Source organism: Haliotis rubra, unplaced genomic scaffold, assembly GCF_003918875.1.
Source record: "Haliotis rubra isolate DU_JTF1 unplaced genomic scaffold, ASM391887v1 Scf93, whole genome shotgun sequence".
Taxonomy (NCBI): Eukaryota; Metazoa; Mollusca; class Gastropoda; order Lepetellida; family Haliotidae; genus Haliotis; species Haliotis rubra.
In genome coordinates, this window is record NW_025767668.1 from 1,300,341 (window position 1) to 1,361,258 (window position 60,918).

The following is a 60,918-nucleotide window of genomic DNA, read 5'->3' on the forward strand; positions in this document are numbered from 1 at the left end:
CAACAAACGACGATTACAGCTTGACTATTACTTGTTTGTTGTTTAACGCTGCACTCAGCAATATTCCAGCTATAATGAAAACAAACAAACTGATACAACAAACGACGGTTACAGCTTGACTATTACTTGTTTGTTGTTTAACGCTACACTCAGCAATATTCCAGCTATAATGAAAACAAACAAACTGATACAACAAACGACGATTACAGCTTGACTATTACTTGTTTGTTGTTTAACGCTACACTCAGCAATATTCCAGCTATAATGAAAACAAACAAACTGATACAACAAACGACGATTACAGCTGACTCTTGCTTGTTTGTTGTTTAACGCTACACTCAGCAATATTCCAGCTATAATGAAAACAAACAAACTGATACAACAAACGACGATTACAGCTTGACTATTACTTGTTTGTTGTTTAACGCTGCACTCAGCAATATTCCAGCTATAATGAAAACAAACAAACTGATACAACAAACTAAGGTTACAGCTTGACTATTACTTGTTTGTTGTTTAACGCTGCACTCAGCAATATTCCAGCTATAATGAAAACAAACAATCTGATACAACAAACGAAGGTTACAGCTTGACTATTACTTGTTTGTTGTTTAACGCTGCACTCAGCAATATTCCAGCTATAATGAAAACAAACAAACTGATACAACAAACGAAGGTTACAGCTTGACTATTACTTGTTTAAGTTTAACGCTACACTCAGCAATATTCCAGCTATAATGAAAACAAACAAAATGATACAACAAACAACGATTACAGTTTGACTGTTGCTTGATTGTTGTTTAACGCTACACTCAGCAATATTCCAGCTATAATGAAAACAAATAAACTGATACAAGAAACGAAGGTTACAGCTTGACTGTTACCGTCGTTTGTTTGTTGTGCGTTTCTTGGGTTTTAATGTCAAATGAAGCAGTATCCAAGTTATATGACGTCGATGGGTTTGAACCAGACAATGCAGTGATTGCATGACGTCATGACCATCGACCTATGCAATTAGGATATCAGATACATATCAACCAAGTCATCGAGTTGTCTGACCACCCGATCCCGGTTGTTGCATTTCGTTTATTTGTTAGCTTGTTGTTTAACGGCCCTCTCTGCACTATTGCAGTTACATGGCGGCGGTCTAATGTACCCGACAATCCAGTGATTGACTCCATTAACATCGATCTACGCAATTGGGATACGATAACATGCCTTTCGCTGAAGACCAATGTAAACGTGGACCTTTACGGCAGATCGCATATGTAACTCAAAGTTTTAGAATTGATTAATTTTTGTGTTGCACTTCGAAATGGAAGCGCATATGGTTCTGAGAAACATATAAACATAATTATTGTGAACAAGTTTCGTGTACGATCCTCACAGCGAAAGCCCATTCGTAAAAAATCACCGCCGACATAAACTGCTACAGCTCCCCTCAAACGCTTATGCATCATTTTGGGTTTGTTTGATGTTTAACGTCGCACTCGGTAAAATCAAAACAATATGGCGGCGGTCTTTAAGTAATCAAGTCTGGGCCAGACAATCCAGTGATCAACTGTATCAGCAACAATCTACGCAACTCGGATACGATGACATGTGTCAACCAAGTCAGCAAGCCTGACCAATCGATCCTACTAGTACTCTTTCGAAAAGCATGGGTTGCTGAAGACAGTTCTAACCCGGACGGGTAGCCTATATAAATAGATTTAAAAATATGAGTAAAACCGACAAAGCCCATCCCACATCCTTAAGAAATATCTACTAAATGCAGAGTCAAATGTACAACTGTGAATATATCATGAGTACATATTTGATTCAGCAGTATTACAGCTGTACAATGTTGTTTGTAAACAAATCGAGTCTGGACCAGACAATCCAGTGATTGTCACCATGTGATACGATGACAGAGCACATGTTTATGAATCACTATCAAATAGTGATGACACCAGGTGTTCCAGAAAAGGTGAGCGTATCCTGCCCCTCATTTGGCACCCGTCATAAGCATATGCAAAGTTTTGGAAGTTGTTCAGATGAAATAATTCGGGAAATAGGGAATTGTATCGGACATCATTTTTGTCACTGATGTATCAAATTTCGAAATGTCCTCAACATGTCTACCATAAGGGACTTTCAATTAACTGACGTTTACAAATCATCATCCGACCTATGATAGGCCTTTGTCTGGGAACGGGGTCGAGACCCAATCGAGATTGGTTCCATAACTCTCTCGCTCACCCCTTTTGGATCAGGAAGACCAACAATACTTCAGTCGAAATACGAGGTCTACTTGCGCCCTCCGTACCAACAAGCATGTACTTAGGCGCCAGGATGTTGGTATCATCAAAGTCAGCACGTGCTCTGTGCCACAGGCCAAGTTGTTGACGTCATAGTCGGCACGATTTTCACGTGCTTTATATTACAGGCAAAGGTGTTGATGTCATCGATGTCTGCACGATTTTCACGTGCTCTATGTCACAGATCGCGTTGTCGATGTCATTAAAGTCGGCACGATTTTCACGTGCTTGATATCACAGGCCAATGTGTTAATATGATCAATGTCTGCACGATTTTCACACGCTCTGTCACAAGCCACGTTGTTGATGTCATCAAAAACGGCACGATTTTCACGTGCTGTATGTCACAGACAAAGTTGTTGATGTCATCAAAGTCGGCCCGAATTTCACGTGCTCTATGTCACAGATCAAGTTGTTGATGTCATCAAAGTCGGCACGACTTTCACATGTCACAGGCCTGGTTGTTGATATCATTAAAGTCACGTGCCTCAGGCCTGGTTGTATATATCATTAAAGTCACTTGTCTCAGGCAAAGTTGTTGATATTGTCAATATGAGAACTGAACATGCTGCGTCTCGTCACCAGTAGTGCTTGAAAAGGTGAGCCATTTTTTTGTTAAATAAGAAATGTGTTTTTAGATTTCTGTGTTATCCTTTTATGTGATACTGACAGATAGGGTAGTCTGTTTTCATGATCGGTAAGATTGGACGAAATGAAAAAAAGTGCAATTGAACGCAGCGCTGAGAAATATTTCATTACCTCCAATCAAATCTGAACATGCATTGTTTGGCGATGATTTTTCTCAGTGTGTCATCCTTAAGGGTAATCTTCACCACATAAAAACATAAATTTACATATTTATCCACCATTCAACATGTTTTATAGTTTGTTTTTACCTGCAGTGAGTGAGAAAGTGAGTTTAGTTTTACGCCGCCTTTACAGGTCGGGGACACCAGGAATGGGCTTCACACATTGTACCTGGTCAAGGCTACCTCACCGCCCCTTTTCCCGACAGCTTATGTGTGAAAGATTGTAATTCTCTCTATTTATGACCGCATGTGAGAATATGTAACATAGTGAAAGGCCGGGCAGAATTATCAGTTTAATTACCCTACTTAAACGTTCCTCACGGTAAGTCAGACAACAATCGATCTTGGACACACTAGGCATCGTCGATAGATGGTCTGTGTGGGGAGCGAAAATTCGGTGGCCAGATCCACTGACTACATATTAAAAAATGTTTGTTTTCATTCCTGGCGTTTGGCATTAAAGGGGTTAAACGTTTCTTCTGAGTGTGTTCGGGTGCGTAGTTTTTTTGTTGTTTTTTTGTTTTGCTTTGTATGTGTGTGTGTGTGTGTGCAGGGGGGGGTGGGGGAGTGTCCATAAGTTTCCATGAGTGGTTAGGACTGGTACTGAAAGCCACACACTTGCATCCGCGTCGCGAGATTGATTTATGTTTCTCATATTGTTGTTGCATGAAGGGTATGCTGTATTTTACGGACGCTTTAAGGAGTAAACGAATGCATGCGTACCATTGGGACAATAAGACCTCAGGATTTTGTTTGTTTGTTGTTTAACGCCGTACTCAGCAATATTCCAGCTATATGGCGGCGGTCTGGGAATAAACAGTTCTGGACCAGACAAGCCAGTGATCAACAACATGAGCATCGACCTACACAGTTGGATACTGTCGTGGATACTGGTAAATGTTGGGCCCTGTAATCTTCAGATGTCCCGCCATGTTTAAGAGTTTTATTGCAAATCCACCAGTATCTTATTGTTTTTCGCAGATCACCATACGGTATACATGTCTACCTGACCACCCAAAAAAATACATAAATAAATAAATGAAAATATATTTATAAAGTGGTCGATTTTCATCAGGATCAGCCGAACATATGTATGAGCTTTACTGTAACCACAGGTCATAATCCAATAACGAATCGAAAAATATATACAAATGATTTTAAAATTCATAAATCTAAAGAGCGATGGTTCGATTTTTTTTTCTCTGAGTGTTCCCTCGGTATTGCGATTATTAAACAGAATATTTTTTAATATGTTGCAATTTATAATAACATGTGTTAGAACCGTGCGGTTGTAGATGAACTGGTGAACAACTATTATGGTGTTGAGCTTCTTCTCAATTATATAGATCACTTTATGACAGCTGTAACACTGAGCATGTTGCTTGTAAAAACTGCATAATGACAAAGGGAAACCACTCTTAGCTATTGTTTGATCTAAGATTATCTGCCCCTGGGTTGTTAAGAAGGTCAAGGGCACTGCCATCACCTGTCAACACAAATCGATTTTATCTGTCCAAAATTAACGAAAAGGTATGTTGTTTCACATTTCTTTCAGATTAATGCATGTTAGACATTATATTTTGGACTATCGGTTAGATTTTCAACATTATCACGATATCCTAGGGCTAAGATAGTTTCACGACGGTCTACAACATTTTTGCGATGATTTTACGATAAGCTTAGCCTTAGGGATAGATAGATGGTTTCTAGAACCCCCGTGGGCTTCCACTACAAAACCGTCATGTTCATCCAGAACAGTGTCGCAGCCTTAGACACTCACATTAATGCACCTGTCGCATATGAAGTGTAAAAGTCTGGAAGTTGGTTGTCCAAATGGTGAAGCGTTTGTTCGTAAAACTTGTATCCCGCCAGCCCTCAATTTTCATCCCGACGTAAAATACCAAAACGTTTTCTTATCTCAATTTTCCTTCCGATGTGGAAATGTATGTGAATTGACAATACTCTTACCTTTCACATAAACAACCGAGTCAGCTTGATCTTTCATCCACATTTATTGATATATTGTTCGATCTGCGTCATGAATGTTTTTTTAAAGACTATCACCAAGTGATTAAAATTTATAAACTTCATGAGATTACTCTATTACGCTGTGAAAAACTGTTGGAGTTTACAGGTTGAAGGTGAGGTGAAATTGGGTTTTACGTCGTGCTTGAGAATATTTCGCTCATATGACGACGTGCATGCGTGTGTATGTGTATGTGCGGCTGCGTGTACTAGCCCAGACTTAAGCTGGTTTTATAGTGCTACCCCACTGAGATACCATGCCGCAGTGAAGCATGAATACCCCACTCAGATACATTATACTGACTCCAAGCCGACCAGTCCTTGTTGTACCCATTATTGCCGAGCGTCAGGCAGGGACCAACAAGTACCATATTTTAAGGTCTTTTGGTATGACGCGGTCGGGGATCGAACCCGCGACCTTCCGCTCTCCCGGGCGGAGCCTCAATGTGTGAATTACGGAGAATGACTTGGTTGATTGGTTTGATTGTTGTTTAACGCCGCACTCAGCAATATTCCAGCTATATGGTAGCGGGCTGTAAATAATCGAGTCTGGACCAGACAATCCAGTGATCAGCATGAGCATCGATCTACGCATTTGGGATTCGATGACATGTGTCAACCAAGTCAGCGAGCCTGACCACCCGGTCCCGTTAGTCGCCTTTTACAACAAGCATGGGTTGCTGAAGACGAATTCTAACCTGGATGTTCACGGTCCGGAGAATGACTGAATGTTGCTTATTGAATAGTCGTTACTATCCCGGTGGTTTGTGCTTATAGCAGCGCCACCTACTGTCAGGCAACTATGACGTGATCAATCATGTCACGGAGTCTGAAAACGCTCTAACCACTACACCACGGAGGCGGTATAGGTTGAAGTTAGAGATTAGAAACACATACAAAAGTAGGGGTGGCCTAACGCCGGAATCAAGGCTTTGATTCCCCACTTTGGTGAAATGTGTGAAGCCCGAGAACGTGCTTTTGTTAGAAAATATTTCAGAAAGCGGAAAAAACAATACCTACTCATTCAGTAATTTCGAACTTTACCTAAACATATATGTAGTTTAAGTAAATTATATTAACATTATTCAACTAATTTTGACCTGGTGTAAAAACCTTGGAGTCAACTTCGTGTGCAGACTCTTTCAGTGTTGTCACAAACCCTAGTGTACAGTACACAACCCTGTGCACTTAAAAGAACCCACGAATCCGTTGGTATATGACCATATGGTGGCCACATGAATACGTGCAAACATCTAGTTGCGGGTACAGCAACGTGCAGTGAACTTGGACAAAGTACTGTGACTATGTGTCCCAGTCCACCCAGCTGTGAATGGGTACCTCGTAAGGGTGGGAAAGTCACATTAACTCGGTGCGCCTAGTGTATGATCCCCAGGGAGTTGAGATTGATAATACGATGTGCCGTTTGAGATTGACATCCAATGATCAAGGAAAAAAACAAAGCGCCTTTGAGCAGCTGAGCTGAGTTGAATATAGGGGCTATACGAATATATATAAATAAATGTAAATATAATTTTCGCCTTACCAGTCCAAACATTTGGCCCATTTTCAATTTCAGAGGTGCACATTATCAGCAAGCGTAATTCGACTCGCAGTCGTGCCACGTTAAGATTATACTCAGATTAGAGCGTTGATTGACATATGCATGACCCTAACAATAGGCCTTTACAAAATGAACAATGAATTTTAGTTCTACAGTCCTGTAATTATGTCCCCGATAAAGCCAACGTACTTGACAGCCGGTGCCCCTATATATCACCAGGTCGGTCTACTGAAGTGGAGAGGTCAGAAATGGTCGGTCAACCTTTACATCATGGTGACAGTACCCAAACAATGTCTGATGGGGCGCTCGGACACTGTCACAGGATCCGATGCATTTTACCTGCACAATGGCCACAAGGTAAGATGGTTACATCTCTGCACAAATATGAAATGCTAATTGAACAGGAAAGATGAAGACAAGCAATTTTGCGACAGAAACGCAGAAATGGATTGCAGATATTTGCAGTGGTGTGTCACTTACATCTCTGTAACGATCTATAAATGAACATATTTGATGGTTGTCTTACCGTCTTCTACTCAGTACAGAGTAACACAAAGGGAGGTAACTCTGTGGGTACTGATGTGTGGTAACGCCCACTTTCTCTTACAAATTAAGTGAGTGACACGTTCTACCCATTTAACAGAACGAGGTATCATTTTCGCAAACACTTGGTGTCGCCACAGATTTTCAGTGATCCATATGTACAATCTTCGTCGCTGTTTTGTCGTTTACTCAATGGAATATGTTGATGAGAACAAATCTATTCCAGACTGTAAAGTCATTTTATTGTTCCATGTGTCTGTTAGTATCATTTGTTTATGTTTGATCTTTAACACCGAGCTATACAATAGCATGCAAGCCAATTTTTTCGTGGATGTAAAACTTTATGTTTAGATAGTATTGAGGGCTCGACTCATTAGAGACTCATCAAAGTTCGATATAATGGGGTTTAACTGCATCTGATTTTTACATAAGGTGAGGTGTAAGGTGGTACTTAAGAATATTTCCCTCATATGACGACGTGCATGCGTGTGTTTGTGCGGCTGCTTGTACTAGCCCAGACTTAAGCTGGTTTTATAGTGCTAGCTCACTGAGATACCATGCATGAATACACCACTCTGACCACTATCGACTACTAACCTTGCTTATCATTCCCCAAATATATACAGGTTATTTACAGTCAGGTATTGGTAACATTATTACCGCAAGTGATTGGGGATATCATTTAGTTTATACAAATACTTTGACAATTCTATAATAGTAAAATTCCACGTTATTTCATCAATATCATTGTTATTGGCCCCAAGAAACAATGCCAGCATGTCATGCTCTTCCATCATCTTTCATTTGACATACATTTCAACATCAAGATCATCTTTTAGAGTTGAAAAGAATGTACCTCTCTCTGAAAGTAGAAATCCATAGTTTAGGATAACATGGTGATAGTAATCATTAGCAAAGATATTGCATTTTTTACATTCTTTGATATTTTGCTTCCCGGTCAAATCCTTATTACATACTGCAATTCTCCTCTCAGTTCTGGATATAACAATGCCATGCCATATAATAGTCACATGAGGTGAAAGTACTGTTTGGATTTTAGAATATCGAATCAGGACAGCTCTGCATGATAGTTTATATTTCCATACTTCTTCCTCGTGGTTAATTATTTTATTTGCTACAATCTTTCTCCACTTATTTGACGTTAAAACCTATTTCACCTCACCTCACCACCAATACGTAGATTCTTAATATCGATCATGTCTGTTACTCAATTATATAACTACATAACCATGATGTTTGGAGGATCTTCGGACCTATCTGGAGGAAATAAAGACATTCATTCATTCATTCGTATATAACATATAAAATACAAAACTAAACGAATATAGGATATATAATACATATTTACAGTACCGAGTTAAGAGTATAAAAGGGCATGTCGCCGCCGTAAGAGAAGAAAGCAGGTTTGGGTTGTATTAAAAGACACTTGTGTATTGGACAGTAAAAATCTAATCTTATCAAGGTCACTAAATGACATAGAGCTAACAGTAAGCTGCTCACATGTACTGAAAAGGACATCTCTTTCAAAAAGAATAAAGTGGACAGTGCAGTAAAACATGACATTCATCTTCAATTAAAAAAAATCAGTAAAAAGGGGCGGTGGGGAAGCCGAATGGCTAAAGCGTTCTCTCGTCACGCCGAATGCCCGGGTTCGATTCCCACATGGATACAATGTGTGAAGCCCTTTTCCGGTGTCCTCCGCCCTGATGTTGCTGGAATATTGCTAAAAGCGGCCTTTAAACAAAACTCACTCACTCACTATACAGTAAAAACAGTTTCTTTCCTTTAGAGGAGTACAATTATAGCGTCCAGTTTCAACACCACATCTAAAAAGTGCTAAAGCACGTCTATAAGAGCGAGGCATGTGGCTAAATAAAATTCAGGATGATATTCATCTTTAAAGGTAGCATAAGTTCTTAGCTTATTAACTCCATTGCTCGTTGTACCGTTTACATTTGAAATAGAATTTTCCCATGAAGAAATAAAGCGATCAAATAATTTACGTGTCACTTCCGAAACAACAAAGGGAATATGATAATTAACATGTATGTTAAATGTTGGAGACCAAGATCAGAAAATTTATCGTGCATTCTAAAATTCCAATTCCGTTTCTTTAAAACAGCAGATACATTACTCCAAACAAAAACTCTACTTGTTATACGGAATGGATCTAAATTACTTATAAATAATCTAGATACACCTCGCCAATTATGAACAAAGGGTGGGCACTAACCCATGTCACCACTAACAGCATTATTTGGTGCATATTTACGTAAACCTAGAAAAAAACCTGTGAGCTAGCGCTATAAACCAGCTTAAGTGTGAGCTATTACAAGCAGCCACACATTCACACATGCACGTCGTCATATGAGCGAAATAATCTTAAGTGCGACGTTGAACCCCATTTCACCTGACCTCACCTCACTTCACCGTACACCATCATCTAATGTGACTGAAATATTCATAGCTTGTGACCATTAACCTTTTCCCCTGCAAGCTGGAGTAACTACCAACAGAACTGGGATTACTCTAAACTAGAGATTGATGAAGACCCAGATACGAAAACACAGTACAAGCTTTACATTCAACCGTGACCAACTAAAACAACCACCTCATTTCTGCCTGAAGCAAAAGAGGAGCGGCGGGATAGCCTAGTGGTTAAAGCGTTCGCTCGTCACGCCGAACACCAGGGTTCGATTCCCTACAATGTGTGAAGCCCATCTATCGTGTCCCCCGCTGTGATGTTGCTGGAAAATTGCTAATAGCGGCGTAAAATCCAACTCACTCACTCACTGAAGAAAACGAACAAATAATCCATTGCTAAAGACCGTCAAATTACTTACTTCTTCCACGTTATACAACCAAATAAGCCGATCACCGAAGGATACTAAACAAGTGACGTCGTTGACGATAAGCTTGATTTAGACTGTTCCAATTAGGTCTTAACAGTTGGGAAGGTGCCCGGCGAATTGGCAATTTGTCATATGCGTTACAGTTTCAATATTGATTGGCAGTGCATGTTCTCTTAACAATATAAATAAAAGTGAAAATCTGAGAGGTACTATAAGAGCTGATTCATTCCTGGATTTACTTGAAAAATAGAGGGAGACAGAAACAGCTGAGGTAAGATTATGAATAAAAAGGCATGGTGGTAATATTGTTGGTATGTACATTAATTAACGTGATATGTTTAGACTATCTGTTGTGTGACATTATATAAATAATTCGCAATATGACATCAATATAACCATCACAGATATGACGTTCCTCAGAATGAACACACTGTTATCCATTAACACTTAAACTGATAACTGTTTAAACACTAGTTGAGTTTGCGTCTGTCCAAGCCTGACTGTTTGTTTGTTTGTTATGTTGTTTGTTTAAAGCCGCACTCGGCAATATTCCAGCTACATGGCGGCGGTCTGTAAATAGTCGAGTCTGGACCAGACAATCCAATGATCAACAGCATCAGCATCGATCCACGCAATTGGGATACGATGACATGTATACGATGTCAGCAAGCCTGGCCACCCGATCCCGTTGGTCGCCTCTTACGACGATTGTAGGAAGGAAAGTCCTAGGTAAAAAAATACCGGAAAAAAGTCCTATTGTAATAAAAACCTATTTATTCATGAACTTTGATGTCAAATATTTTAGTAAAACATTGATAACTCACACATATGGGTTATTAAATAGATAAATTGATCTTTTATTTTTGTAATGATTCAATAGACATTCCAGACCTATGCTGTATGGCGTGGCCTGGCAGTAAACATGAGAATGATACGAGTCAGTAGCCATTAATATTCTGTAGTAGGAATAAAGATGAAAACCTCTGTACGTATACAGGATCTATGTTACATTTGTTGCATAAAAATACAATATATGTGAAAGTCAATAAACGCTATGAAAAACTAAAAAATACTTTTTATTCTTTTGTCAAAAATTTTTTTCAATATAGGACTTTTTCCGGAGGACTCTTTTCCTAGGCATATTTAGGACAAGCATGGGTTACTGAAGACCTGTTGTAACCCGGATCTTCACGGGCCTGACTGTACATACTGTACGTCATTTATTCCGGCTGCTGACAGATGTAGATTTTGACATCTCATCACGTTGAAAACGCATTATGTCAGTGAGGACACACGTGTTATGTGTGGTTATTGAAGTGTGATTTAATAAGACGTTAAAACTTTGAAAGTCATTGTTGCATACAATAAACTACGTTTCTAACAAACACGAACCAGCTGAATTGTTGGTCCCGACCACTTACTCAGTATTATAGTATTACGAACTACAGTTATAACCAACTCAAATTAATTGTGATTCAGAGAGACTTCAAATGTAAACCCAACTTTTATGTAGAGTCTTGTTCGGTTATTGGCTGAGAACATTAGATTTCATTGTTCACAAGTCAGGCATTATCAAGAAAGAAAAACGAAACTCCAAATTATAGTAGTATCCTTAAAATGTATCGGACTTCTTTTCTGTTGGGGCATGCTGGTGTGTGTGTGTTATGTGTGTGAGAAGTACAATAAAATGTATGTGTGTGTGTGGTTATACCATTGCCTAGTCAGAATATACCCCGGGGTATAAACTAGGCTAGCCCAGATTATACCTGGGGTATAGTCTGGGCTAGCCCAGTTTAACCCCGGTATAGTCTGGGACAGGGGTATACGCTGGCCTGTTACAACGGGATGGTTGGACATCTTGTCAACATTTGTACTCGATTTTTCTTAAGGAAGAAATCACGAGAAACTGGGGCTCTCTTATTTAACTCATGCACCAGATTCGAGTGATGTCACAGAAAGAAAACATGTTCTGGTTGCGTCGGGGCGGTTGGGTAGCCCAGTGGTTAAAGCGTTCGCTCGCCACGCCGAAGACTATGGTTCGATTCCCCACATGGATACAATGTGTGAAGCCCATTTCTGGTGTCCCCCGAAGTGAGGTTGCTGGAACATTGCTAAAAACGAAACTCACTCACTCACTATAGTTGCGTCAGTTTCAGTTGTAGAAATCACTGCAACAAGAATATAGTTACCTTGTCATAATGGGTTTTTTTGTATAATGTGAATCCAAAAGGAATAATAAACTTGAGGAAGTCGTCATGGCAACGTTATTTCGGACATTGGCTAACTCTTACTGTCGAATTATTTTTAACAGTTGGCTGCACTATATGCAATCATTGCAATGGTAGTAGTTGTAACTCCGCCTTTCTTCTGGTCTGTCCGCGCTCTTCTCGCTGTCTGTCGGCTCTTCTTTGCCTGTCCTGCCTCCTTTTTTAAAGGCAGATGAACTGCTAACAATCTGAGGCGGTAGGCAGTTCTCATGGAGACACTCTGCTTAGCGTCATATTTTGACGAGCTTGACATATGTCTACACAACAATAGTGTCACAAAATACTCCAGACACACTATGGGATGGATAAGCAACACTCAGATCAAGCTAAATTCAAGCAGGAGAATACATACCTACCAGATGAATTTTGCTAAAAGCGGCGTGAATCTAAACTCACTCACTCACTCATTAGAAACTGTAAATATTACATACAAACCGTCCACGTTCCTCTATCCATATCCTCAAGGGTCACAAGGGGCGGTGGGGTAGCCTAATGGTTAAAGCGTTGGCTCGTCACGCCGAAGACCCGGGTTCGAATCCCCACATGGGCACAATGTGTGAAGCCCATTTCTGGTGTCCCCCGCCGTGATGTTGCTGGAATATTGCTAAAAGCGGCGTAAAACCAAACTCAGTCAGTCAGTCAAGGGTCACATTGATAACGATGATGACCTGACTGACATTATGTGGGACACGTATCTTCGTGTTGTGCCTTGACGATGTTTATCACTCACGGTTATCAAGTCACATGCACCACGCACACAACGGTATCATACAGAGTGGGCAGGTAATCTAAGTCATAACACTTCACCCAGCAGTATCGTCGTCGTCGATACCATTGCTGACCAACAGGTACTTGCTGATTGTACGATTTGATTTTATTTATTTATGTATTTTATTATTTTGTTTAGGGGGTTGGGGGTGCTTTTTTAATGGATGGGGGTTAGTGATGGTAGCTCAGTGGGCCTTAAACCACGGACCGGGACAAGCAGCTATACTCGCATGCACGTACGCACGCACGTACACACATCTTGAAGGCGACTTTAACCCTTTAAAATTACATTTCCCTAGCCCCAGACGTCGACAGTGTCATTGTGACCTAAAGCAGGGAATCGTTACTCCTACCATCAGTCACTTGTTTGTCCACACTGGCTGAGATTGCCGGCTGCGGCTGTACACAACATGCACCCATGTATGTTTCGGCCAAACACGGATCCCACGAAGCCCAAAGGACCCTCATACTCAGTTCGGCATATCCGAGGCGTGTTCAGCCAAATCAACGATTATCTTTTTATAAACTATGGTTCACTTACACTGTTCTGTATTGAATCAACATGCGTGACTCGGAATACATCTGTTGCAGACTGCATCAGAATTGAAGCCATTAACTATGCATGTCTTCCGCGTGCATATTAATTGTACCTTTAGCCCAGGATGTTGGTTGGGTGGGGATGTAATACACTCCTGGAAACGGATCAAACAGAGATTATTGTATCGTTAAATGGCAGCTGGCCAGCAGGATGTGCCGTGGGTTGACCCAGGATTAAACCAGGTTATGGTGTTGATAGTAGCGGACTTACTAGACTCACAGATGAAATGGACATGGGTGTAGATTGACGTATTATACTGCTTGACACATGTTGATGTACTGGTTCATGTGGATGTACTGATATATTGATATACTGGACAATTGGCTGTACTTGCCTGTTGCAATGTAGATCTACTTACACAATTTGGTGTACGGATGTCAATGTACTGCGCAGGCTCATTTGGATGTACTGATACACTGTGATGTACAGGCACAGTTGGGTGTACTGATACCTTTTGATGAACTTGCACAGTTGGATGTACTGATACAGTTTGATGAACTTGCACAGTTGGATGTACTGATACCTTTTGATGAACTTTCACAGTTGGATGTACTGATACAGTTGGATGAACTTGCACAGTTGGATGTACTGATACATATTGATGAACTTGCACAGTTGGATGTACTGATACACTGATGCACAGGCACAGTTGGATGTACTGATACATTTTGATGAACTTGCACAGTTGGATGTACTGATACATATTGATGAACTTGCACAGTTGTGTGTACCGATTCATTTTGATGAACTTGCACAGGAGTGAGAGTATGGTATTACGCCGTTTTTAGCAATATTCCAGCAATATCACAGCAGGGGATTCCAGAATGGGTTTCACACTTTACTCATGTGGGGAATCGAACCCGGATCTTCGGCGTGACGAGCCAACGCTTTAACTACTAGGCTACCCCACCGCCCCTGCACAGTTCGATGTACGGATACGTTTTGATGAACTTGCACAGTTTGGTCTACCGATACATCCTTAAGTAGTGACACGATTGAATGAACTAGATTGGCTCATTTGCAGCTCATACTGGGAGTGGTAAGTTGAACAATGACATGATACAAAATATTCACAAATCGTTGCCGGCATTATGAAGCATGCGCAACCCTCGATAAATAATGCATATATCGCGCTAAGTATTGCGGTGCGTGAGTAGAATCAAAAGCCGTTTTGAATTGTGTTTACATTATCAAACTTTGTCTAAAATGTTTTGGAATGTTCGGAAATCAATAACAGGTTTTGTCTGTTGCTAGGTTACCACCTGCTGGTGTTTTTTAAACGCGCGCTCACCCAACCCATCTAGGTCCGACTTGCTCCGCTATAACTTGTCACACTGAATTGTTAACGGTCATATCTTTACACGTTATGCCATATATAACTGACTGACTGAGTTTGGTTTTACGCCGCTTTTAGCAATATTCCAGCAATATCACGTTGGGGGACACCAGAATTAAATGGACTTTACACATTGTACCCATGTGGGAATCGAACCCGGGTCTTCGGTGTGTCGAGCGAACGATTTTTTTATTTTATATTTTTTTTTAACCTCGATTTAACCACTAGGCTACCTCACCGCCCCCTCTCAACATCCTAAAGTAGCAAGAGGTTTAAAACATAAACATATTCATGAAAACTGTGGACTATAGCTAATTGCGTCATTTCTAAGTTACCCCGTCCCTTTCGAACGTCAATTAGAGGTACGTACCTTCCAAGCAGATCTACTGCTGTAACAATCCTAATATCAATAGGCCAGGGTCTTGGGAACGCTTTCACCGTAATGAAATGAAGCATAAGTCGTGAGTGATTGTGTGAGTTTGGTTTTACGCCACTTTTAGCAATATTCCAGAAATATCAGGGCGGGGACACCAGAAATGGGCTTCACACATTGTACCTAGTCTGTCTCACAGTCCCTGAACCACATTATTTTCCCTACTGCCAAGCTCTCTCTGCAGTGCTAAAGCCCTAAATGAAGCAAGTCTAGATTTCCCCAGGTTCAGGGTCTGTTAACATCTGCAAGAAAACTAACTCACTTTGGGGGTCGGGTTACAAAGTAAACATATCTAACTACCATGGCTGGCCGGACCAACATCCTCACCAGTGGTCTGGAATCTTGCCTCACATTTTCATCTGTCAACTCTTAATTAACAAGCACATTGGGTGACATGAAGCTATAGTGGAGGCCTTGTGCACAGTTTCTGGTCTTTAAGAGACAAATCAAGCAAAATCTTGGGGAAAGGTTCCTCCTGAATGTTATGTTGTAAAAAGTATTGTTTCATTGTCTGACTTGGGTCCACACATAGCAGCCCAATTGTAAATGCGGTTAAGGATTTAATTGTAATTAAAACAAGGGTTATTTTTCTTATTCCTGATATAAGATTATTGTGTGAAACTCTGGTGTGTTTTGAGTGTCTCTCTTTTTTATCTAATTGCTCAACAGTAAAACATATAGCAGGGACCTAGCACTCATGAAGAGTTAGTGAGTTTGGGTTTACACCGCATTCAGTAATATACCATATATGGCGGCGGTCTGTAAATAAGTCGAGTCTGGACCAGACAATCCAGTAGTCAACAGCATGAGCATCTACGCAATTGGGATACGATGACATGTGTCAACCAAGTCAGCAAGCCTGACCACCCGATCCCGTTAGTTGCCTTCTCGTGAAGAACCAAATTCAAAGGCACAGCATCTCGGAATTAAATCTGTTTACCTTCGTGATGTGACGCATGCAAGGTGAAATCTAGTGAGGATGATCTAGTATCTAGAAATTCCCAAAACATCTTCAAGCGTAAGACAAACGGTGGCCTTTCCACTTCCATTGAATAGTTTGTTTAAAAAAAGGTGGTTATCTATATCCTCTTCGCATATTATACAAATGGAAACTTTTGAATTTGGAGATAAGTTCAAATTCATAAATAATTTTGTTGGTGTTCCACACAGATCTTGCACCTTGGTCATCTAGTGTCCAAGTGACATTGTGGGCTGCAAGTTTCCCAACAGTAAAATGTTAGGCAGTAGGGGCACTTGACCGGCCCACATGAGGTGATGACAGCATGGAGATAGGACAGGGCTTAACAGGAGGGCCAATAAATATGCCTTTCACTTATAGCTTTATCTGATGGTTGTATGATGTGACTTCCTAATTGGTAATGACCCCAGCACATGTAGCCCCAATGCAGATGTTCTTAGTCTCTGAATCTCTGGTCTCCCTAGGGCTCCTTTTCAATATAAATGGGCTTGTTTGTTACTATCAAAAATTATATATATTCAGAGACTAAGCCTTAGTCTAATTGTACCCATGTGGGGAATCGAACCCGGATCTTCGGCGTGACGAGCCAACGCTTTAACTACTAGGCTACCCCACCGCCCCTGCACAGTTCGATGTACGGATACGTTTTGATGAACTTGCACAGTTTGGTCTACCGATACATCCTTAAGTAGTGACACGATTGAATGAACTAGATTGGCTCATTTGCAGCTCATACTGGGAGTGGTAAGTTGAACAATGACATGATACAAAATATTCACAAATCGTTGCCGGCATTATGAAGCATGCGCAACCCTCGATAAATAATGCATATATCGCGCTAAGTATTGCGGTGCGTGAGTAGAATCAAAAGCCGTTTTGAATTGTGTTTACATTATCAAACTTTGTCTAAAATGTTTTGGAATGTTCGGAAATCAATAACAGGTTTTGTCTGTTGCTAGGTTACCACCTGCTGGTGTTTTTTAAACGCGCGCTCACCCAACCCATCTAGGTCCGACTTGTTCCGCTATAACTTGTCACACTGAATTGTTAACGGTCATATCTTTACGCGTTATGCCATATATAACTGACTGACTGAGTTTGGTTTTACGCCGCTTTTAGCAATATTCCAGCAATATCACATTGGGGACACCAGAATTAAATGGACTTTACACATTGTACCCATGTGGGAATCGAACCCGGGTCTTCGGTGTGTCGAGCGAACGACTTTTTTATTTTATATTTTTTTTTAACCTCGATTTAACCACTAGGCTACCTCACCGCCCCCTCTCAACATCCTAAAGTAGCAAGAGGTTTAAAACATAAACATATTCATGAAAACTGTGGACTATAGCTAATTGCGTCATTTCTAAGTTACCCCGTCCCTTTCGAACGTCAATTAGAGGTACGTACCTTCCAAGCAGATCTACTGCTGTAACAATCCTAATATCAATAGGCCAGGGTCTTGGGAACGCTTTCACCGTAATGAAATGAAGCATAAGTCGTGAGTGATTGTGTGAGTTTGGTTTTACGCCACTTTTAGCAATATTCCAGCAATATCACGGCGGGGGACACCAGAAATGGGCTTCACACATTGTACCCATGTGGGGAATCGAACCCGGGTCTTCGGCGTGACGAGCGAACGCTTTAACCACTGGACTACCTCACCTCCCCCTTAAGTCGTGAAATGTCGTTCGTTGTGTTATAGATTTTAAGTGATCAATCACATTTCAGTTCGTATTTTATTTTTAAAAAATAAAATTACCAAGCCGAAAACATTATTTAGACACAAATGTACTAAACTGTTTATCTGAATGTTGTATTAATGTGCTTTGATAGTAAATTAATACACTTAGTCTAAAACGTTTTCAGTCTTGACGTTTTCAAACCAGTTTACGATTCAAAGATCACACAACGCGTTTGAATTATCGGTCAAGGATAAAACCCTTTTGATGGAGTACTTACCAAGAAGACACATTCTAGGGAGAGGAAGTGTCCGATCCTGTTGTAAAAGCAGAGGTGATATCATGTTATTCATAAATAGCTGTGATAATGACATGGTTAGGTCACGATATATTTTGAACTCACCGTTATGAATTACCAAATGACACACTGCCAGGTACCCCCGTGTCGATGGCATCAGTACGCAAACATTCATTTGACATAGATGTCAGTGTGTGGTTCTGTGCATAGCTTAGGTCACACATCAGTTGAAATTAAGCAACAATGGTCGCGGCGAGTCCTTGGATAGGTGACCGTGTTTGACACCTTGACACCTGAGAGTTTCTAGGACTTCAGTCCTGCCCCACAACGAAACACATGTGATACATGTGGTCTCACTTTAGACAATGAGTTTGTTCAAAATTGCCACTTTTCATCCAGCATAAAATGGGTACCCGGTGGGACTTCAGTCCTGCCCCACAACGAAACACATGTGATACATGTGGTCTCACTTTAGACAATGAGTTTGTTCAAAATTGCCTCTTTTCATCCAGCATAAAATGGGTACCCGGTGGGATAAGTCAGGTGTCTATGACCCTTCAAGCACCGGACAGGCAGCTTTTTTACCGGGGTAATAATAATCCGATTGTGCGGTTTCAGCATCCTTTGTGCGCTATGGACATGATATAAAGCCTGGAAAGGCGCGTTATATATATTCTTAATTATTATTTATATATTTTCGGAACACGAGTGAGTATGGTTTACGCAACTTTTCGCAATAGTCCAGCAATATCACGGCGGGGGATACCAGACATGGGCTTTCACACATTGTACCCACGTGGGGAATCGAACCCGGGTCTTCGACGTTACGATCGGCCGCATTAACCACTAGGCTACCCCACCGCCCTTTCGGAACTTGAAATGCATGACGTAACGGTTAGTTGTACTTAATACATTCTGTTTATGTATCCCAGAGCCAGCAGTGGACATTTCACAGTCATTGAAAACAGAATATCATTGTGTAATTACATTCGCACAATTGTTTTGAATAGGATGCAAGCTGAGCTTAAAGGTGAGCATCGGGGACACCTGCACTCCATTAACTGGGATCTATCTTGAGGAATAGATTGTAACGTCACTTATATGCTACCCATCAAACGTTTAAACTCACTAGAGTAAATGTAGCCACTTACTTCAGTCAACAGGTCTAAACTAGATTTTGCAAAATATTCCATACTGTTTGAAGGTGCTGTTTACCCATGAACTTATTATTGTAAAACGAATTCGTAACGTTCAAAAGATTATTGTCATTAGTTCAATAAATGACGAAACTCAGTGAAAATTAGCGAATTCTTAACAAAACTTTACACCAAAACGCAGCTGTTTACATGCGCGATATTTGCACATGCTTTTCAGCAATTTGATGCATGATACTCGTGCAATTTATCAGCTTAAATTTTGCAGTTGGTTTTCCCCAGTTCAAATCAAACATTGATTACACAATAGTCTCGTTTCCTGCTGACTGGGTTTCGTCCTATTGCGCAACAGAGTACAATAACTGTAATCAGGGAGACTATATAAGGGGGAGTGGTCACTCCTCCGAAAGCCCCTTAGCGTATGCCTCGGCTCGTCACGTGACCAGTGTAGACAATTTGGCGTCAGCGTAGTTTTTAAGATTGAGCCCGGTTTATTTTCAACAGCTGATTACATACGCTGAGTGTTGTGACAACTAAAAACCTACATGTAGAAGACAAGTTACCTATTCTGTCACTTCATTTTAAGTCAAATAATTGTTATTAGTGTCAGTATTAGTACAGTAGATTTGTAGTAAAGTTTCAAGTCGGCATGTTGTAGCTCACTGGCTTCAATTCTCAGTACACAGCGAAGAAAGACTAAATTCTATCGCTAAAAACTTCTTTCACATATTCGTTTAATTTTTAGGAGGGAAATATACCTTTAGTTGAAAGGTGTTTGCAAGTAATAGTGATAGTTTTATAACTAAAAAAAACCTGATAGGGTGTGTGAAAAATATGACATATCGCCGATCTGCTATTGAAATACTACAGGGCGTTGTTTGACTGTTTCTAGTTATTGTTCTAAAAGATCTCACATACACCTTTAATTTTTATAAGGGGAATATACCATCAGGTGAAAGGTGTTTGCAGGTAATAGTGATAGTTTTATAATTTTAAAAACATTGTTAGGGTGTATTTGAGGTGTGTGAAATATCGCCGATCTGTTCTGATACGCCATTGATGCTTGTGATGCTTGAGTCTCATAGTTCTAAAACTTCTTTCTTACTTGTTGATCTTAGTATTTGACAAAAGTGGAAAGGTGTTTACAACGCTTTGTGATAGTTCTACACTTTCTGTTCTTGAGGGGTCTGTGACAGTGTCAGTTAACATTCTGTCAATGCCCATGCCATTCCACACATGCAATAAGATATCTGAATTAGTTACTTACGTAAAAAAAAATATATCAAAGTAGATTTTTTAAAAGGACAGCTGATCTTTACACGTGTTCTATCGATAGTTTTGCGTTCTTTAACATGTTTGGGGAGGGCTGGCCGTGGTGTATCATTTATTATTTAATTTATTCACATATGTATTTCTTTCTTTTTCTTTATTTCTTTCATTCATTCACATATAATTCTTGCTCTTAATTCATTCATTCATTCATTCATTGTAAAATTCCGACTGATACAATACACTGGCTGAAGTACTGTTAAACGCAGGAGGGGCGGTGGGGTAGCCTAGTGGTTAAAGCGTTGGCTCGTCACGCCGAAGACCCGGGTTCGAATCCCCACATGGGTACAATGTGTGAAGCCCATTTCTGGTGTCCCCCCGCCGTGATGTTGCTGGAATATTGCTAAAAGCGGCGTAAAACCAAACTCAGTCAGTCAGTCAGTCAGTCAGTTAAACGCAGCCGAAGTTGCGCTGGGAACGAACCAAGTCACTGTGTGCGTTGGAGCATGACGAGGCACACGCTAATTAGTACAAATGGTAAAGAAAGCAAGCGAGTGACCTATCCCTGTTGTAGAGTATCCCTGCTATAATCAGGTATAATCAGAGAGATTAGTCCAACAATAGATTATCTAAGAAGTAACAATTTTCGCCTCAACAGGAAACACTCGAGACAATGTATCATTTACCGACCTTTGATTACTCTTGTCATATTTTAGATAATTTTACAAAAGAACAAACACTGATGCTTGAAAAAGATAATTTAGATACACTTAGAACTATCTGGTGACTCCGCCCATCTCTCAAACCACGACAAACTATACTCCGAAACAAAAGCCACATGGATAGAAAAGAAGATACAAATTATCTTCAAAAGTTGTATATGTATTGTAAAATGGTTAATAACTTGGTATCCCATTTTGGGCAGCCTTTAGTCCCAGAAGTATGTGGCGCAAGCTGGCGATTAGGTGCCTGACTGAGGGTGTGGGTTCGAATCCCGGTTGGGACTCAACCCAACAAAAGCACTAGAATCTGTACTTTACTAAGAAAGTGTAATCCCAAATATAACATATCTTACAGTCCTACGTGTAATTGCGGAAATTATACTAAGGACGCACTGCATTTCCTTTTTATCTGCCTAGCATTCAACGAAATATGAGACAGAATATTGCCTCAAACAAAGAAAACGTGAGAACTAAACGAGGGCAGCGGTAAATGAATGTCCACCACGTTCGGTGACACCATTGTGTGAGACATTCGAGAAGGACGTGTAGAAAGTTCATAGTTTACAGGAATGTGGATTTACGACGCCTTTAGCAATATTCCAGCAAATACCAGGGCAGGAGACGCCAGAAATGGGCGTCGCACGCTCTACCCAATTGGGGAATCGAACCCGGGTCTTCGGGCATTATAGGCAAACACATTAACCAATAATTGATTCACCCCATTGCCCTCAAATTATACGTGTCACGGGTCGTAAAACAACTCGCGTTCCAGCAACCGGAACTCCTCTCGTCGCTGTTTGACAGTCGGCACACTTCGGCAAACCTCGACATCTTGACTGCAGAAGGGTTACTTTCGGAGCTCTATTGTCCGCAACTTCTATTCACGAGCAGTTTAATCGCATACTTTTGCCATACATTGTTTTGCTATATAGTTTGTCTCATATGGGTGGGCACGCTTATCCATGTATTGAAGATGTTTCAGTAACTTTGATTTTCAGCCAGTAGCATGATTATCTAGTATTGAGATATTTGTCTTCGTGTACGTATGGTCAGTTTTGCCTCATCACTCCACAAAGGACCTTAATGAAGACCTATGTAACTTCCGGAATTACTTGCGCGGGTCAAGTTAACAAATGGCCAAATAACCTCCACAGAGGACCTTAATGAAGAATTATGTAACTTAATGAGTTGATTTCACGGGTCAAGTCAGTTCAGGATGAATTAATGTGAAATCTATTCTATTCTTAAAGGTCACATGCAACGTAAAACACAATTTTGCAGATTCTGATACCTTTCGGTATGGACTTACCGAAACAAATCATCAAAAAATGCAAATTCAACTTATAAAGTTGAAAAATAACGCGATGAAAAAAACCGCGCGAAATCGGAGTTCAAACGATTCACTAATTTTCCCCCGACTTTTCTGGGGAAAACTGGGTTCAACAGCTGGGCTGCGCTCATAGCACGTGCGCAGTGAAATAGGTTCGCGCAGCTTGGAAGCGGGTTGTCCGGTGAATACTCGGTGAAGGCTTTGGTGTGAGCTATTTTTCTAATGTTTTGTTGATATCTCACAGGCGCGAGCTTTTTATATGTTATGACAGTAAATTAACTGTTTATATAGTTTCATTTGTCTATTTCACCACACGTTCTTCTTACGAGTCACTTTCTCAGTTCGATACTTAAAAGCAATGTCATTATTTAGCGTTGACAGAATTTCTAACTGTGATATAGATATGTCGTTGTCACAGACAAGACTCAATGTCTTGTTTTATTGACACCTGTGTGTCTGCCTGCCTGTCTGCTAATGACAATATTCAATACACAGCTGCTATCACTGACCACATACAATTTGAACTTAACACCAATCAGGCTATACACCATAAACAAAATGCATTGATTTATGGCCCGAGTTCGGTCTCTATCGCATTTTGTAATTACACAGACAGGCAGGTGTGATACTTGTATACGTGACATGTTATGATGTCTGTTGATTGCAAAATGTTATTCACAAAAAATGAGCATGTATTTACAAAACCCAACATCTCTTTATATACACACACAATGAGCCGTGAGGCCATCTGCAAATGAACCAGCCGTTACGCTTGAGTCACACCCACCCGCTCTGACTGGGTTCGGTATCCCGGCTGCTTCGTTTCTTAGGAAGTAAACCCAGGTACACAATATTGCACTTTTGATTTGCGATCGCTTTTTCATAACCAGCAATGTATATTATATGTCATGAATAAGTGATAATTGTGTTTTAATTATGTTTGATTTTTTGGTTGCATGTGACCTTTAATACACACTTTGTAATTAACACCTGTATTAAGATGTGACATTGCATTCAGACTAACGATATCGGGTGGTCAGGCTTACTGACTTGGTTGACACATGTCATCGTATACCTGATGCGGAGATCGAAACTCATGATGTTGATCATTGTATTGTCTGGCCCAGACTCGGTCTTGTACAGACCGCCGCCATATGGCTGGAATATTACTGGGTGCGGATGTGGATATAGATGGATACATTCCTCAAACAAGGTAATAGCCTGACATTGTTGCTATAACTTTAGTCTGTTTTAATTTTAATATTTGTATTTTGCTTTTATTCATTTGTGGTAGCATTCAACAGAATCATTTTTTTTCGCCCTGAAGTGTAATTAGACGGACAACATGCACCAGGTCGCACTTAGGACGTGTGTGAAATATGATTCACGTTGGCAATCTATAAAATGTCTAGATATTACAGTCATATTATAAATTCACAATAAGTATAAGCAGATCGTATGCTTTTTATTAAGTTTCAAAATGCATAAAAATATGATAATAAACTAATTAGGATTATAAGACAAAATATATATATCATGTACGTACATTGACTTGGTTATTTTTCAGTCTTAACATGTTTTACCATTGGCAGATGGTTAAACTTCAAAACAATTTCATTTGTTATCATAAAAAATAAGATGGAAATATTTTCGAGTAAAACAGATTTAATGAGATGTAGTTACAATGAGATGTTTATACAATGGATGCGATGTTTATACAATAGACTGGGCTTGGTGGAGGTGGATCATAAGCAGATGGAATGAAGTATCCTTGGTCACGGTTGATGGTAGGCTTGTGGCGTTTTGATGTGAATGGCTTCTGTGAGCTTGCGTTTAGTGAAGTCCACGTTTGGTTGTTGGCGAGAATGGTGATGTCGGACCACTCCTATTTGATGATTGGGGTTGGCTTTGATGTGAGGTCAGAGAGATAGCCTGATTTGGTGTCGGAATTAGCAACAGAGGTGCGATGTTCTTTGACTCAGGTGTTGATGGGTCAGGATGTTTCACCTATGTAGCATTGTCCACAATCATAAGTCTATTTTGTAAATAACACATTTCAGGTTGTTGTTGTTGACGGTGGGTTGTTTTCTTCCGTTGGCATGGAGGGAGGTTGTTGAGGCCTGGAGGACGCTGAGGAAAGGTAGTGTCTATTCCTGCCTGTTTGTTTCCAGGAGTCGAGCTGATTTGGTGTGATGGTTTACCAATGTAGGGAATGGATATCTTGATGGGGGCTGATTCTGGTTTAGACCTTTGGCAGGAGGTGAAAGCGTTGCTTCGATGGTTCTGTTGACTGAGCTATTTCAGGTGGGTAGTGGTTGCGTTCCACAAAGACTTTCCTCAGGTGTTCAATTTCTTCCTGTAGGTTTGTTGAGCAGATGTTTTGGGCTCTTCTGGTCAATGTAGTGAGATGACGCCAGTCTTGACTTTAGGTGGGTGGTTGGAGTTTGCAGTGGATGTATTGATCCGTATGAGTTGGTTTTCTGTACACGGAGGTCTTGGAGTTGGTTGCAGGAGGTGCGGGACACCAAGGACATCAAGGAAGGTAGTTGGTTGTTCTGCTGTTCCACTACAAGCTCGAAAGCCACCCACCTAAAGTCAAGACCGGCGTCATCTCTACATTGACCAGAAAGCCAAAAACATCTGCTCAACAAACCGGAAAGATTGAACACCTGGAGGAAAGTCTTTGAACGCAACCACTACCCACCTTGAAATAGTCAACAGAAACTCATCGAAGCAACGCCTTCACCTCCCCAGCTAAAAAATCTCACAAACCAGAATCAGCCCCCATCAAGACATATCCATTCCCTTGACTGTAAACCATCACACCAAATCAGCCGGACTCTGCAAACAAATAACAGGCAGGAATAGACACTACCTTCTTGAAGGTCCTCCGGCCTCAGCCTCCTCCATGCCAACGGAAGAAAACAAGCCACCGTCAACAAACAATAAACCTTGAAATGTCGTTATTTTACAAAATGAACTGTTGATTGTGGACAATGCTATATACATCCCGTGAAACACCCGAGTCAAAGAACATCGCACCTCGTTGCGAAATTCCGACACCGAATCAGCTATCTCTGTGACTACATCAAAGCCAACTCCAATCATCGAAAATAGATGGTCCGTACATCACCATTCTCGCCAACAACAAACGGACTTTCATAAACACCAAGCTTTCTGTGATTTTGTTGATCAGTCTATACTTATACTGTCAATTGCGCATGCGGGTGGCGCAGCAGAGGTCACGAACCAGTCAAGAAATCTTGGACATCATCCGGGTACTCACGGGAGACAAACAATAGCAAAAACAACAACCAGTCCACGGAAATTGCTCTGGATCAGTGTCCCTTTAAACAACAAACACACAAACCGTTCTTGTCATCCCTGTGATTTATAAACATTTGCTCTGCCATCGTATCGCATGGCGACAATCACTGGATTGTCTGGTCCAGACTCGATTTGTTCATAAACAACAGCATACAGCTGTAATACTGCCGAAACAAACATATACTCATGATATAGTCACAATTGTAAACTGACTTTTAGCAGAGATTTCTTATGGATGTGGAAAGGGTTTTGTCGCTTCTATTTGTATGATAACTATACTTGTGTATTTTCATTCACTTGATTCTCGGTGAATGACTTTATCCTAATAATTATTAAGTGGTGGTAACACTCGGATTGCATGGACTATGTCATGTAGCCTATGTAAAAAAACATACACGGTTCAAAGGATAAGACGATAATACCTCGAATATTCATTGTGTAACTGGGCGGTGGGGTAGCCTAGTGGTAAAAGCGTTTGCTCGTTACGCGGAAGACCCGGGTTTGATTCCCCACATGGGTACAATGTGTGAAGCCCATTTCTGGTGTCCCCCGCCGTGATATTGCTTGAATATTGGCGTAAAACTACACTCACTCATTGTGTAACTAAACGGATTTTGTTCATCATTAATATATCTCCGTACATTAGCCGTCCGTCCCCTTTTCATTTTGTAACAAGAAATGTACAGAAAAACAATGCTTCACAAGAAATGTACAGAAAAATGTACACATACAACAAATGTAAAGGTCTTATGACATAATGACGTATTGAAATGTTGATATAAAATCATTCGAAATGACTACTGTTAACATTATATGTTATAAGTTACGTAATGTATCACATGCTCACATGAGATATATAGCCTGCAAACACCCAGTTGCGGGTACAGCAACGTGCAGTAAACTTGGACAAAGTACTGTGACTATGTGTCCCAGTCCACCCAGCTGTAAATGGGTACCTCGTAAGGATGGGAATGCCACAATAACTGGGTGCGCCTAGTGTAAGAATGTTACAAAGACACATGAAGTGTTTAGGGGATATTGTTTCTTTTTGGTTGTGATTACGATATTTTCATTTTGTTATCACTCATTTACTGTAGCAGAAACGCGTGAGGTCTCAAAGAGAGCTCATGATACTGTTCAATACGTTAAATAATAACAATTGTTCCAAAGTGTTTGTATTTGGTTAAGGGGCAGCAGGGTAGCCCAGTGGTTAAGGCCTTCGCTCGTCACGCGTCTAGATTACTCACATGATCTAGAATTGCATTTGTTATTCTCACTTTAGAGTTAACTTCGGGAAAATACACCTATGCGTTTCTTTTGGGGGAAAGTATATATGTCAGTTTGGTTTTACCTTTTCTGTCTCTATCCTTGTTAAGATATATATCTTCTCATTCTTCGATACTCTCTTTAAACCAAATTATAGTTCGAAATAAGTTAAGTTTGATTCCGGAAAGGAGAATCCTGTCCATATTTTAACGGTTAAATACTTTAGTTGTTTCCTTTCAAAGTACATTGTGTGTCAAGTACATCGAATATAACAACACTGATCAGGTTAGTTTTGTTCTGAGAGGTTATAAGAGCCAATAAAGACATGCGATATCACATTAAAAACGTTAAATACAATGACAATAAACCACCTTAATCTATGCGACATAAAATAAAACTGAAATCTGGATTGTGCACTTTGAAATATGTTCCACTGATCTTCAGCACCGACAGAGGAATTCGTGATTTTCACGTAAGCAAAATCTAAATATATATTACTTATATACGTATGTAGTAGTCAAACCTGGGTTAGAACACCTAGGTGTGTTTTTTCTTAAAGTACAGCTATGACAATTGATCCAATGTAAATCCTCTGACGATATGCAGATTACTTCAACGCTGTCTGAGATGGAAAGGTGAAGCTCATGTATTATTGTAACCACGTGCAATACTAATGTAATCTCGGGTCGCTAGGGTATGGTCTAGAAGCCAGACCCCCAAAATGGTGAAAATGTGGTGCAGTTCTAGCGACCGAATGGGATGTAATTTTTTCACAACCAGGAATGATTTAGCTTTGATTTAAAGCCCGTTGTCATCAGCTACCATACGACTATCGTGCAGGGGCCTTGTTAAGGTGCAATATATCATCTCAGTTATGGTAATATTTTGGACTGGACAGTTTAATTTAATAACTCTGGTTTGGATTGGCCGATTTTCATCAAAATAGTAGTTTGGACATATTCAGATCATGATGTATAATTGTTCGATTCCCACATGGGCACAATGTGTGAAGCCCATTTCTAGTGTCCCCCGCCGTGATATTGCTGAATATTGCTCAAACTAAACTCACTCATGTAATTTCCGCGACGACCAAGCCGCACAAATTTCGCATGCAGTACGAATATACTGCTCCATTTCAAATGCAGGACGGGGTCTACTCCCATTTGTGAGAACTCCCAGTTGTGAGACTCCCAGTTGTGAGACAGTGGAGTAGGTAAGTAGCAAAGAAATCACACCTTACTCCCCTATCTGATAGAATGGATTAACTCCAGCTAAGTAGGGATTAAATATTTAACTGAATCTTCTCACAAATGGGAGGACACCCAGGACGGCAATCGAAGACCCCGGTTAAAGATACTCATGAACGTCGAATACTGGACTATATTTCTGTGCAGCATGTGTGTACCATGCATTTTTTAAATTTGTGATATAACTTCCCGACTCCTCTATATCAGACACTCTGATCCATATATCTTTGATAGTATGTATTGTTCATGTTTATCATGCACCTCAGGCTTGTCAATTGCACACTTAACGATTATAACATGTCCGTCACCATAGCGACATTAACACGCACACCATTGCGTGCCAGCATCTCTCAGGTAAGGGCAGGTAATCAATAAGCTGCAATATACAGTTCAACCATTTCTAATCTGAAATATCCACTATCGGGGTCATACTTGCTCGCTGTTTAGCCCCAAATGAGCATTTCACAATGATAGGTTTGCGTAGCTGTCAGTCACTCCGAGTTTGGGAATGGACTCGGAAGTCACGCAGTTACGTCTGCCATTTGAACAAAGGTACCACTTGAGGTATGGGATTTGTGAAGAGGCATCATGGAACTTCCTCCACAGGTATTTTAGTCTTGCTTTAATTTCAGCCATTTCCAGTTTTCGAGCTGGTATAAATAACGCGTAGGCAGATCTTCCTTGTGATTGATTGCCGTGGAAACTGTTATGGACACTGATCTCTAAAAGTCTCCATACACTGAATGACCAAATATACATAAATAGAAAACAAGATCTGAGGACATGCATTTGCGATAACAAAGTGTTTCTGTTGATACAGAAGTCAAAGTACTGATTTCTTGAGAGGTAAAGTCATTTATCTCTTTCACAACACCGGTGCAGTAACAATGATACGGTCGTGCCGGTAGTTATCTATTTATGTACTTGATAATTAGGGGTCGGTGGGGTAGCCTAGTGCTAAAAGCGTCTGCCAGTCACGATGAAGGCCCAGGTTCTGTTCCCAAGGGTACAATGCGTGAAGCCCATTTCTGGTGTCCAACGCCGTGAAATTGCTGGAATATTGCTAAAAGCGGCGTAAAACCATACTCACTCGCTGATTATTAGACGTACTTAACCCGAATCCTGACGTGAAGAACCATGTCGCGGTTCAATAGAATGATCTGCAATGTTCCGGGTGAAGCTGGCAGTTAATTTCTAAATCGAATTTACATGTACCAGTGCGGTCGATACAACAGCAATAACAGCCTGTTATCCCCAACCCCCCAACATGTTTGTCAGTTTGCACACAGTTCAGTTGGAAATGCTGTAGCATCGTTCTAAAGCGAGCCAAATTTCAATTATGCATAAAATAATTGAATGGATTTTATCGAATAAACGCGAATAAACATCCACAGATAAACAGAACTATGATCTCCTTGAAATGAATCTTCTTATCGGTTATCTCCCAATTGACAGACACCCAGTTTACAGACACTGAACTAGAAGGTTAATTAGGGTAACACCTATGGGTATAATGGAACAGTCCACTGTCTAGTGAGTAGAGCAGGGTGAGCCTGAAACAGGTTCGTTACTGAGAAGTCTGATTGTGGGTAAATAGAACTTTGTTGTGATTAAATGATAAATGATTTCTCTTCTGAAAATTGATTTTACTATCAATTACTATCGAACATAAAAACAGGTTTGTCACTGAGAAGTTTGATTGTGTTTATTGATAGAAAAGACCCCTCCCAATAATAGCATATGTACAACAGAAGTTAACTGAGAAAACGTTTTGTTGGAGAGATATAGATATGTACATATTTGAAAACATTCTGATTTGCAGTAAATGAGACACCTGCATTGCCATGTAAGATACGATTAATACCAATCAGTGTTCTAATTTTAACAATACTTTCTAAAGATTGTAACAGTTTATGTCTTTGAGTAGTATACAATGGACATTCAAGGAAGTAATGAAAAACATTCTCACATCCATGGCCACATTCACGTGATGCGTCCTATTTTAAATATTTATTCTAAATATATCGTAATTAAGTGCATTCGTCATATATCTTAATATTGTGTGCAAAACATATAACTTCTTTATTCCATATGAATAATATTTAGGTTCACATTTGTCTTTATTTGATTTATATGAAACAACAGTGTCAGAATTTCTAATAGCTAAGCTAATGTTTTCAATATGATGATGCCGACTCCCGTTAGACTAGAAGGTTAAACCAAAATGTTTATGAAAATAAACTGTTATTATATTGCAGAAATAAAAATTCAAATTACTGTCTTTTCGTCCATCTTTCAAAATAAATAATATAGCTTCAGTTTGTTCCTGTGTTTTTATTTGGAATATTCCATTATAATGTGTAGGTAACAGGTAGTAGATAACCTGTTCACTGAACCGTAAATGTTGTTGTTTTAAGGTGTCTGCGAACTGCCTGTCTGCGTAATGGGAGGACACCTTCTTATCTACCGTTTGTGACTTAAACACCACGACCGTGAATGTTCTGTCAAATGAGATCTTGCGCTGAATATACTCCAATAAACTTAAACGATTTCTACAACTAAATAGATAAAAGCGACAAAAAGCTTTTCCCTTTCATAAGAATTGCTAAAAGTCAAACTGATTGCACTATTCAAATGAGCACGTGTTTATGAATTACAATGAAAAAGTAATGATTCCAGGTGTTTGCAAAAATGGTGAGCGTTACCTGCCCCACTGTTGGCACCATCACAAATTTATGCAAAGGCTTCAAGTCAGAATAGGGTATTGCATCGGACATCATATTTGTCACATATGCGTCAGATTTTGAAAACGTTTCTCTGTCGATTCAAAGTGACTGATTTTCTGAGACCAGATAAAACTCAAAGAAGTGTTTCCGAGACCAGTTGGTCTTTAAGGTGTTTTTTGCCCAGGGTTTGCCCAGGATGCCGTTGTACAAAGCGATCTTGGGGCCAAGGTGATCGTAACTCCCATACCTTAACAGAGTGACGACTGTCGTAGCGTTAAGGTTGTTTTGTACAACGGGCGCCCAGGGCCCGGTTGTTCAATACTCGGTTATCTTAACCGCCGGTTAACTCCTAACGGCCGGTTAAATCCTTAACCGGCCGTTAGGTAACCGAACGTTAAATATGCGTTGTTCAAAACATGCTTAGTCATGCCGTTAGCTAACGTCGCCGTCAAAGTTTAACAGTGTGGTTAACGTCACTGGTTAGCTTCCATATATCCCACAATTCCGTTTTCTGTTTACTTCCGGATTACCAAAAATGGAATCGCGAAATGTCGCCTGCACCCCAAGGAAAAAGAGAAGTCGATATTTCTCTGCTGACGATGAGAATGTAATCCAGTCAATGGTTGAGACCAACTCTATAGTTTATAATAGGCATGCGAATGTCGTAGCGCTACGAACGCTTGTATTGGAACACAAGGTTCCAGACGTTTGCATATATATTGCAAAGGCATATGATCCCAGCTCTGTGTGGGACTTACTTCAATTCCGACAACAGGAAACACATTTTGATGAGAAACTATAGCACAGCTATAGATAAAATATGATGAATCCATGAAAATACATGTAATATTAATAGTAGAAGCATGTTTTCAGTGGATAGAATATTTACAAATATTACACACAGGAGTTACGCTTAGACGGCTACAATCGTAATGAATCTTTGAATTCCCACAAGACCTATCGCTCACAGTAAATTGTCATGACTGTATGGCCAAGTCATTAAGATGCTATCAATATCATTTATTAATTATTTGCGAAGTCTGTCAAAGTTGTAATGTATGAACACATTGCCAAATCTTTTAACATCAAACAATATAGATGTTGTGACAATAATACCATTAGCTTTTGTCGGAAATATGCATTCAATGCCAATAGAAACTTAATATGTTACTAGCACCACGTGCAAGTAGATCAAACTGTAATTGTACTATAGGCCTCAGGGCCAACACTGCTGAATAAAATCAATCTATTATTCGACCTTACTGTTGACAGGAATCTCATGAATAAAACTGTGCAATATCGTCATTATCTGAACGCCTTCACAGACGCATATTCAATATGTAAAAACTAACGCAATATGTAATAGCTTAACGCAAAACGTAAAACATAACGCAATATGTAAAATATTAACGCAAAATGTAAAAAATGTCTTTAACGCAAAAAGTAAAACACCTAACGCAAAATGTAAAAACAATTTTTAACCTAATATGTAAACAATTAACGCAATATGTAAAATCCAGTTTTAGGTTTGAATATCGGGCGGCAATCGAAATCTATGTTTTCACAATTTTGCAAAACTTGACTTTATTCACAAAAAGCTAAGATATCGCAATGTTTCTTACAAAATAAACTTCATATTACCTTTTATTAAAAAACTTTACCTCGTTCAGTAATTATTACTGGTATACATGAAAGTGTAGTTGATAAACATATAATTTACTTGTATATAGAGATATTTTAATCGATCTAGTCTAGAAAGTTTTAAAGAAATAATTTTATTCTTCAAACTTCAAACATAAATGGTATTGGGGGTATATTCATTATGTCTTATTCAAGAAGGTTTTGCCTATCGGGTTTAACTCCTTCAAACTGTCCTGACCGCCTCCGTGGTGTAGTGGTTAGAGCGTCCGCCCGGAGAGCGGAAGGTCGTGGGTTCGATCCCCGACCGCGTCATACCAAAAAGACGTTAAAATATGGTACTTGTTGGTCCCTGCCTGTCGCTCAGCATTAATGGGTACAACAAGGACTGGTCGGCTCGGAGTCAGTATACTGTGTCTGAGTGGGGTATTCATGCTTCACTGCGGCATGGTATCTCAGTGGGCTAGCACTATAAAACCAGCTTAAGTCTGGGCTAGTACAAGCAGCCGCACATACACATACACACGCATGCACGTCGTCATATGAGCGAAATATTCTCAAGTACGACGTAAAACCCAATTTCACCTCACCTTCAAACTGTCCATTCCGTTGTTGATAATCTGTGATATCCGAATTGGGTGTTTTGAACAAAACCACTTGTCGATTCTTCCTAATTGGTTTGAAGTAACATGCATGTTGTGGTAATGTTTTCATTACTGACTGTTTACATAAATCAAAACATATTTAAAATTGTTCAAACATATATTTGTCAATCAAAACGATTTCTTAATTATTGCAATTGTTCCACTCTTTCCCATCTTTCTGTTCTTCTCTATCCACCTTATAGAATGAATGTAAATAATATTATGTAAATACTCTGGAGAGGGTGTACTAAGTTGTATAACTTGTACCAATCCTTTTCTCATGAATAAAATATGTTTAAAACAATGTTTCCAATTCTAACTCATTGTGTATGGGGGGTTCGAATTAATTGCAATTGGTACTTGTCATCGAGATGGATGCTCTGGCCATTGCACTTCGGACCTAGCAACTGATCTAGGAGAGAGCGCCAGTAGTTATGATTTGACTATGTATATGAAACAACGATTGACTTTTGTAGGGGATACTGGAATGGTTCCTAAATGCATGCATCTTGACCCGCCATAGCTTCAACTGCGGGTGGGAAAAAACTTCAGTAGTGCATTTATGCGCAACCTGTAAATATGCGAGTTATAGGAACATCAATAAATCCATAAACACCCATTTACAATTTACATTTTCTCTCTCAACCTAAGTATGTGGTACAACACAAGGGCTACCTTAAACAACAAGTCAATATTTTCTGTGCGAAGTAGCATACAGAATTTATCGTGCCGCTTGGACTTTGAAGTTGTGAGCGTTACATCTAAATTTAGTAAGCGTACGCTTAAGTTGTAGTGCAAAAAGCAACTGATACATTAATTCCCCAAAAGGAATATAATTTGCTATTAATTCCCCACTAAATAAGACAAGCCTGAACAAACTGGTCTCTCAATAAAAACAATGAAAAGAAAAAGAAAAACAATACAAAAAACTGATGTATGCAGAGTTTCAAGTTGAACCTTTGTTACAGTGCCAAATATCATTAGAAATTGATTATTAATAACCACTTCTTGAGATATCGCCCAAACCAGTTCTTTGAACGGACAGACTGACGGATGGAAGGTATTTTTTTATCCCCAACTTAACGCTAAATGCGAGTTGTGGGATAACAAAAGGCCAAAAGGTAAAACCTTGAATGGGACATGATGAATAATACAACCCATCTAACCATTTATATAAAAAATATCTATGAAGAATGCAATGATTTCTTTTGATACTGTCGAATATAGATTATGATATAAAGTATCTCTATATCATACAATTATCGGCTTTACCTTGATGTTTAATGACCATATAGATCAGATTTCAGTTAAATTAGAAATGAGGTTAATTTTGACAGAAATATTGCAATATCTTAGCTACTAGTATTTTGAAAGACAATAAAGTGAAGTTACTAACAAGGTTTCAGTCACCAAGACATAAAAACAACAAAAAAGCTTGATTTTACATATTCCGTTAATCTTTTACAAATTGCGTTAAAAATTGGGTTTACATTTTGCGTTAGGTGTTTACGTATTGCGTTAAAGACATTTTTTACATTTTGCGTGATTTTTTACATATTGCGTTATTTTTTACGTTTTGCGTTAAGCTTTTACATATTGCGTTAGTTTTTACATATTGTCTTGATTTTATATATATTAGGGTTGTACAGGCCACCCTCAAACCTTGCACGCTGTTGTTCGCAACGGTGGCCTATCTGGCAGTGTTTGTAACCATACTTCTTCAACCCGAGACAATGCAAAAACACGGCAAATGAAACAAGCGAAGCAGATTCTATTACGATTTGATATGTATATCATGTCGTAATATTCAATTTACTGAAAAATGGATACCATGGTTACAAAACACTTGCAAAAGCATCAAATTGCACAACGTCTCACGAAGTGATGATGTTTGAGGTGGTGTAGTTTGCACCTGGAAATACAGCGATCTTCGCTTCCTTCTCAAAGTCTACTTGTAAACATGAAAACATTTCTATATTTTATGGCGAGGTGTAGACAGCATGACCTTAACTAAGACATCACAGACTGCCCCAGTTTGATGAGGTCGTAAAATGATTCACAATGCATCTGGCTCACTGGTTACACCTTTTACATGTTTTTTGCGCTTATTCAGGGTAGTTCTGTAACGCACAATATGATTGATATAATATCAAGTCCGTACCAGACCGCCTAACTTTTCGAGCGGCAGATCCTCGTTTTCAGATATCCACGATTCCCAGGTTTCTGTTTGTCAGAGCTCGCTGTACGACAGAGCACGCTGCACGACATGTTTGCAAAGATTATAAGGAGCGCAGTGTTGCAATATACAAGTGCTTAGATGTATCAAATAATACTGATTAATATTTATGTATCCGGTTAAATGAATTGGTCTCAAAATTCTGGACTGGTTATTGTGCTAAGTTGGGCAATAGGACGGAACCCAGTCAACAGGAAACGAGACTGTTGTGTAATCAATGTTTTGACTTGTCAGCTTTTCACACCAACACTCAATTATATAAATAACATGAAATGATAAAATTAAGTAAAGCGACTGGCCTTCATGCGAACACCCGAAACTACAAACGTCTCCTTCGTTAGAAGACAGCGAGTTATATTTAGGCTTATTGTCCATTGATGCAATGAGCAAAACAAAACTGAACTTTGACAACGTTTTCAAATATTACTTCATTTTGTTTAATGACACCCTGGTCTCATTATCATAGCTCCGAGACATGATTATATTACAAGAGAATATATTTTACGGGTTACCAATTTTCTAAATGATTGCAAAGACACTGCACAACAACGACCGACTGACTTTGCCGAACGACTAGACCGTTACTTGACTTTTGTGAGAACCAGGCGAGTCGTTGACGATCGTCTTCCTCAACTTACTTAACTTTCAAAAACCGCGACGCACAATGAAAGAGACGAATACTTTAATCACCAGTTTGTTGGTGTGAACTTTTCTGTGGTTTGTGGACCATCTAGGTTTGTGGTTTGTGGACCATCTAGGTTTAGGTTTGTGGACCATCTAGGTTTGTGGTTTGTGGACCATCTAGGTTTGTGGTTTGTGGACCATCTAGGTTTGTGGTTTATGGACCATCTAGGTTTGTAGACCATCTAGGTTTGTGGTTTTGTGGACCATCTAGGTTTTGTGGTTTGTGGACCATCTAGGTTTGTAGACCATCTAGGTTTGTAGGTTTTTGTGGACCATCTAGGTTTGTGGACCATCTAGGTTTGTGGTTTGTGGACCATCTAGGTTTGTGGACCATCTAGGTTTGTGGTTTGTGGACCATCTAGGTTTGTGGACCATCTAGGTTTGTGGACCATCTAGGTTTGTGGTTTGTGGACCATCTAGGTTTGTGGACCATCTAGGTTTGTGGTTTGTAGACCATCTAGGTTTGTGGACCATCTAGGTTTGTGGTTTATAGACCATCATCATCTAGGTTTGTGGTTTATAGACCATCTAGGTTTGTGGACCATCTAGGTTTGTGGTTTGTGGACCATCTAGGTTTGTGGTTTGTGGACCATCTAGGTTTGTGGTTTATAGACCATCTAGGTTTGTGGACCATCTAGGTTTGTGGTTTATAGACCATCTAGGTTTGTGGACCATCTAGGTTTGTGGTTTATAGACCATCTAGGTTTGTGGACCATCTAGGTTTGTGGTTTATAGACCATCTAGGTTTGTGGACCATCTAGGTTTGTGGTTTATAGACCATCTAGGTTTGTGGGGACCATCTAGGTTTGTGGTTTATAGACCATCTAGGTCCATGGACCATCTACCATCTAGGTGGACCATTAGACCATCTAGGTGGTTTATAGACCATCTAGGTTTGTGGACCATCTAGGTTTGTGGTTTGTGGACCATCTAGGTTTGTGGTTTGTGGACCATCTAGATTTGTGGTTTGTGGACCATCTAGGTTTGTGGTTTATAGACCATCTAGGTTTGTGGACCATCTAGGTTTGTGGTTTGTAGACCATCTAGGTTTGTGGTTTGTGGTTCATCTAGATTTGTGGACCATCAAGGTTTGTGGTTTGTGGACCATCTAGGTTTGTGGTTTGTGGACCTTCTTCTAGGTTGATAACCGAATAATTGTTTTTCTGCTAATTTACCAGAATCAAGAACACCATGGACAGTGGACTCTGTATAATCCGACACTCACTGGGACCGGGAGAAAATGTCGGATTACACAGAGCGTCGGATAATTCAATGTCTCCTTGCTTGAATACGTTTCAAACAGTACCATACATTGTAACTGGCTTATTTCATGAAATTAATGCTTAATAGCTATTTTCGTGGTAAATAAAGGAAAATAACAAATTCGGTATTTACATACATGCACGGACTACTACCACAATCATACTTACACTTCCATGAAAAGTCCTACATTGTAGACAGACAGTGCCAATTCAAGTTGACACCACTAACTCATTGGTAATTGATCTCACCAAATTAATTAATCCCTTTTCTCAGCCCATTCATCCTATGCTTGCCAATACATACCTAGGTCCTCACGGTGTGATCACCTGTTGTTTTAAGAGTTTATCACGGTCCAGTGACCTGGAACCTTTAAACAATACCTGCTGGCAAACTGGGGACACCCCGTCCTCACTCAGCTTGAACAAATGTACAGGCGTTCTCACACTGCTAATTACCTCCCAAAGAGCAAGTGCTGAGATTACCAGTAACAGGATGTTAGTTGTCAACTGGCCATTGACAAGTTGATTGGCTATTTTGTCCAATATGTGGACAGGATGGGATGGCCTAGAAGTCGGGCCGGGCCGGGCCAAGGCGGACCAAATCTATTATTGGCTAATAAACCCATTAACGAAAAACATGCCTACAATTAATCAATGCAGCATACACTCATGACAATAATGATCAATCGGAAGCCACAAACGCGTACCATAACAACTTTATTACGAGTAAATCGGCTAAAATCCAGGAAGACGAGAAGCCTGTGAACTGGCTGACCGTGGTTACGTCTAAAAGTGGAATCGTTAAACGAAACGGGATTTAAAACGTATAAATACTTGAAGGTCACATGCAACGTAAAACACAACTTTGCAGATTCTGATACCTTTCGGTATGGATTTACCGAAACAAATCGTCAAAAATGCAAATTCAACTTATAAAGTTGAAAAATAACGCTATGATAATAACTGCGCAAAAAACCGCGCTCATAGCACGTGCGCAGTGAAATAGGATCGCGCAACTTGGAAGCGGGCTGTCCGGTGAATACTCGGTGAAGGCTTTGGTGTGAGCTATTTTCCTAATGTTTTATATGTTATGACAGTATATAAACTGTTTATATCATTTCATTTGTCTATTTCAACACACGTTCTTCTTACCGTGTCACTTTCTCAGTTCGATACTTAAAAGCAATGTCAATATTTAGCGTTGACAGAATTTCTAACTGTGATTAGATATGTCGTTGTCACAGACAAAACTCAATGTCTTGTTTTAATGACACCTGTGTGTCTGCCTGCCTGTCTGCTAATGACAATATTCAATACACAACTGCGATCACTGAGATATAGACAGAAATCAGGATTCATGTGTGAGGTTTAAGGTGCATTTGACAGCACGGACCAAGTCGGGCTGAACAGAGACTAAACACTTTTGATTGAGGCTATGTTGTGAATGGAGAGAGAAAAGGGCTTCACTTTAACGAACCAGTTATCTTTACATGTGACATTTTGTAACATCACACGGTGATATTTAGGTAGATATACTGCTTATCTATGGAATTAAACACGAATCAGGACATATGTGTGGGGTTTAAGTTGTTTTTGAGAGCCTGTATGACTGTGATACTGTATGGTTGTTGAGAATGTATAGCAAATAGGGCTTCACTTTAAGCAACGTGTTGCTTCAAATACAACGCTTTGAGACTCTATGAAGACGTACTTAGTTAGATATAACTGTATTCTAGAGATATAGACAGAAATCAGGATTCATGTGTGAGGTTTAAGGTGTTTTTGACAGCACGGGCCATGTCTGGCTAAACGGTGGGCAGACAATTAGCTCACTGGGATAAAAAGCCCTCGGACAAAAAACCCTAGGCTAAATGCCCCCAGGACAAAAAGCCCTTGCAAATTTCAACCCATAGGATAAAACATCCTCGGTGTATATTTTGAGTTGACAGGTGATAACATGATGTTTTCTAATCAATTCCTCCCACTGCTGATAGTTGTTACAGGCTCCTCAGTGACGATGTTGTTATTTTAACAATGGAATGAAGTCTGCTAAATGTTGTTTCAGAGAACTGGCCCAAATTGGTCACTTCCTCTTATGTTTGATTTTGTTGGGCAGGTACTCATTGTGGTATGTCAATGAACATGGTGTTTATTAAGATGGTCTATTAAGATGGTCAGCGCTATTATTATTTAAATAAATTGCTGATTTCCTGCTACCTTCTTTAAAGTTTGGAATCCAGCGGCCGGCTATTGGTGACGGTGTTCCCAGCATTCGCTTTTGACTGGTATTGGACACAATATTAGACTGGTATGAACTGTAGTACAAGTATCAACTGCACAACTGCATTATGTGCTTGGTGATTTACATTTGTGAAGTACTAGTATGTGCTAGAAATTTACGACTATGAATATGATCGCTCATATTGCCAAGTCATATAAACAAAATATAGTGTTAGACGACATACCTTTGTATCATTTAATGTCAGTAATACACTTTTGTCATTCTGAAGTTCATTGTTGTCCATATCAGACGACAGGCGGCCATTGTGCACAACTTGGTGACGTCATATGTTTACGTGGTACTAGTATTTCCTTCAGATCATATTACGGGCGCACGTGCTTACACAATCTTACACATTGTCAACAACCAATCCGGGAGCGTCAATGTAGGTTTACAGTAATGTCGAAGTTGTTAAATTGTAATACAGTAAACGATTTTGTAGAATTAACACAATAGTCACATTTCTTCAGCATTAATAGACATAAAGTTGCATTAGGTTTTAATAGTAGATCACTGTATGTACGCAAACTGATGAAAGTCTGAACATATTTTGCTCAGAGCTGTGCCGAACAACTGATGAACGTAAACAATCGATAGGTGGCGCGATTTGGCGAGTGGCTCGTGAGAAATTATGTCATTAGAAAATACCACGGAAACGTAAGTACCACGGAATCATATGACGGCATGGTTACATATGTTATTTAATGTTATATTATATTGTATTCATGTGGGAATGAAAAAAAGATTTGTTGGTATTCTATTACATCTCCTCATTTTCATGGGGGCATTTAGCCTAGGGGTGTTATGTCAAGAAAGAAAGTAAGAAAGTTTATGGATAACAACTTCTTTATTATATATGATGCGTCGTTTCGGTATGGATTCTTATACCGTTGTCAAGCAAGAGTGAAGTACTACAGCACAGAACAGACTTATATACATGAACAGGGATTAAGTAATAACAACATGTAGGACTGAATCAGGGGGATTAACAATAACAACAAGGCACGGTGGCAATAATGTAGTGACAATAGGAAGCCAATGGTGGTGGAGGTAAAACAAAATATACATGCTGATGAGATTAATTAACAATGATGGCTGAGGTGCTTGTTTTACTCATTGTATGCAGAACATGAGATATCCCTTTACATGTGGCATTTTGTAACATTTTGGATAATATTGATATTTAGGAGATATAATACTAATCTATGGATTCAAACACAACGTGTTTGCTTCAAAGGATACATTTGAGGGGGTGTAAGGTGTTTTTGAGAATCCGGGCCAAGCCGGACCGAACTCTTGTGATACAGTGTCTTTGTTGAGAATATGTAGAAAAGAGAGGTTCACTTTCAGCAACGTGTTTGCTTCAAATACTACGCTTTGAGGCTCTGTGAAGTTATATTTAGGTAGATATAATACTAATCTATGTGTTAAAACACAAATCAGGATACATGTGTGAGGTTTCAGTTGGTTTTGAGAGCCCGGGCCAAGTCGGGCTGAACAGAGACTAAACACTTTTGATTCAGACTATATTGTGAATGGAGAGACAAAAGGGCTTCACTTAAACGAACCAGTTATCTTTACATGTGGCATTTTGTAACATCACACATTGATATTTAGGTAGATATAATACTAATCTATGGATTTAAAGGCAAATCAGGATAAATGCGTCAGGTTTAAGTTGTTTTTGACAGCACGGGCCAAGCGCAAGGCAAATCAGGATAAATGCGTCAGGTTTAAGATGTTTTTGACAGCACGGGCCAAGCCGGGCCGAACAGCGACTAAACACTTTTGATTTAGGCTATGTTGTGAATGGAGAGAGAAAAGGGCTTACTTTAACGAAGCAGTTTTCTTTACATGTGGCATTTTGTAACATCACACGCTAATATTTAGGTAGATATAATGCTAATCTATGGAATTAAACACAAATCAGGACATATATGTGGGGTTTAAGGTGCGCTTGAGAGCCCGGGCCAAAACGGACCGAAAGCATGACTGTGATACTGTGTGGTTGTTGAGAATGAATAGAAAATAGGGCTTCACTTTAAGCAAGGTGTTTGCTTCAAATATAACGCTTTGAGACTCTATTCTAGAGATATAGACAGCAATCAGGATACATTGGTGAGGTTTAAGGTGTTTTTGACAGCACGGGCCAAGTCGGGCTGAACAGAGACTAAACACTTTTGATTGCGGATTTTGTTTTCCGAGGACTTTATTTTCCTAAATCATTGGGAATGGAGAGAGAATGGGGCTTCATTTTACTTTACTTTATGAAGTGGTATTTAGGTAGATATAATAATAATATTTTGTGTTTCGTGTGTATTAGTAAATATAAGCATATGCATACGCGCTGGCTATCTGATTTGGGCTGGTATTATTTACAATGAAAACACATAAAAAAAATTGTGTTTGTGAATGCATACTTTGTTTGATCCTTTATAACATATTACAAAATTTTGTGATTTCAAACATTTCTTTTAATATACATAATCATGTCGTATTTGCCCATTGACACTCGCCGATATTCCACGTCTCTTTAACATAAACATCCTGTGCTGATTCAGCCTGAGACAATAAAGGTTAATTAGGGAACCCCAATATCTTAATTAAGGAAAGAAAAGCAGTCAAAACACTGTCACTTCCTGCTCAGGACCCCCGGATGTCACGAGCTGAGAGAAGTAAGCAACCTTCCCCCATAGACATATCAAGGAAAACGCATAACAACAAGACGGTGTCTTTTCTACGGGAATCTCGGTATGTAGTCATTGTTGTTGTGTGGGTTTTTTTCACCATTAACTATACATTTTCAATCAAACTATGCATTTGTGAAGGCAGGAAGTGTATCGACCCAAATGTGCAGGTTTCGTTTTAATATTCTGCAATCCATTTTAGTATTACCCGGTGGCCCGGCCCGGCCCGACTTTTCTTGGCCCGACTTTTAGGCCATCCCGAACAGGATGTCGGATTGTACAGATTAATAGTGTCATTGGTGTCGGAATTCGGAATGTACAGATGTTGGATAATTCAATGTTTAAATGATGATAATATAGAAGAACGTTGCCGGGACCAAACAAATATGTCGGATTATTCAGATGTCGGATTATACAGAGTCCACTGTAAAAGGTTTGCTATAAATATATGTAAAGACATCAATTGTCGTTGTAACATCTTGATTAATGACATAATCAAGATCAGCAGCTTTGTTTATTTATAAATCTGAGCACAGGTTATGATTTCATCTTTTGATACAGTTACACATAATATTTTGCTTTCTCCCGTGGTTACTCCAAGTAGATTATCCAAGTTAAAGGGGAAGTGTACACGGAAAGAAATAGAGTACTTTCTATAGTGAATCAAAACGGAATTTAATAATCAGTTAATAGTTATTTCAAAATATGCTTTCACCTTTCTCACATTGAAATAAGAACGCTCTGTACAAGTGTTACCTCGTTTTTAAGCGTTTATTTTCCGAACTAAACATGCAAGAGTTATCTCCCTTGTGTTATGCCGTAATTTGTGTCAATTGCTTTAGGCTGGTCTCCCGTCTCGTCTCAAAACAAATATACCAATAGTGGCATTAACCGTGTGACAGATACATTTTAAACGAAAGTGTAAACGTGCTTGATAGATTTACCATGTGTATTTTCATTCATAAACCTCACCTCAATGAAAATGTGTTCGGAAAAAAAGTCCTCGGAAAAAAAGTACCGATAAAAAAGTACTAAATTTGCCTAGGAAAAAAGTCCTCCGGAAAATAGTCCAACTTTTTTTTTTTTATAACAAATGTTAAGAAAAAACTTAGATACTCGGGTTTTTAATACTTTATTCACACAATGTAAATTGACAAAAATACATTTGCAGGACGTTTTTATTTTTTTATTTTTTTCACAAACAACAATGTAAATTGGTAAAAAATTGCATCTGCACTGATGCATTTGCAGGACTTTTTAATTCTTTAATACTTTATTCACAAGGCACTTTCACATTGCACTGTAAATTGACATTTGACAATTTGCAAGACTTTGCTGACATTTACTGAGTTTTATGCAGTCTAAAATTGGTAGCCACATCATGGAGAAACTCTGGGATTGATTTCCTCCCTGAAACAATGTCAGTGCACAGTCTCTGCAGACGTCTCTGTATCTTGATGAAAACAGTCTTTGGATTATTCACAGGCATATTGCCGATGATGTCCTGAGTATTGACAGTCCTGACTGTATGCTCCTTCTGGAACCATTCGATGGTTCGCCACACAGATGGGTGAAGAAGGCGAGTTTGCTTGGTGAAGAAGATTTTGGGCTTAAATTGTTTATAGTGCAGTTAAGCTGTACTGTTAGGAATACGGGGCCTAGTAAAAGAAAGAAAAAGTGGTTTAATGGCGGGGCTGGGGGTGAGGGTAGGAGCACTGAAGGCACGGTAAGGGTTTTTCCGAGGGTGGCTGTACTAAGGTAGGTATAGAATAATAGGTATATTGCTTAAATAAGAGTTGGTGAAAGGGTGGGTTGACTGTGAAATCCAGCAATGAGCCTGACTCTTATCGTCCTATTTCTCCCACTTCCCACTTATGTAAAACCCTAGAAAGTATCATTAACAACAGGCTCAAACATCTTATTTACTCAAAAAACCTAATGAGGACCAGAGTGGCTTTACTCAAAACCGGCAAACCTTTGACCACATTTTACATTTAGAACAAGATATCAAAGTAGCCCATGCACAAAAACAATACACCATGGCCATTTTCATTGACTTTAATAAGGCATTTGACATGGTTTGGCACAACGGCCTCCTATAAAAGCTAAAAAAAATGCCATACACGGCAGAATTTTAAATTTCATTCACTCCTTCCTAAACAATAGACTCATAATCCTCGAATCTCACAACACCCTTTTGGCCCCCCATCCCCTAGAAAATGGGACCCCCCAGGGCAGCATATTATCTCCAACACTTTTTAACTTCATGATCTAATTCCCAGAATATATATTATATATATATATGATATATTCCCAGAAAAATGGCCGGAAATTTCCAAAGCTAAATTTGCGGACGATATCCCCTTCTGGACCTCTTCCACCTCTATTAAACAAGTCTCTATTAAATGTCAAAGAATGCTTAACCACATTCAAAATTGGGCCCAACAATGGGGGTTCCTCATAAATGTCAAAAAAAACGTGGGCATACTTTTCAAAACTCAACGAATGCAAAATTACACACCCAAAATGCTCTTAAATAATAAAAAAATTGGATTAAAAAAGGAAGCCAAATTCTTAGGAGTAACTTTCGACCAACATATGACATGACACCCCACATTCATAACTTGGTCAACTCATGTCAAAAAGATCTCAACTTAATGCGAGCCATCAGCGGCACAAACTGGGGTGCCGACAAACACACACTCATCAACATATATAAAACGCTTACATTGCCTAAGTTGGACTACGCCGCCCCAGTCCTCCACTCCCTCTCCCCCTGCAACCTCCAAAAATTAAACTCTATACAATATAAAGCCCTAAAACTAGCCCTAGACACGAGGAGTGGTACCTCCCTAAACACACTCCTTCTACTCTCAGGCACCACTTCAATCACACAAAGAATCAACCAAACAACACTCACTTACTGGGCTGGGGCCCAACACAACCCACTATTTAAACTCGTCACACACAAATACAACAACGTAAAGAAATCAACACTTAAAAAATTCAAACTCAACCCTTTAAGAGCTTCATGCCTCACCTACCTCTACAAACTGCTACACTCACAACAACTAAACGATATACAACACACACCTCCCATTACAAACTACACTCACAACAACTAAACGATATACAACACACACCTCCCATTACAAACTACACTCACAACAACTAAACGATATACAACACACACCTCCCATTACAAGCTACACTCACAACAACTAAACGATATACAACACACACCTCCCATTACAAGCTGCTACACTCACAACAACTAAACGACATACAACATACACCTCCCATTACAAGCTGCTACACTCACCACAACTGCAGTTAGCTTTTGATAGATTCTCAGAATACTGTGTTTTATGGAAACTTAGTTAACATTAACAAAACTAAGATCATGATATTTTCAAAAGGCTATGTTAGGAATAAACATAAGTTTCTAATTTGTAATGATGAAATTGAGGTTGTTCGAGAATATCTATATTTGGGAATATTGTTTAATGCTAATGGTAAATTCACAAAGGCAATTAAGAGACTTTCGGAACAAGCATCAAGAGCCATGTTTTCCATCTTTAAAATTATCCGAAAACTACAAATACCAATTGATTGTCAACTAAAACTTTTTGATCAATGCATCTTGCCAATCCTACTTTACAGTTCGGAAGTGTGGGGCTATGAAAATTCAATCATCTTGGAAAAAGAACGCACTTAAAGTTTTGTAAATATATTCTTAAAGTAAAACAATCTACACCAAATTTTATGGTGTATGGTGAATTAGGCAGATATCCTATTGATGTTCTTATAAAATTAAAAATCAACAGCTACTGGTGTAAAGTTACAACTGAAACTAGTAAATTTCCCCACATTCTTTATAACATTATGAAATTTAGATCATCTCTCCAGAATGCTGATTTCGACCAACTAAAAGCAGTCCAAAATATTCTTCAAAACGTCGGGCTCTCCTATATTTGGCAATCTCAAAAGTTCCCTAGCATCGACTGGCTGAAACATCATGTCAAAAATTCATTAATTGACCAGTTCAAACAATCATGGTATGCTGATGCCCAAAATTCATCTAAAGGAAAATATTATCATCTATATAAAACCTCACTTACTTTAGAACCTTATCTTCTAGATCTACCATCAAAATTTCGTATCTGGTTAACAAAATTAAGAACTTCTAATCATAGATTACCCATTGAAACGGGACGATGGTTTAATATTAATCTAGAAAACAGAACATGTACAATTTGTAAAATAATATTATTTCTGACGAGTATCATGCTATTTTATCATGTACACAGCTTAATGTCGAACGTAAGAGGATTCTTCCCTCTTATTTCTGTAATAATCCACATATGGACAAATTTATCTCACTTATGAAATCAAACTATACCCCACTCCTATTGAAACTTTCACTTTTTGCTAAAACTGTGCTTAGCCACTTCTAAATCAAAATACCTACCCATATGATATTGTATTTAAACGACTGTATGTTCTCTATATCATTCTGTATGATTTTCGAGAATAAACAATTCTTCTTCTAACAACAACTAAACGACATACAACATACACCTCCCATTACAAGCTGCTCCACTCACAACAACTAAACGACATACAACATACACCTCCCATTACAAGCTGCTACACTCACAACAACTAAACGACATACAACATACACCTCCCATTACAAGCTGCTACACTCACAACAACTAAACGACATACAACATACACCTCCCATTACAAGCTGCTACACTCACAACAACTAAACGACATACAACATACACCTCCCATTACAAGCTGCTACACTCACAACAACTAAACGACATACACCTCCCATTACAGCTACATTCACGACAAACCCCCACCCATCACAGACACTAACCTAGATAACATCCTACATCAGCTACCAAAAGACACCAACAAATCCACTATAACAAACATCACAAACAACTACATCAACAACAGCTACCCCACCCACACCCATATATACACAGATGCTTCTATCAACCAAAACAAAACCACTGGTATAGGCATACATGTCCAACAAAACCCTCCTATTACAACCAACCTCCACTATACAAACCACACCACAATAAATACTGCAGAACTCACATCTATTCTCACTGCACTGCACTAAATCCCCACTCTCCCCCAGACTAACTTCCTCATTCTCTCCGACTCACTCAACTCCATTAGGCAAATACAAAACAAGCACTCTAAATCTCCTCCAGACTTTATCCACAATATAGTTATCCAAACCGACTAATTTTTTTTTTTTTTTTTTATTTTATTTTTTTTTTTATTCATTCATTCATTAATGTCCTAATGTCTGCTCCATAGAATTAAGTCAAGATATTAACGAATTATATGCGGAGAAGCATTGACATTGGCCATATGGCCTGTTTGCTAATCCTATTTCCATTTTGTTATGTTGTGTATTATGAAAAATGTAAACATTAATGGAAATAAAATACTGTTTAAATAAAAAAAAATTTAAAAAAATTAAACGATCAAACAAAAAATATAACATTCACCTGGAATCCCAGCACCTGGAAAAGACACAGCTGATACAGCAGGCAAACTAGCAACAACCCACACATCACCAAAATACACTTTCACACATCCAAGACAGAAATTAAGCAACTCATCAAATCAAACATACTACATACCAACTTCCACCACAACATCAACACAAACAAATCAACTTGGGTCACATCAATAACAAAATCACCATTATGGAAAATCCCTGTATACTCTAAAATTAAAAACATTGACACGGCTATAAACAGGCTCATCACAGGCATCACAGGCATCACAAACCTAAACCACACACTTTATAAACAAAATAGACATACAGATGTCTTATGACATAAAGTTATGTACACATTGTAAGATTCAAGAAGACATAAACCACATACTCATTCACTGCAAACTACAACAAGCAATATCAAGCAACCACACAACAGCATTCCCCCTAAATATCACAACAATATCCCACTACTCCTAAATCCACACAAAAACACACACACACACACACACACACACACACACACACACACACACACACATCATTTTCAACGCCATAGCATCTTACCTTCAAAACTCAAACTTATTACAAAGGATCTAGAACCTCTCATATAAACTACATACACCTCTCTCACCTTCAACCTACTGTTACATTTAGTCCAGGCGTTCAACCCCCAGTTATCCATTCTATGTCCCAAGTATAACCAATAAGCCCACACTTTCAGACCCGCCGTTCAAACTCAATTATCCATACTCTGCTCACGGCACGCTAGCTCTCCCCTCTCGCTAATGTAGACAACAAGCCCTCACTGACAAGGTCAAGGCCACTCAACACAGCGAGCTCACTACCAGCGCTCGCCTCCCAGCATCGCTCAGGATTTTATTCTCATAAATCATACAAAATGATATCGAGAACATACATATATTTTGATAAATACAAAGTTCCATTTTGGCTTATATGCATATGAATATAATATAAATGTATAACTAAAACAGGGATAATACAATTTTCGTTAAACGTGACAGTTTCATAAGGGAAACAAATTTATCAATATTGGGTTATTACAAAAATAGCTAGGGAGTATACTTTTTCTTACACCATCTAGAGCTCTGATAATATAATATGAAATTCGTCACATATAACAGGCTGGTTACAAATTGTACATATTCTATTTTCTGTGTCTATATTATACCATCTGCCGGTTTCAATCGGTAATCTGTGATTGCATGTTCGCAGTTTTGTTAACCAGATACGTTGTTTCAATGGGAGACTGTTTAAATAAGGTTCTAAGTTGGGAGTATGCTTATATAAGGAGTAGTATTTACCTTTTGATGAGTTTTGAAGACCAACATTCCATGATTGCTTAAACTGATCTATAAGTGTGTATTTAACATAGTTTTCCAGCCAGGATGCGGAAGGAAACCTTTGGGACTGCCATATATAAGATAACCCAACTTTTTAATTATACTTTTCACTACATTTAAAAGATCAAATTGAATACCCAAACAAGTTGACACATTAGCCATTACATTATACATTATATGAGGAAACTTATGTATTGATGTAATGACTTTACACCAGTAACCTATTATTCTTGTTTTAATCATTACTTCAATAGGATATCTACCGAGTTCCCCATGAACCATAAAATTTGGAGTAGATTGTCTTACCTTAAGTATATACTTACAAAATTTCAGATGCGTTCTTTCTAAAATAGCTGCATTTTCATACCCCCAAACTTCTGACCCATATAATAAAATTGGTAAAATGCATTGATCAAAATGTTTCAGCTGACAGTCAATTGTGATTTCAAGTTCCCTAATAGTTATGAAAACAGAAAACATCGCTCGTGTTGCTTGTTCTGCAAGTCTCTTAATTGCTTTAGCAAACTTACCATTGCCGTTAAATAGAATTCCCAAGTATAGATATTCTCGGACAACTTCAATTTCCTCATCAAAAAGTTTAAACCTATATTTGCTCTTTACATTGAAAAGATTACAATTTTGGTTTTATCTAAGTTAACTTTAAGTTTCCACAATGTACAATATGTTGAGAAATTATCTAAGCTTAATTGTAATTCTTCAGCACTTTCCGATAACAAAACAGTATCATCTGCATACAAGAGTGCTAATAATTTTATATACATGCCAAGCTGCCTCACTGTTTATGTTGTGTTGGAAGTTTGTTTCGGTTATGTTTGATTTAATGAGTTGTTTGATTTCTGTTTTGAATGTGTGGAAGTTGATACTAGGTGAGTTGTGTGTGGTGGCAAGCTTAGCAGCTGTGTCTGCAGTGTTATTTCCTGGTATGTTAGTGTGGCTGGGTATCCATAGGAATGTTATGTTTTTATGTAAGCGTTTACGTGAATTGGTTTGAATGGTGATATTGTGGATTAGATCCGGGTGTCATTTTGAGTGCAGATTGTGTAATTGTCTGATGGAACTGAGCGAGTCAGAGAGTATGACGAAGTTTGTTTGCTGTAGAGTGGGGATTAAGTGCAGTGCAGTGAGGATTGCGGTTAGTTCTGCAGTATTGATGGTGGTATGGTTAGTATAGTGCAGGTTTGTTGTTAAAGGGGGAGTTTGCTGCACATGGATGCCTATGCCTGTTTTGTTGAATATGTTTATGGATGCATCTGTGTAGATGTGGGTGTGGGAAGGGTAGTATGTGTTGATGTGGTTGTCTATTATGTCTAATTTGGTGTGATTATCAGTGTTGTATGGTAGAGTTTTGTAGAGCGGAGGCTAGGGTGGTGTCTGTATTTAGTGGTGGTTTGTCGTGGATGTAGCTTGTAATAGGAGGTGTGTGTTGTATAGTGTTTAGCTGTTGTGCATGTAGCAGACTGTTGAGGTGGGTGAGGCATGGAGCTTTGGATGGGTTGCATTTAAACATTTTGAGTGTAGATTTCTTAGTGTTGTTGTATTTGTTTGTGATTAGTTTGAAGATAGGGTTGTGTTGGGCCCCAGCCCAGTAAGTGAGTGTGGTTTGGTTGATTCTAAGGGTGATTGAAGAAGTGCCTGTGATGAGGAGAAGTGTATTGAGGGAGGTACCACTCCTCGTGCCCGTGGCAAGTTTGAGGGCCTTGAATTGAACTGAATTTAATTTTTAAAGGTTATTGGGGGTGAGGTTATGGAGGACCGGAGCAGCATAATCCATTTTCGACAGTATGAGCGTTTTATATATGTTGATGAGTGTGTGTTTTACTGTGTTCGTCGGCACCCCAGTTTGTGCCGCTGATGGCTCGCATTAAGTTTAAATCTTTTTGACATGAGTTGACCAAGTTATGAATGTGGGATGTCCATGTCATATGGTAGTCAAAAGTTACTCCTAGGAATTTGACTTCTTTTTTTAACTGAATTTCTTGGTTATTTAAGTGTAGTTTGGGTGTATAATTTTGCATTCGTTGAGTTTTGAATAATATGCCCACGTTTTTTTTAACATTTATGTGGAACCCCCAATTTTGGGCCCATTTTGAATATAGTTTAACATTTTTTGAATTTTAATGGATGCCTGTTTTACTGAGGTGGAAGCGGTCCAAAATGAAATGTCATTGGCAAATTTGGCAGTTGAGATTTCAGGCCCTTTTCTGGAAATATATCATTAATCATAAAATTGAATAAAGTTGGGGATAATATGCTCCCCTTGGGGTTCCATTTTCTATAGGATAGGGATCCGATATGGTGTTGTGGGATTTGATTGTTATTTGTCTTTCGTTTAAGAAAGAGTGAATGAAATTTAGGATTCGACCGTGTATGGCATGTTTTTGGAGTTTTTGTAGGAGGCCGTTGTGCCAAACCATGTCAAATGCTTTACTGAAATCTATGAAAATGGATCTTGGATCACCTGCTAGAGTCACATTTTATTTGACAAACAGAACTCAAACAGTACTCCACAAGCCAGGTTGTTAAAACAATCTTGTTTCTGAACACTTATTCTTTGATTCAAGCAGCTAAAATCACATTTTGACAAACAGAACTCAAGCTAAATCCTAGATTAGATCTGCCCAGTTAAAATATCATTGTTCTTGGTTAACTCAGTATTAAATCCTTGTCTTTTATACACAATCACTTTATGTTTTCTCTACAATAACTTTGATGTCAACATCCATTTAATCTGTTTTCACAATAATAGGACATTTCTTCCGGTACTTATTTACCGAGGACTTTTTGCCGAGGACTTTTTTTCCTATAATCAATGAACATACCAGTGTTGAACTTCGCATGACACTGTAGGAATGCGACTTTCAGAAAACGGAGTGTTCGCGGTCATGCACGGTATATTAGGAAGGGGACTCAGGAATTGCTTTTGTGCATAAATGTGAGAAATTAAATCAGAAACATTTTGACAATTTGTTATATTCTCATCTTTTCATTGTAATAGTCAGAAATGGGTGCATTGAGTGACTTAGGTTTTAGTGAGTTTAGTTTTACGCCGCACTCAGCAATATTCCAGCTTTATGGCGGCAGTCTGTAAATAATCGAGTCTGGATCAGACAATCCAGTGATCAACAGCATGAGCATCGATCTGCGCAATTGGGAACCGATGACATGTGTCGACCTAGTCAGCGAGCCTGACTACCCGATCCCGTTAGTCGCCTCTTACGACAAGCATGGTTTATTGAAGCTTCATTCTAACCCGGACCTTCACAGGTGACTTAGGTTTTAGCAATATTCCAGCGATATCACGGCGGGGGAACACTAGAAATGGACTTCAGAAATTGTATCCATGTAGGCAATCGAACCCGGGTCTTCGGCGTAACGAGCGACGCTTTAACCACTAGGCTACCCCACCGCCCCTCTCCCAGTATGAGAAAATGATACACGATAAATTTATGTAATTTGTTTTGTTTACACTTCACACTGGTGCTGTTTTCCGAGCACGGCGTTCGATTTCACACCTGATGCATTTCATTGATCTCACCTTTAGCTTACAATTTCATTTCAAACAGTTCATACATTGAACTGTTTATTGGGAAATCTTGCATTTATACATCTTTTCTCAGAGAGTACATTACTTTTCATGCTTTATGGCAACGGCTTTACACCCTGACATCCGACCAGTGCCTGTAATTCCAGGTGTATATAACATTGTATATCCAAGAATGGCAGTTCAATTTCATTGGTCCAGCTTTGTTACGGCACAACATTACATTTCACATTTCATAAATTTCGTTGTTTCAGAATAAATCATCTAAATTATAAACCACATACTGAAGTAAATCAGTTAGCAATCATCACTATTTACCGATATGATAGCGTCTGTGGACGAGAGTTCATACACAGGTTGCTCTGCGATGTACGATGAATAGTGAGTGCTCTTACGTTAATGTTTAGGCCAATTTCTCTCTATGCTAAATTTGTGACAATCCGTCTCTAAATACCTATAATGTCAATGTATTATAGAATGATAGTTTTAATTTGTGGAGTATCTCTCGTGAAATGCACAAAATATTAGTATTTATTATGTTCGCATTTCAGAAACACCAAAACAGCCTGCTATGTTTCCCCGCCTTGCTATGAAGATCTTAAAAGCTTGTTTTCTGGCGCTCATAGGCGTATCAGCTGGTGCTCTTCTGGTGGCCTTCAAATACCCAGATATCTTTATACAAGTCGGAGTCTACAACCACGGAACAAGAACCATACCAGACAACGACACTGAACATAGCAACACACCTCCAACTACAATCTGGACTCAAACTGTGACACCGTCAGGTAGTAGTGTTACAACCGACCATGACAGAAAACAATCGGACAATGTGCAGAGTATATCCCCCAAACCGAAACCACAATTAAAAGTTCAAACTTGGAATCATCCTAACGATAACCCAGCATTTTTCAAACGTCGGGAACACAAAGTTACTCCATTGGATTTTAAGTTTACAATAGCTAGTGACGTGTGTGCTGATGGTCAGACGGATTTAATTATCCTTGTCCTGTCAATGATCCCACACAGAGATTTTAGGAACTCGATACGCGAGACTTGGGGCAGCTTCACACACAATAACACATGGTCTGGGACATCCTTATCACTTGTTGTCAGACTTGTGTTTATTTTCGGTGAAACTGGAAATGTTTCAGAAAATAAAGACTTACTGAAGGAAGCTTCAGAGAATCATGACATTGTCCAGGCAAATTTTAAAGAAAGTTATTTCAATCTTACCTATAAAGTTCTGTGTGGATTTCAGTGGGTAAAAAATCATTGTCCCGGAACCAAATTCATTATGAAAAACGACGAGGATTCGTTTGTCCACATCCCATGGTTGGTAGAACGTTTACAGTCAACGGACTGGAACAGTAGGATCATCGGACCATATTTTACCAATGAAATCCGTCACGCATCAGGGAAATACGGGGTGAGTCAACAAGCCTACCCCTTCCGTGTTTATCCACCTCATGTGAAAGGCAATATCTATATTCTGCCAACCAATACGGCCATGCAGATTCTGGAAGCTGCAGAATATATGCCCTATGTGAACATGGAGGATGCCCACATCACAGGGATCCTTGCAAAGGTTGTTGGGGCAAATCATAAAGCCATACCCAGGAATGAATACAATCCCTATGGAAGGCCGGGAGTCTGTGATTTTGCAAAGAGGAAGAAATTCGCTGGAAATGGTGTCTCAGCAAAGTATGCAAAAGACATATGGGTTAAATTAGAAAATCCTAAATTATGTAAATAGAAAAGGCGATAGTGTACCTTTGAACACCAGTGGCACCAGAAGATGTAGAATGTTGCTACTTTCTGCCGGCAATGCGATCGACTACAAGATATCCTTGTCAGCAGAGGTTACTGGCGGGACCGGGTGAATGGGCTCGCTGACTTGGTTGATGCAAATTCCAGTTGTAAAGATTGAAGCTCATAAAGTCATTGTCCGGATTGTCTAGTCCAGATTCGATAGTTGAGTTGAGTTGGGCTTTACGTCACATCGGCATTATTCCAGCCATATAGTGACGAGAACAAGTCTGCATTAATAAGCATTTCTCACATCGACGGGATGAAGCTGGGATGTAACTGAGAGCGGCGTTAGACAACAAATAAACAAACCTGTAAATCGATTCAAGGAATGTTGTCTACTTTCAAAGACGTGCTTATGAACTGATGAATGGTTTACCATTATGTGTCTTCCGAAAATATGTATTTTGGTTAAGAAATATTTCTGCCCAAAATTATCAAGATATTTTTTATAAAAAAATATTTTTGTAAATAATTATCTATGACTGCTAGTCAAACACGGTGTTATATAATTATTTATGTGTTGTTGTTATTCTCTTCATTAGGCTGACTGACTGACTGAGTTTGGTTTTACGCCGCTTTTAGCAATATTCCAGCAACATCACGGCGGGGGACACCAGAAATGGGCTTCACACATTGTGCCCATGTGGGGATTCGAACCCGGGTCTTCGGCGTGACGAGCCAAAGCTTTAACCATTAGGCTACCCCACCGCCCCCTCTCTTCATTAGGGGGCGCTGGGGTAGCCTAGTGGTTAAAGCTTTCACTCGTCACTCCGAAGACGCAGGTTCGATTCCCCACATGGGTGCAATGTGTTAAGCCCATTTCTGGTGTGCCTCGCCGTGATATTGCTGGAATATTGCTAAACGCGGTATAAATCCACACTCAGTCACTCAGTCTCTTCATTGGGTCACCGTCATAAATAATGCATCAGTTGTCCTACAAATAGCGATGGAGCCTATTATATCCCAAGTCTCATCTTCAGGTTGACCATCCGTCTTCACACAGTGCCGGGATAACGGATAGTCCAGTCTTCTAAGGCACCACAATTAGTTGTGAAGAGTTGCTTCCCCTACATGTGCCAGGAGCCTGTGATCGTGGGTGCTGATCCCTGATTATGTTCCTAGTTCTGAGAACCGCCTCCGTGGTGTAGTGGTTAGAGCGTCCGCCCGGAGAGTGGAACGTCGCGGGTTCGATCCCCGACCGCGTCATACCAAAATACGTTAAAATATGGTACTTGTTGGTCCCTGCCTGGCGCTCGGCATTAATGGGTACAACAAGGACTGGTCGGCTCGGGGTCAGTATAATGTGTCTGAGTGGGGTATTCATGCTTCACTGCGGCATGGTATCTCAGTGGGCTAGCACTATAAAACCAGCTTCAGTCTGGGCTAGTACAAGCAGCCGCACATACACATACACACGCATGTCATATGAACGAAATATTCTCAAGCACGATAATAAACCCAATTTCACCTCACCTAGTTCTGAGAGCACCATGATTATGCTGGGCCAACGTCATTAATGGTCTACATGAGACCTGTATCACCTTTGGCTTTCCTCTGACATTACACTGAGATAACGGAACATAACTGATATCATGTTGTACGTGGATTTAAAGACAACGCACTCAGTACAATACTACTACATACATCCCGTAACCAGACATTATATCTGGAAAAAAACAGAGTTCGTTGTACGACTGTGTCATGTGCATAAAGCTCTGAATAGCTATCAAAAAAGTATGACAACTTGTGTAAGCGAAAAGGTTCAACCTTACATTCCGGAAAGGTGGTACTTGTCTCAAATATATTCAAGGGCACGTCAGTTGCCCCCTGGAAAAAACACAAGCCATTTCCAAGGTGATTTTGATCTTGAAAGGTAATCGCCAAGAAGCCTCTTTGTACTAGCCGACATATGACACCGATGATTCCGTTTAACAAATCATCGATCACCAACATTAGATACCTGTAACACACAAAGGCATGTTTTCATTATAAAGTCCAGAGAACAGAATAGGTTACCTGCAAACAACTGTTACCCACTGACATGTACTGCACGCCTCATCTCATTTAACTTTGTGGAATATCTGACTATTGTAAATTGTAAATTTATGATCCCCAGAGATTGAGATTGACATCCAGTGATCGAGAGAAAAACAAAGCGCCTTTGAGCAGCTGGGCTTGATATCGGCGCTATACATATGTTAGCATAATAGTAATAATAATCTCATTTAGGCTTTTGGAATATCTGACAACTATTGGTTCGCCTATAGCGCTTTGGAAAATGACAAACGTTGAATGTTGAATGTCTTTATTATCAACTGAATCTTGAATCCCTAAGGAGTTCCTCGGGACCAGGAATTGTTCCAGGTACAGTACTCTGTTACTGACATCCAGTTATATTAACATTTGCGAAAGTGACAAGGTCTCAGCTTGCAGACAGCTGAGCTTACCGCTTCGGCTCGACTTTGTATTTACTCGTACATGTGAAAAATGACAAACCTCTTCTGTCGAACACCAACCGTCCTTTTCTTGTAATGTTTTCATTTTGCATATGGAAACTTTACGGTCGGAAATAGACTTGCACAAGTCTCTAAGATAATAATTTATAGTTCAAATGATATACAATATATATATATAGCTGCAAACAGTGATAGATGTGCTATATGATCCTTTTTAGCTTTACCCCCCAAAGTGCCAGATTAGCCATTTAGTATTTCCTGAATTTGCCTTTTTACTTCTTCACCACTTTTGCAATCCAACGACTATTGTTTTCGATTCCCCACATGGGTACAATGAGTGAAGCCCATTTCTGGTGTCCCCCGCCGTGATATTGCTGGAATATTGCTAAAAGCGGCGTAAAACCATGCTCACTCACTGCTGACAGGCAGAGTCGGTTGTACAATTCCGACCAGATCATTTGATAATGTTCCAGAGCATCTGTTTATGAATCACTATCAAATAGTGTACTCTGGTTTGGACAATGACATTTGTGGTTTTGGAGCGAGTGAGTGAGTTTAGTTTTATGCCACTTTTAGGAATACACTCTTCAAAAAAGGAAACTCATTAACCATTTTAGAAGAATTTATTGTGTTAGTTTAAGAGCAATTATTTCATGTAATTTCAATGGTAACAACGTGTAAATTCCAAGTCTATAGACAAAGAGTTCGCCAAAACAGCAGCAGCTTTCATTCGTGTGTTTCTGTTTACTTGAGTCCACAAGATGACGTCAAGTACTTTGTTTGGCCTCCATTGGCATCAGTTACTGCTCGGCACCGTCTCGGCACGTCGACGAGGTCACAAACCTAACAATACCCCAAAATAACATACACAAAATATTAGTTAGATCATTGTACAGTTCAGTTATACAAAAGCGTTACAAGCGAAACAGGAACGCACTGGTCCACAGAGGCCATAGGAGCTCCCCCTTACAGGACACAGGACCGCACGGCTCCACACAGGCCATAGGGCTCCCCGCACGGGACCACACGGCTCCACACGGATCATACGAGCTCCCCCTTACAGGATACAGGACCGCACTGGTCCACACAGACCATAGGAGCTCCCCCTTACAGGACACAGGACCGCACTGGTCCACACAGACCATAGGAGCTCCCCCTTACAGGACACAGGACAGCACGGCTCCACACGGATCATAGGAGCTTCCCCTTACAGGATACAGGACCGCACTGGTCCACACAAGCCATAGGAGCTCCCCCTTACTGGACACAGGAACGCACTGGTCCACACAGCCCATAGGAGCTCCCCCCATTACAGGATACAGGACCGTACTGGTCAACACAGACCATAGGAGTTCCCCCTTACAGGACACAGGACCGCACTGGTCCACACAGACCATAGGTGCTCCCCTTTGCAGGACCGCACTGGCCACACAGGCCATAGGAGCTCCCCCTTACAGGATACAGGATGCAAGACCGCACTGGTCTTCACAGGCCATAGGAGGTCCCCCTTACAGGATACAGGACCGCACGGCTCCACACGGATCATACGAGCTCCCCCTTACAGGATACAGGACCGCACTGGTCCACACAGACCATAGGAGCTCCCCCTTACAGGACACAGGACCGCACTGGTCCACACAGACCATAGGAGCTCCCCCTTACAGGACACAGGACAGCACGGCTCCACACGGATCATAGGAGCTTCCCCTTACAGGATACAGGACCGCACTGGTCCACACAAGCCATAGGAGCTCCCCCTTACTGGACACAGGAACGCACTGGTCCACACAGCCCATAGGAGCTCCCCCCATTACAGGATACAGGACCGTACTGGTCAACACAGACCATAGGAGTTCCCCTTACAGGACACAGGACCGCACTGGTCCACACAGACCATAGGTGCTCCCCTTTGCAGGACCGCACTGGCCACACAGGCCATAGGAGCTCCCCCTTACAGGATACAGGATGCAAGACCGCACTGGTCTTCACAGGCCATAGGAGGTCCCCCTTACAGGATACAGGACCGTACTGGTCCACACAGACCATAGGAGCTCCCCCTTACAGGACACAGGACCGCACTGGTCCACACAGACCATAGGTGCTCCCTTTGCAGGACCGGACTGGCCACACAGGCCATAGGAGCTCCCCCTTACAGGATACAGGATGCAAGACCGCACTGGTCCACACAGGCCGTAGGAGGTCCCCCTTACAGGACACAGGACCGCACTGGTCTACACAGGCCATAGGAGGTCCCCCTTACAAGACACATGAACGCACTGGTCCACACACAGGCCATAGGAGCTCCCCCAATTACAGGATACAGGACCGTACTGGTCAACACAGACCATAGGAGTTCCCCCCTTACAGGACACAGGACCGCACTGGTCCACACAGACCATAGGTGCTCCCCTTTGCAGGACCGCACTGGCCACACAGGCCATAGGAGCTCCCCTTACAGGATACAGGATGCAAGACCGCACTGGTCATCACAGGCCATAGGAGGTCCCCTTACAGGATACAGGACCGTACTGGTCCACACAGACCATAGGAGCTCCCCCTTACAGGACACAGGACCGCACTGGTCCACACAGACCATAGGTGCTCCCTTTGCAGGACCGGACTGGCCACACAGGCCATAGGAGCTCCCCCTTACAGGATACAGGATGCAAGACCGCACTGGTCCACACAGGCCGTAGGAGCTCCCCCTTACAGGACACAGGACCGCACTGGTCCACACAGGCCATAGGAGCTCCCCCTTACAAGACACATGAACGCACTGGTCCACACACAGGCCATAGGAGCTCCAATTTACAGGACACAGGACCGCACTGCTCTACACAGACCATAGAAGCTCCCCCTTACAGGACACAGGACCGCACTTGTCCACACAGGCGATAAGGGCTTCCCCTTACTGGACTGCACTGGGTCCACACAGGCCATACGAGCTACACAGGACACAGGACCGCACTGGTCCACACAGGCCATAGGAGCTCCCTTACAGGATACAGGATGCAGGACCGCACTGGTCCACACAGGCCATAGGAGCTCCCTTTGCAGGACTGGACTCACCACCCTTAGAGGACACAGGCCATAGGAGCTCCCCTTACAGGATACACGCTTGGATGCAAGAACGCACTGGTCCCACACACATAACATGATGAGGCCATGGAGACTATTAAACATTATATTTATACCCTGATAGGAGACACCAGCACTGGACACAGGCCATATGGGAGGAAACATAAC

At 40.1% G+C, this 60,918-nt stretch overlaps 1 protein-coding gene across 2 annotated transcripts; it reads left to right on the forward strand.

Annotated features, from left to right (window-relative positions):
• Positions 1 to 6,950: 6,950 nt before the first annotated feature.
• Positions 6,951 to 55,728, forward strand: LOC124264523 (beta-1,3-galactosyltransferase 5-like). 2 transcript variants are annotated; one of them, XM_046699261.1, is made up of 2 exons: positions 6,951 to 7,052; positions 53,959 to 55,728. In XM_046699261.1, exons 1-2 carry the CDS (start codon positions 6,986 to 6,988, stop codon positions 55,158 to 55,160), a joined length of 1,269 nt encoding a protein of 422 aa, XP_046555217.1. In that variant the 5' UTR covers positions 6,951 to 6,985; the 3' UTR covers positions 55,161 to 55,728. The 2 variants fall into 2 exon arrangements, with proteins under 2 accessions (XP_046555217.1, XP_046555218.1); XM_046699262.1 differs by lacking the exon at positions 6,951 to 7,052 and adding an exon at positions 29,277 to 29,393.
• Positions 55,729 to 60,918: the final 5,190 nt, after the last annotated feature.

Bases quoted from the DNA above. Each gene is read 5' to 3' on its own strand.
- LOC124264523 (XM_046699261.1), top strand. From the start codon at position 6,986: ATGTCTGATGGGGCGCTCGGACACTGTCACAGGATCCGATGCATTTTA. The intron at 7,053-53,958 runs GTAAGATGGTTA...TTCGCATTTCAG, and splicing joins ACCTGCACAATGGCCACAAG to AAACACCAAAACAGCCTGCT.